Raw genomic sequence first — 72,089 nt, forward strand, 5'->3', positions numbered from 1 at the left:
AACATAAAGACAATTTTCAAAATAATCTATAATTTAACAATAAACACTAGATAAAACCTTTGTTCGGGGTCTCTAAAACAACTAAGAAAATTAGCAATCAAATAGTTAAAAGTTTTCAACCAACATTGAGTTCAAAATAAAAGCTTTTAAATAACTTGAAAACATAACCTGAGTGGAAACGATCTTCTTGTCCCATAGGTCACGGGTCCCACTTGTCACTTGTTGGTCTATTACTATCCTTACTTGAAAAACATAAAATAGGAAAGGATGAGTATGAAATATTTAGTAAATGACTCACTACTGGACCCTCTAAGTAATCATGTTAACACTCTTATCAAGGCAACAGTGTATATCCTATAGCATATCAGTCATGGTGATCCTTCGTGGTGATCTTAAAGGATCACAAATGAGTCGTAAACGTGGTTCTGAAGGAGCACATATCAGTCATAAGCCTGTATCTCGAAGGAACACATATCAGTCGTAGGTGCGATCCTGAGGGAGCATATATCAGTCATGGGTGTGCCCAAAGGAACATAGAACAGTTAAAGGTATGAACCCAAAGGAACAAATAGTCATAAAGAGTACACCGCCTGATAAGAAGGCTAATAGATACCATCAATACTAGCATGCATTAGTTAACCAATAGAACTTTATAATTTAACCACAGTCATATCAACATAAACATCACATTCGGAGAGTAGATTACAGATATAATGTCCTATTTCAGATTCACAGCAATAGAACTTATGAAAATACCAGAGCGTCCACAGTCAATACATCATAGAATCGTAATGAAATCAGTCCATAACATTCCATAATAGCACTCAGTCTTAACCAGTCATTAATACCAGAACCACTCTTGCTCCTATAACGACTAACCATCATTGATTTGGCCAAGAGATCATTAACTTATTTAAAAATCTCTCGTAAGTGTGACCCGCCATTTTAGGCCCTAGAGGTCCGCCCCAAAAAGCTAATCCAAAGGGAAAAAATCTGATTGGGGTAAAACCTAAAGCGACCCTATCTATTTCTGGAGTTCACCTTGATTTTGACCAATTGAACAAAACCCATCCGAAGGAGGACGCTCAAAGGTGAAACGAGGGAGTACAGAATGATCTCACGGTGTGAACCAATGACAGAGACCATAGGACGTGTTGACACACACCCTTCACCCACTTACTATAAACACTTTCTCCGTTCACCTTGATATTGACTCATGCAAACACCATCCAAAGAGGGATGCTCCCAGGGCACCATGAGGCCAAGCATGAATCTCACAGTGTGCACATACAGGGAGAAACGTGAGTGGAATCATAGACATATGAGATACATCTATTTCTCCCACTGAGTATTTTATAACCTAGGGTTTAGCTTACTTAGAAAAAACACGGCTAAGGATTTTAACTAGGTGACTTTTAGGTTTTCTCAATAGTAACTTTTACCTTGGATAGTTAAATAACTTTTTGATCATTATCCATTAAACTCTTCAACGGAGTCTTTGACCAAATTGTCGCACGCTTGTTGAAAATCTATCTAATTCACCTTTTCAGGTATAGGTGTTACATTTTCATCAACTTAAGAACCCCAGCCTAGCCAAAACTCACCGTAGACAAAAGGTCCCTTATAGATAGATTTACAACAAATTTAATCTTTTATACCAACCAATTTAATCCTATTAAACCGATTTTAAAAGATTAATCTAGGTTACTAAACTTTTTAGAACCATTTGAACTTAGGTCTATCTTAATCCAATTTCAAAACCCTTTTAAAAAACTTGAGTTCACCCTAAGTCCGGATGCAACTTTTTCTTATTGATTTTAGGTCTAAACGGAAACCAACCACAATGCTAAGCTAACACATGCAAGGCATTCATAACGCATATAAACAGCCTAAGTGTTATGTTCAATGCATTGTCCATTCATTGCTACTTCTTTTATATAACACTTGTACAAAACAACAATGAAACAAGCAAAACATGCTTCCATTCACCCTTAGACTATAACATTTATAATAAAAGGATGATGCATGGTAATGCTCACTGCATGCAAAACATAACTCTTATATTTCATGATGTATACGCATGCTTTCAAGTAATTTCTTCATGCTCGATTATAACATTTATAATACATGATGCATGAATAATTGCACAACCTAAGGTGGGTTTTAAACTATATGTCAAACACTTTGACATATAAGCACCATACATCACATGTATAATAAACCAATGTTGATGAACCGGGTAAAATTGCCTTAAATCACAAAAAATAAAGCTAACTATTACAAAGACAAGGAGCCTCTAGCTGAAACAGGTGAACCGGGTCTTGAACCGCTCGAGCAAAGCATCATGTCTCCAACTATCATGTACTAAACTCCCCACGATTGTCTACACGATAAAACAAACGCTTTGTTCTATCGCTTACCAACGCTCCCAGAGCTAAACAACCGTGTAGTAACAATCATTTAGTAAATACTACACGATCGTTTAGAAAAATTTAAACGACCGTTTAGCTATTACTACACGATCGTGTACCTTTTACTAAGTGATGAAGCCTGAGGTACACGATCGCTTAGCGTGCTCGACACAACGCCCGCCTTCCGCGATCGTCTAAACGACTACGATGCCGTGAAGCACCATCGCCTAAGCGATCGCATAGCTAGTGCCTCCGTATCATATATGCACGATCGTGTAGGTAGTAACTAAGTGATGAGGCTTGCTAACTACACGATCGTCTAGCGCACACCTTTTACTAAATGATGACCATCACATGCTCTTACTACAATCGTCTACCTCCAAGACCTACGCGATCAGGCAACCAACGCTATGCGATACAGTAAATGATTTACCCCATCGCTTAGCATTAGCTAAACGATCATTTAGTAAATAATACACAATCGTTTAGAAAAATCTAAATGATCGCTTAGTTAAATCCCAACGATCGTTTACTTGAGGCTACACGTTACGACCAATGCTTGGTCTTCTTCTTCGTTGAGAACTGCATCTCCATGCTTTGAAACTTCATCACGAACGATTCGACTAACTCAAACTCTTTGAATTACAGACTCGATTGCAAGTTAATTACACCCAAAAACACAAGGGCCCTTACAAATTAAACTTTGTAATTACAGAAAGCTTTAACTAAAGGTAATTAAACCTGAAACATTCATCAACTTCAATCACAAATACACTTAACAATTAACCACAAATGCAGAAACCCACCATGACTGTCAAATGAAGTTCAAAATAGACTTGCAATTTGGAATATCAGAACAACCTGGCTCTGATACCAATTGAAGGAAATCAATCACAAGGATTTCCATGAGTAGCGGAAAAGATCATTCTAAATTACAATCATGTATGAACATTACAAATTATAGTCAAAATAGAAACAAACAATTATGCAATCAATAAAGAAATTACAGCATGAAACAACAAGAAATCAAGGAGAAATATCTATGAACATTTGTAGACTCGTCCTTGCTCACGAATGCTCGAACACAACAACCTCGAACGCTCGAACAACACGACCGCTACGCAGCACGAACAACACACACTATTCTTTACCATCTCCTCGGTCACGAACATACCAACAGCACGAACAACCTCCACAAAACCTCGATGACGTCGAGTTGAGTATGACACCACCAAGAAGGGTACCTTGGTATTCTCGGTGTGAGAATCTAGAGGATGGGCTCTGTTTGGACTTGGATTGAGGCAGAAGAAAGAGGATTCAACAATTTGTAAATGATCGGGCAAGTCAGAGAAGGTTGAACCTATCGTATAGATCAATGCCCAATCGTTTAGCAAAAGCTAAGCGATCGTCTAGCAAAAGCTAAGCAATCATTTAACTCATCGTTAGCTGTGTGTCTATCGTTTACAAAACACTACACGATCGTTTACTAAAACAAGCCGTCGCTTAGTAAATCCGTATTTACTTGACAACTTCTGTGAGATTTCTTTTGCGAGAGAGAAAATCTCAAAATAAATTTTGACAAAAACTTTGCAAAACTTACTAAAATTAAGAAAACAATTTTCCTTTTATCTCACGGTTACCATGAATAACCAATAACCATCCACTCAATTGGTTATCAGAGAAAAAGATTTAATTATCCAATAATTAATATTATTATAATATAAATGATAACCAACTTATCATACTATATTTATAACCTATAGTTTTAATATTTTATCTCATGAAACATATAAACCATAGTTCTTTTTCTTTTCCATGGCACTTAATATAAATCTCATTTACTTTAACCCTCCACTGGATGTATCTCATACACTATACCGATCATATCATATATAATCAAAATATCTCTTGTCAATTTGAACATTTCAAATCAACACCAAGAACTTATTCTCAACTGAATCCATTGAGCTACCAAGGGGACCTTATGGACCTGTAGCTCGAAGCTCCAACGGTACGTGAATAACTGACTAAACTCTTTAGTCACGGGATCCACCATTCGTTAACTGCCAGGCACTCCACTAAAGACTGACAACTGAACTCTCCTTACCACAGATATATTATGTGTTCATCTTAACCAATTAGAAGTACGATAACCTTCACGGATTGCTCGTAAGTACAGCTTGGCCAATAACCATTATGCTCTTGTAGTTACATCTAACACCTTAAGTACTACTGATCCCTCTAATGAACATAAGTCATAGTCCTACTATGATTGAGTCTTCTCTTCCAAAGAGAAGCTGTGGCCACTATATTCAAGCCCCAGAATCAGCCCTTAAGGGAGCAATCTCTCTACTTATCCCTGCTTCGGGAAAGGATGAAGTCCATCTTGTGATTGAGTTCCCAGCTCCCAGATCAGATAAGTCCCCAAAAAGGTAGGCATGTTGAGTTGGCAATCTGGCTACTCTCACCCACACTAATCAAAGAACCACCCTCAAAGGCAGGAGTTCCCAAAACACTCAGGATTGAAGTTGTGTCACCTATGGTCGTTTAGGTTAGATGTAAGTCTCTAGTATCAACGGCGTTATATACAGAGTCTAGTCATCTCGTGGTCTAAGTCTTATATAAATTCTTTGTATAGGACATCCCCACTTGCACGTCTCCACATGAATGGTCAGGATCTACCATCTATAGTAGTTTGCAACACTTGCAAACCTCTACAAAGTGGGTTGCATCCGTAGTGTCACCAGGATCAAGTATCCCACCTTAATTCTTATACTACAGACCTATTTAGGTTATCACTTAAGGCATGATCCACTTGTATATCACATATATATGCTTAAGTTCATATAAGATAACCATGGAGCTTTGTTTATTGGATATGAGTAAATGCCAGAATTAAATAACAATTATTTTATTCATCAAACAATGTGTATCTTTACAAAACAACGAAATTCTGGGAGAATTAGGACACCAATCCCAACAATCTCCCACTTGTCCTAATGATTCGGGAGACTAATGTACAATACAATATAAAAATGTACAATATACAATAAACTAGGGCATACCCTAGTATCATCTCCCACTTGCCCTAGACAAGATGCAGCATGTCCCTTAGACCCAGACTCTCCAGGTGACCCTCAAACACTTTAGCCATGAAGGTCTTTGTAAAGGGATCAGCAATGTTGTGCTCCAATGCGATCTTCGTGACTATCACATCACTGTGATGCACAATCTCCCTGATCAGGTGATGTTTTCGTTCTATGTGCTTACCCCGACGATGACTCCGTCGCTCCTTCAAATTTGCCACAGCCCTGTTGTTATCACAATAAAGTCTGATAGGCAAATCCATATTTGGAACAACTTCCAAAAATGGAAGGAATTTCGTCAGCCAAACAACCTCTTTAGCTGCTTCACAAGTGGCTACCATTCGACTTCCATAGTGGAGTCCGCAATGCATCCTTGCTTGATGCTTCGCTAGACTATAACCCCTCCATTCAGAGGACGCTGGCCAGTAGTGAAACACCAGTTGCTGACATTGGAAAGGATGCTGGAACGGGTAGACGAATGCGATTGTTGGACGTCAGACACAGACTTACATGACTTCACAGCTTAGGTGGCGTTCATGTTTCTTGAACTGTTATTGGAAGCTGTTGGTGCTGAAGAACCCACGAAGAAGGAGAGGATGATGGAAAAAAAGAAATTAGGGTTATCATTTTTTTTCTTTTTCTGCATGCCGCATGAGGAGATATTTATATATATGTTTCCTTTTATTTTCCTCTTCTTTAAACCCTAATTCCCAATATATTTATTAATAATTTCCTTTCCTTCTTAAATCTCAAATTTCCCCATACTTTTATTAATTAACTAAAATTCTTTCAAACCCCCTCCAATATTTTAGATCTTCTATCACGTAAAATTCAAATTGAATTATCTTAATATATTAATTCAATTTCGACCTCCAAGAATCTAAATATAATTCTAATTCATTCAAAATAATTAAATTGAAATCACATTTACAAGTTAGTTAGATTTTAAATCTCCATTAAATCTCCAAACTTTAGAATATACCCAAATAATCAAGGTAATCAACTCAAAATTATCAGTAAAATTTGAGATGTCACGTGCCATGTGAAGGTGGTTGCCAGAGGAAGAAATTGAACAGAAAAATTAAAAGAAAAATATAATAAAACTGGAAACACGAGAATTAACACGGAAAATTTCAAAATGGAGAAAAAACCACAAACAAATAAAATTCACTGTGTGAAAAATTATTACAATGACATCAAATTTTGTCCTTGACTCAATTACAAAGATTGCTCTCTCAAAGCACTATAGCACTCATATAGCTGAGTTAGTAGACCGTGTTTCAAATTGGAATAAGTAGAAACTAAAGACATAAACTTCTTTTGTAGTGTTTGGAGTTCATCACTTTCTTATACTTTTCAGACGTAGGACAATTACTCTTCTAAAATTTTGTCAAGACCTAATATTAAGTTGATGGGCCCAAACATTAAGTTGCTAATTTTTATCAATTCAACCCAACTCATGTTGGGAAGATAAACATCGACAAAAGGATTTGATTGTAACCAGTTGTTTGCATATTCTTAATTAAGTTCTAATTAATAGAGATATAATGACCAAAATTTTGTTACAACAGTGGATCAATTATATCGGTAGGTGCTGTTATATATATATATATATATATGAAGTTATTAGAAAATTTCCATAGATATATTCAAATTTAAAATTTAAAAATGCATTTGAAACAACTCTATAAAGTGTAAAATATATCATTTTTCTTTAAAATTTACTTTTGAGAAACCGATTTTTTTTTCTTTTAGTTTAGCAATATATGTGGGATTGAGAGTATCAAACTTAATTTTGATATTTTTGGTTGAAGTTATATAAGTACCAAATTTTTTTTTGGACAATATGTGAGGTGGGAGATCAAAATTATCTTTAACTTTAAAGTCAATAGTATATGCTTGATGTTTGTTGATTATGAAGGTTTGGTAATTATTATTAGAGTTTATTGAACAAAACATTTAATAAGCTATATGGGGAGATAAATTAACTTGTCACTTCCATGATGACTATCAGTAAGTTCTAACCTAATTTGTACTTTGTAGAGACCGTGTAGTTAAGTGATAAGACAAATTTGGTTTATTACCATCTCCAAAAGGGACTTAAAAGAAAGTTCAAATGTGAAGGTGGGGATTCAAACATTAATTTGACTCTTAATTGAGATTAAAATGCATTAATTAGTTTAATCATGCTCGAATAAGTGGACACAATTTCAAAGGAGTACACAATTAGTTGACATTTTCATATGTCCATATGAATTCAAATCAACATAAGGAGTAAATTGTATTTTCATTATATAAAAGGTTGATGAAATATAAAATTATAGCAACTAAATGTAATTAAATGTGAATATATTATTAATAATAAGTATCCTAACTAATTAGAAAAGAAAAAGATGTTTATTTGTTAATTTTACTATATATTTTTTCCAAATTTCAAAATTATCCGATCATATTAATATTTATCAAGGTTTCCACGATTTCAATATTTTAAATATTGTTTTAAATATTTTTTTAAAGAAATTTTTGTTTTTATTGGTATAATTATAATTAACTATCATTATTTTAATTTTAAACATCAGTGTTAGAATCATAGATCTCACAATTTTTATAAAATAAATGAGTTACTCTTCTAATTGTAATTTTCAATTAATTTTGAGATGAAATTTCATTTTTGTCTAATTTGGTATCAAAATTTATGAAGCTCAAATAGATATATGCTAAAATTTTTATAAGACATATATGAGTTAAAATTATTCACCGATAAAAATTTAGAGAGCATCTGAGATGCTAAATTAGTTATAATACTCAGCGAGTAGTAGTTTGGATAAAAAATAATAAATAATGTAACAAAGAGGAGAAGAGATGATCATTAGGAAATAGTAAATACGGTAATAAAGAAGAATTTTAAATAGTATTATTGTAGATAATTGTAGGTTATAAATAGTTATACACACCATTATTATATTTATAACCTCAAATATAGAGTGTGCTGTAATATCTCACTCCACCAGATTCAAGTTGGAGGCCAAACAGCTCTTTAAAATGTAAATTGGGATATAAAAGAAATAGGGGTATTAAAAGTTTCTCTTTATTTACTGACCGTTATTATTATTATAAATTGTAAATGTAGACTGTAGCTTTAAGTAAGAAAGAGAACAACTTGAAATTAGGCATTAAACTAACGTTTCCATTTAATTACTCCAAAAAATCCAAGCATTGTGCAGAGAAAGAAACAATGACGGAAGAATTGCAGGTGTTCGGTTTCTGGTCGAGTCCGTTCAGTCTCCGAGTGGAGTTGGCTCTCAAACTCAAAGGCCTAAGCTACCAATATGTTGAGGAAGACATAGCCAACAAGAGCCATTTGCTTCTCAAATACAATCCAATTTACAAGATGGTTCCTGTGTTTGTTCATAATGGAAACCCAATTTCAGAGTCAACCATCATCCTTGAATACATTGATGAACATTGGACAACCAACCCCATCTTGCCCCAACATCCCTATCAAAGAGCTCAAGCAAGATTTCTTGCCAAGTGTATTGATGACAAGGTAACGAAATTTGGACTGTAAGATGTTAAGAATATGTATAAAAGATCAAATTTTATTCTTCAAGCTAAAAACTTTTGAAAATGGTCGTTAATTTGACATGGTGTCAAAACAAGAAATAATCGATATATGGAAATCTTGAAAAGATGTGTTATGGTAAATTTAATTATATCAATACTTTAGCACACTCCCTCATTTGTGGGCTTGAAAATTTGGATTATCTCTTGCTTTGATGTTATGTTAAAATATTGATTGTCCCAAAAGTTTAAGCTAATAAATTATAGTTGACGATGTAATAGATTTTGAATTTCTTGGTGATTTAACATCACTTTCATCATTGGGCAGCCTATTAAAAGTAAAGATCTAAGGGTAAAGAGCCTAAAACATTGTTTGAGTCACTTGAATCCGAACAAACCAACTTTTAATAGTCAAGTCCAGAGTCCAACCGAGCTTCACTCATTGGATCAAAGTTCGACCAAGCCCAACCCATTAAATTAGTCAATTGAATTTTTATTTTTTAATGTCATTTTCAAGTCCACAAATAAGGAAAATAGAGTATTGAATTATTGATATAATTAAATTTATAATAGCCCATTAACTTGATTAAGTTTTATTGTTGATCAATTATTTAACATACAGTCAGAGCAAGAGGTAATTTTGTGTCTGAATTCATGTAATACTCATTTATTTTCCAATTAGTATTGATTTCTACCCATATAATTTTTTTTTCTTGGGCGTTGGTTCAGTTTTTTGGTGCGTGGAGGAAAGCTGCTAGAAGTGGAAGAGAAGGGAGGGACAAGGCTATAGAGGAAGCATGCAAGGTATTGGAAGCAGTTGAGAATGAACTTAAACTTGATGGCAACAATAAGTTCTTTGGAGGAGACAGAATTGGGTTCGTGGACATTGTAGGCATCTTTATAGGCTATTGGGTTCCTGTCATGCAAACAGCTCTTGGGTTTGAGATTCTGAGCAGCCAGAGGTTCCCAAAACTAAGCAAATGGAGTGAAGAGCTTATTAACCATAGCGTTGTGAAGGAGATTCTGCCTCCAAAACAAGACCTTTTTGTTTATGCTCAAACTCTTTATAGAATCAATACTGTGGGTTCTAAGCTGTGAGAGTGAATATGGCTTCCTAAAAGATGGTTAAATTATATTCTCTCAATCTCAGAAATAAAATTACCATATTATCTTGACGTGTCTAATATGTGAGATAATCTATTAAGGACGCAACATGAGGGTAGCTCAACTGACATATCAGTTGTGTATACGTTTTGTTTTTTTGTTTGCAGCAAAATGAGTTATTACTCATTTTAATTTTTGTATTTACTACATTTTTTTATCCCTTTTGTAGTTTTCCCCCATTTTTAAATGATGTTGTTTATTTCATTTTAAATACCAATGTACAATAGGCCAAGGAGGTTCAACCTAAAGCTCAAGCTCATCAACACTCAGTTTAGTATACTCATTTTAATAATCTGGGCATGTTTGGAATAAATAGAGAAAAAAAGTGTTTTTCAAAAAAATATTTTTTATGATTTTTTTAAAAAAAATTTAAATAATTAGTCATTTTTAATCGTGTATCAAGTGTGTATCAACAGTGTATCAAGTGTATATCAGACATATACTAGTAGTGTATCAAGTGAAGGAACTCTTTTGATAGAGACCTTTAAGCGAAAGCGGATTGTCCAAATCCCATTTCGATTGAACACATACATTTACAGTCAACAAGAACAGATTATACATAAAACTAAATTACAACATGCTTTCTCATAATAAACAAAAGGTTTAGAGATTATACTTTTGAAGAACTATTCTTCAAATTAATCCCTCGATCGTACTTATTCACGAACGTGTCAAACAAGTCACGAATTCTTCTCAAACAGCAGAAAACAGCAACGAGAACTCAAACCAAAAGGAGGACACTAATACTTGGTGACCTTGGTATTCTCGATGTGAGAATCTATGAGTAGTGGGCTCTGGCTAATTTTGATTAGAGGGGAGTTTGGAGTTGGAGGATGAAGACGATCGAGAAGGACAAAAGCTATCATGTAAGCGATCAAGTCTATCGCATAGACTTTCTTTCTTACTCGATCGTATAGTCTCTCAAGAATCGTGTAGTAGTTCACAAGTCATGTAACACTCTTCTCTGGAATAATAAAATCAAATTCTATTTTATTCCATTTTTGCCATAAAATCGAATAACTCCCCATTAAGGGTGATTAGAGAGAAAAAGGGTTAATTATCAAATAATTAATAAATTATAAATAAATATGACAACCAACTTATCATATTATATTTATAACATATAGTTTAAATATTGCATCATATACAATATATAAATCATAGTTTTTTTTCTCTATTTTATGGCATTTAATATAAATCATATTTATTTTAAATTTAATAACTATGAATCTTATTCATGATTCAAATATTTATTCCTCCAATTAATCAATAATGTATCAAATACATTATATCAATTATATCATATATAAATGAATTAATTTAATTATATCATATATAATTAAATTCCTTCTTATTAATTTAAATGTTTCAAATTAACCCAAGAACTGATTTTGAACTTAAATCCATTGAGCTACCAAGGGGACCTTATGAACGTGTAGCTTGAAGCTCCAACGATAAGTGATACTGATTAAACTCTTTAATCACATTATCCACCATTCGTCGGGCACTCCACTAAAAATCGATAGTTGCACTCTTCGCTCTATAGATATATTTTCGTGTCCATTGGATATAACCAATCAACAGTATGATGACCCTTCACAAATTGCTCGTAAGTACACCTGAGCCAAATTACTGTTTTATCCCTGTAGTTACATCTAACTCTTTAAGTACCACTGATCTCTCTAGTGAACAATAAATCATAGTCCCACTATGACCAAACCCCTCTCAAGCCAAGAGAGGGTGTGACACCATATTGTCTATGATCTGAAATAAGCCCTTAATGGAGCAATTTATCTACTTACTCCTGCTTCAGAAAATGAGTGAATTCTATCTTGTGTAGCTGAGTTTCTAGCTCCCCAATCAAATGAATCTCCAAAATGGTAAACTTATTGAGTTGGCGATCTGGCCACTCTTAGCCATGCAAATCATCATAGGTAGGAGTTCACAACACACTCAGGATTAAGGTCATGTTACCTATGATTATCCTAGTGAAATGAAAGTCTCTATTATGAATGACATTATATAACGAGACTAAGCATTTCATGGTCCGGTCTTATACAAACTCCTTTGTATAGAATATCCCCGCTCGCATATCTAATACATGATGATCAGGATCATATCATTTGTAGCACTTTACAACATTTGTAACACCTACAATGCGGGCCATACTCGTAGTGTTACTAGAATAACGTACACAACCTTATCCATATACTACAGACCATTTAGGTTATCACTTAAACATGATCCACCTGTATGTCTCCACATACATGTTTAAGTTACAAAAGTAACCTTGGATGTTAGTTTATTGGTTTGTAGTTAATGCAACTAAAATATCATATATTTCATAGACAGAAGTTAATAAAATATCATATATTATTAATCACAAAAATGTTTGTTCATACAAGGTTTACAAACTACAGAACCCTACAAGATTTAGGACATCAACCCCAACAATCTCCCACTCGTCCTAAAGCTAGTGGGGTGTACAAGATAATCAAATTACAAGTACACAAAATAGTAAACTATGGCACAAACAAGCCTAGTACAAGATCTCCCACTTGCCTTAGTCTAGCTGTGGTCTGTCCCATAGACCCATACTTTGCAAGTGATCTTTAAACACTGTAGTCGTGAGGGCCTTTTTAAACGGATCACCAATGTTATGCTCTGAAGCTATCTTCATAACAATCACGTCCCCGATGCACAATCTCTTGGATGAGATGGTATTTTCGCGCAATGTGCTTGTCGCACTTATGACTTCTAGGCTCATGGGAATTCGCCACAACATCACTATTATCATAATAAAGTGTGAGGGGCTTTAACATGTCTGGAAAAACTTCTAGATCAGTCAGGAATTTTCTGAGCCAAACGGCCTCCTTAGCAGCTTCACAAGCCGCTACATACTCGACCTCCATGGTGGAGTCCACGATGCACCCCTACTTGGTGCTACACCATACTACAACCCTTCCATTAAGAGTGAACACTGATCCTGAAATGGATTTTTAAGAATCCCTATCAGTATGAAAATCAGAGTCAGTGTATCCTATAAGGATCAAATCCTTAGAACCATACACAAGCATGTAGTTCTTTATTCTCCGAAGATACTTGAGGATGTTCTTGACGACTGTTGAGTGATCATATCCTAGATTAGACTGATATCAACTGACTATCCCTACCGTGTAGCAGATGTTAGGTCTAGTACATAACATCGCATACTTTAAACTGCCTACAGCAGATGTATAGAGGACCCATCTCATTTCCTCAACCTCTTGAGGTGTCTTAGGACACTGTTCCTTAGACAAAGTAACTTCGTGCCTGAAAGGCAATAAGACCCTTTTGGAATTTTGCATCGAGTATTTGGTCAACATCTATACGATGCCTGAGGCAGTGCTAGTATTTTGTTCTTACGATCCCGAAAGATCTAAATACCAAGAACAAACTGAGCCTATCCCAAATCTTTCATTTGGAATTTGATTGCTAGTTAGTTCTTAAATGTAGTTAGTAAGCCCACATCATTCCCAATGAGTAGGATATCGTATATATATAATACTAGAAAAACTACTGAACTATTGATGATATTCTTGTAGACACAAGACTCATCAACATTTAGATCAAAGCCATAAGATTTAATCACAGTATCAAAACTTATATTCCAAGATCGAGATGTCTATTTTAGTCCATAAATGGACCGATTCAGCTTGCAAACCTTTTGCTCTTGACCTTGGACTATGAATCCCTTGAGTTGCACCATATAAATGGCCTCCTCAAGATTGCCATTTAGAAAAGCAGTCTTGACATCCATTTTCCATATCTCATAGTCATAATATGAGGCAATGGATAGGAGGATTCGGATAAACTTCAACATGGCAACAGATGAGAAAATGTCCTCATAGTCGACTTCTTCTACCTGCATATAACCTTTTGCCATCAATCTAGCCTTGAAGATTTGCACCTTCCCATCAGCACCTCGTTTTCTCTTGTAGATCCATTTACAACCTATAGGTTATCCCCATCAGGTTGATCTACAAGATCCGAAACTTAATTGATGTACATAGACTCAATTTTGAGATCCATGGCTTTGATTCTTTCATCTCTGTCAACATCCTCCATTGCGTTCTTGTAAGACAATGGACCCTCAACCTTGCCATCAGCTACCATAGATAGGATTTCAGTTAAAACCATATAGCGATTAGGTGGGTTCGCAACCCTCCCATTACATCGAGATTTCCTCAACACTTGAGGTGGATTTGACCTACTAAATGATCCTACATTAACAACTCTTGTTGAGGTAGTAGGCTCTTCAACAACTCTTGTTGAAGATTCAGTAGTTTCTTTAGAAAGCTCATTCAACACAATTTTGCTTCTAGGTATGTGCTCTCTTATATGATCCTCCTCAAGAAAAGTAGCATTTGTCGATACAAACACTTTGTTTTCTTTAGGATCATAAAATTAACCTCCTCTCATTCGTTTGGGGTAGCCTACAAATAGGCATAGCCTCGAACATAGTTCCAATTTATTAGGATTAGCCTCAAGCATATGTGTTGGGCAACCCCAGATACGGAAATAACGTAAACTTGCTTTACGACCATTCTACAACTCCAAAGGTGTTCTGGAAACACTCTTGGAGGGAACATAGTTCAGGATATAAGCTGCAATCTCTACTGCAAAACCCTAAAACGAGTTAGGTAAGGAAGCGTAACTCATCATTGAACGAACCATGTTCAATAGGGTTTGATTTCTCCTCTCTGATACACCATTTTGCTGAGGTGTACCAGGTGCTGAGAGTTGGGAAACTATTCTATGTTCTATCATATAGTTCTGGAATTTTGGATCTAAAAACTCTCCACCTCGATCCGATTGAAGTGTTTTAATCGTTTTATTTAACGCGTTTTCAACTTCAGCCTTGAACTCTTTGAAATTTTCAAATGATTCAGACTTATGTTGCATTAAATAAATGTACCCATACCTTGAATAATCTTCAGTGAAAGTGATGAAATATTCATAACTTCCCCTAGCTCGTACATTATCGGACTACAGAAGTCTGACACTAGCTCCAGAGGCTCTTTGGTCCTATAACCTTTTTCAGTAAAAGATCTTTTAGTCATTTTGTCTTCAATGCATGACTCACACCCAGGTGAAGAATTTTCTTCTAACTCGCTGAGAAGTCCATTCTTCATCAACCTCTCAATCGTATTGAGATTAATGTGTCCTAAACGTAGGTACCAAAGTTGGATATTTTCTTTAGGAGAAATTTTAAGTTGTTTGTTTTGAGTTACAACAGTTTTAAATATCTCTATGTTATAGAGGCCATTTTTTGCTAACGGCCTTAGCACATACAAATTATTTTCTAGTTGAGTTGACTATATGTCAACACCATTTTTCGAAATAAAAGCTTTATTAACAGAAAAATTTAGTTGATAATTACATTCAAGCAAAGACTTTACAGAAATTAAGTTCCTCTTTAACTCGAGAACTACACATACATCATTCAAAATCATAAACTTATTCTATAAAGTCAACCAGAGATCTCCCACAACTACAACTGAGACAACGTGCCTGATTCCAACTCGTTTCGTCATCTCACTAGCACTAAGCTGCTGCCAGGAACTAATTCCTTGAAATGAAGAACAACATGGTTAGGCCCTAGAGTCAATAATCCAGGTAGAATCATCATTCTTCACTAAACAAGTTTCCAAATCTAGTAAATTGCATTTACTTTATTTGTGCATCTTTTTCTCAGCCAAATTATCTTGGGCAGTTCCGCTTCCAATGCTCGTCCTGGTTGCAATGGAAGCACTTTCCTTTGTCAACACTCATTGGTTGCCTACCCCTTGGAGTATCTGGTTATGTGTTAGCAGGCGCCTTCCCCTTACCACACTTCTTCTTCTTCCACTTTCTGGTGTCGGAAGAAGAAGGTGCAAACTTAGTTTTAGAGGTCGAACCTTTTTGGAACTTTTTAAAAGATGAGGCAACATTTGCCTCACCAACCTTGTTCTCCTTGTTTTTCAGCAAAGATTGGAAAGTCTACAACTCATTGAGTAGAGTTATGAGGTTGTAATCAACCCTGTTCAGAACAACTTTACTTACAAAGTGAAGGAAGCTTTCTGGTAACGACTCTAGAATAATGCTAACCTGGCTGGCCTCATCGATGCTCAACCCATTCATCTACGCCACGTTGAAGTGGACCATCATATTGAGAACATGTTCCCAAATAGATGTTCCCTCTTTCATGCGTGAATTGAAGATGTACTTCAGAGCGTCGTGCATCAGCTGCGCGGACGATTGTCCGAATATTCCCCTTAGAGACTACATAATTTTGTGTGCAGTGATTATGAGCTCATACTTCTTGGTCAAAACGTCGTTAAGGCTGGCTAAGATATACGCTCAGGCCTTTTCGTTCGCCCGTGTCCAACACTCATATTCGTCTCAAACGTTTCAAGCAATAGTAGGAGGTGGAATAGAAGGATACTCCTTCGTAAGGACGAACTTTAGGTCATCGATGATCAAAATCGTGTCAATAGTATCCTTCCAATTAGTATAATTTTCGTCAGTCAGTTTATCAGCGGCAAGTAATGAAAGTGTAGCGGTAGCCATATTAAAATTACTGAAAAATGAATAAACTTAATAAGTTCACTCGAAAGTGTGAAAATACGCTAATCGACGAACCCTGGGAACATCATTATTTGCATATACCACTTTATAAAACCAATCAAGTTTTAGCAAAATAGTCTAGTGTACCCTAAGTGACATCTATTTTGAAATGATGCTCCAGTGAGGCAGGATAAAAGTCACCGTAGGGTGATCAAGTGTCCCTTCACTGGAATGAGACAATCTCAACCATTAGATAGAAACAAATCTTTGTAATTGAATCTAATAGTCACCATTGTTCGGCCCAGAATTTGTTAACATCTTTAACAATTCTGTATAAATGTAACCCCTCTTTTTAGGCCTTAGATCCCGCCCTAATGAGCCAACCTTAGGAAAAAGCCAATTAGGACAAGAGATTAAAGCAACCCTATCCATTACTGGAGATCAAATAAAGAGTTGTGCAAAATTGCCATCCTTTAAGGGGACACTCCTAGGGTGCCACGAGGCGATGCACAAAACTTTATCCAACCCAATGAGAGAGATCGAGAGTTATATTATCACACCTTCCGCTCCCGCTTACTATAAACATTCTCTCCATTTACCTTGATATTGACCTACCCAAATGCCACTCGTAGGGGAACACTCCAGAGGTGCCTCGAAGCCGAGGATAGATCCTCATGGTGTGAACTTTTTAGGGAGAAATGTGTAGAAGTAAAGTGAAATATCATATACCTATTTACCTCCCACTGAATGTTCTACCTAGGGTTCATTAACTCAGAAAATCTAGCTACTTATTTTAACTAAGTGGTTTGTTTAATTTGCTAAAAAAACAACACTTGCTTTTGATGATTAAACAAGTGAGATTGAGAGATTTAAACTTAATTAATTTCACATTTTAGTCGAAATTATATAACTACCAAACTTTTTTTTTTTTGTGGATAATATATGAGGTGTGTGATCGAATCTATAACTTCGAGGTCGATAGCACATGCTTGATGTAGTTGATTATGAAGATTTGATTATTATTATTAGAATTTATTGAACTAACATTTAATAAGCTCTATGCTAGGAAGCTAAATTAACTTGCCACTTCCAGAATGGCTGTCTAACCTAATTTGTACTTTGTAGAGACGTGGTTAAGTGAAAAGACACATTTGGTTTATTACCATCTCAAAAGGGGTTTAAAAAAAAAAAAATCAAATGTGATGGCAGAGGATTCAAACATTAATTTGACCTTTTGAATGAGATCACCATGAATTAACTAGTTGAACTACGAAGAGTAGATGGACACAATCTTGGAGGAGGAAATTGACATTTTCACATGTCCATATAAGTTCAAATATCAATATATAAGAGTAAATTGATATTTTGAATATACCGTAAAATTCTCACAGAATATAAAACGATCGATAGAAAATATAACTAAATATGAATATATTATTAATAATAAGTATCTTAACTAATTAGAAAAGTAAAAGATGTTTATTTGCTAATTGTAATATATATATTAATTTCTCAAAATTATCTGATCACATTGATATTTTATTAACGTTTCCACAATATAATTGAGACTTGCGTCGATATCAACACACTTTAAATCTTGGTTTTAAATATTTCTTTTATAAAATTTTGTTTTTATTGCTATAATTATAATTTAATCTCATCATTTTAACTTTCACGATCTTATATCGAAAAGATAATAAGATCTCTCAACTTTTATAAAATACAAGAGTTACTCTATTCCTCTAACTCTAATTTTCAATTAGTTTTGAGATAAAATTTCATTTTTATCTAATTTAATATCAAAGTTTATAAAGCTCAAACAGATACTTGTTAAGATTGTTATAAGATATATGTGAGTTAAAATGATCCACCATAAAAGTTTAAGGAATATTTGAAGCGCTAAGTTGATTATTATAGTCAGTGAGTTATAGTCTAGATTGAAAATGGTAAATATTGTAACAAAGGGGAAGAGAGATGCTAGATAGAAAATCACAAATATGATAATAAAGAGAGATTTTTAATAGTATCATTATATATAATTGTAAATATAAATAGCCAGACATTAGGATTATATTTCGAACCTCAAACATGGAGTTGGAGTCTGCTATAATACCCTACTGGACCAATTTCAAGTTTGGAGCCTAATTAGCCCTTTAAATTTAAATTAGGGGTATAAAAGAAATATGGGTATTAAAAGTTCCCCCTTATTTATTATCATTATAAATGGCAAGAAAACAACTTCTTGAGCTTAGGCATTAGACTAACATTTCTTTTTAACTACTCAAAAAAAAAAAAAAAATCCAAGCATTTTGCGGTGAAAGAAACAATGACGGAACAGCTGCAGCTTTTTGGTACTTGGTTGAGTCTGTTCAGTCGCCGAGTGGAGTTGGCTCTCAAACTCAAAGGCCTAAGCTACCAATATGTTGAGGAAGACTTGGCCAACAAGAGTCATTTGCTTCTCAAAAACAATCCACTTTACAAGAAGGTCCCTGTGCTCGTTCACAATGAAAAACCTATTGTAGAGTCTCTTATCATTCTCGAATACATTGATGAACATTGAAAAACCAACCGCATCTTGCCTCAACATCCCTATCAAAGAGCTCAAGCGAGATTTCTTGCCAAGTATATAGATGACAAGGTAACACAATTTGGATAGTAAAATGTTAAGAATTAAGTGTATAAAAAGATCAAATAATATATTCTTTCTAAGGTAAAAACTTTTTAAAATACACGGTAATTTGACATGCTGTCAGAACAAGAAATCGTAAATGGAAAAGCTTGAGGAGATGTGTTATCGTAAATTTAATTATATCAACACTTTAACACTCCCATCACTTGTAGCCTTGAAAATTTGGATTGTTTCCTGCTTTGATGTCATATTAAATTACTGATTGTCCCAAAAGTTTAAGTTAATGGATTATGGTAAATTTAATTATATAAACAGTTAAACAATTATTTCATCTATAATTTAGGTAATATATAGTTTATTCAGGTAATAGATTTTAAATTTCTCGCTGATTTATCACATCACTCATCATTGGACAACCTATTAAAAGTAAAGACCCAAGATTAAGAGCTTAAAACATTGTTTGGGCTACTTGAATCGGATTAATCCAACTTTTTAATAGTCAAGTCCAGGGCCCAACCAAGCTTGACTCATTGGATCAAAGTTTGGTCAAGCCCAACCCATTAAATTAGTCAATTGGATATTTATTATTTAGTTATATAAAAATATATATGTATATTTTAGATTTTTTAATTAAATATTATTAAGTTTATATTTTTATTAAAGTTATTTTGTATTTTTTTATTTTTAATAAATTTATTAATACTATAAATTTGTATTTATTATTTCATTTTTCAAAATTTAATTAGGTTTAAAATATTTAGAAATAAGTCATATTAACTAAAATTTATGAAACATCAATAATATATTTAAAAAATAACATTAAAAAATTAATATTTTTTATTATATAAAATATAATATATAAAGAACTATACATATACATATACATATTCGACCAAATAATAATTTCAAAACTAGGGCTCAAAAGGAACATGTATTCAAAGCTTTGTAATGATGTCATTTTCAAGTCCACATAAATGAGAAAAAGAGAGCGTTGAATTATTGATATGATTAAATTTATAATAACCGATCAATTTAATCAATTTTTATGATTGATCAGTGATTTAAAATCATATCATGATAAAGTAATTTTATGTTTGGAATTAGTGTAATGCTCATTTTCTTTTGTAACTTTTTTCTTGGGAGTTGGTTCAGTTTATGTGTGCGGGGAAGAAAGCTGCTAGAAGTCGAAGAGAAGGGAGAGAGAAAGCTGTAGAGGAAGCATGCAAGGTACTGGAAGCAGTTGAGAATGAGCTTAAACTTAATGGCAACAATAAATTCTTTGGAGGAGACAGCATTGGGTTAGTGGACATTGTAGACATCGTTATAGGCTATTGGGTTCCTATCATGCAGGCAACTCTTGGGTTTGAGATTTTGAGCAGACACAGGTTCCCAAAACTAACCAAATGGAGTGAAGAGATTATAAACCATAGCGTTGTGAAAGAGATTCTGCCTCCAAAACAAGACCTTTTTGTTTATGCTCAAACTCTTTATAGAATCAATAATGTGGATTCTAAGCTGTGAGAGTGAATATGCCTTCTAAATGAGGGTTAAATTATATTCTCTCAATCTCGTAAATTAAATTACTGTATTATATTGACGTCTCTAATACGTGAGATCATTTGTAGGATGCAACCTAATATATTACATCCATTCCATTTTCCTTACTTAGAAGAAGATTTTAAAAATAAATAAAATCCAATATTTATTAAAAAAAGAAAAATGGCCACGTGACAGATTTTTATTGATGTACTCTTCTATTTCCATTTTTTTTCCTCTCCAATTTTTCAATTTTTAAAGACAAGATGCGGTTTTTGTCATTGAAAATTGAAGACATTTCTAAATCATCTATTAGTTAATTTAACGATTAGTTGATTTAGAGGCCGATTTATGAAGGGATCAGGTGTTAGAGACTCTACCACGTCAGCTACCAAAGAAGAGTAAAAAAAAACACATCACCTGAAGACTGCCATGTCACAAAGGTGAGTCATGAAGGAGAATTGCCTTAGTGCTGAACTTCGTTGATTCATTGATCAAGCCGGATCCTGTAATAGTGGCATTGGCCATAGCTAGCTCTGATACCAAGTTAGGAAATTAAAAGAAGAAGAATTGAAATCGCTTACCTCTTCGTATTACACGATTGCATTGGAAAGGGGCAACCAACCCTAATTTATACACTATTCCCTATTTTAGGGATACAAAAGAATTAAAAGATTATTTAATAAATGACTAATGATATGAGGACACATGGCCCAATACACAAAAAAAGAATATTGTTTGTTATTACCCAATCCTATCAGATTTCTTGCCGCACTAAAGGAATTCCCCTTTATCACTCACCCTTGTAACATGGCAGTCTTGTGATGTGTTTTCTTGACTCTTCCTTAGTATCTGACGTGGTAGAGTCTCTAACAACAGGGAAGCACGTATCCCTTATACTGTGTTGTTATATACATATATATATTTATGTTCTTAATAAATATAAAAAATATATTTATATTATGAATATATATTAATGCATGCCCCAAAATCTAAATTCTGAGCTTAGTTCAGTGGTTTGTTGGTGGACTTTAGTTTTTTTGGCTACCAGAGTTCAAAATTGTGTAGAGGTAGTCGTTATTTCTTTCTTATTAACCAATTAACCAATTTTTATTACTTAAAATTTCAAATACACACATATATAATTTTTAATATACTTGTAAAAAATTAATCCCATTTTTATTTTTTTTTCTCACATATGTGTACATGTTTATATACAAATATTTTTCAAATCTTAAACTTGTTTGGTAACTATTTGGTTATTGATTTTTACTTTTTGAAAATTAAGACATATAAACACCATTTTCACATTAAATTTGTTGCTTTATTATTTACTTTACCAATATTTTAAAATTACATTCAAGTTAGTAGCAAGTAATCATTAGTTTTTAAAATTATGACTAATAAATACATAAACACTACAACAAAACTTAAATGTCATGACATTTAAAAACTATCACAATCAAAATTCGTGGCACTTATTTTGTGTGGTTGTATACCCTATAAAGAAGTGAATATTAATGACATTTTTAAAAGAATGTCGTAATTAAACTTTTAATAACAATAATTAATTGTCAACAATGAAACTTCACTAACATTTATAAACTGACACAATTTTCACATATAAATTTGTTGCTTTGTTATTTACTTTACCATTATTTTAAAATTATATTCAAGTTAGTAGCAGTTTAATCGTTAGTTTTTAAAAGTATGACTCATAAATATCTAAACACTACAACAAAACTAGGATTTCATAACATCTAAAAATTGTCACAACACTTATTTTTTGTGGTTGTATCCTCGGTAAAGAAATGAATATTAATGATAATTTTTAAAAAATGTCATAATTAAACGTTTAGCATATTTCCACCAACAACTAATCCTATTATAACACAAAATTGATACAAACATAAATAAGAATTTTCATATATAATAAGAATGTTGATAACGTCTTTACAAGAGAAACTAAATACAAGGAAACTATCGAATGTACCTGAAGGGACAAGTACAAGCAAACTAATAATCAAACCTTGTAAAAGTTTTACAAAAAAAACTCGATACAACAAGGTATTACCATGACTAACTATAGTACAACAAATTTTGTCCCTAGCCAAACGCCAATACTTGCTTGGTAACTTCACACTTTAGTGGGTTTGTTCAAGATTTAGTAAAAAAACAACAAACCTTAATTCTACACCGTGAATCAATCCCTATTTACAACAGAAAGTTTCCAAGAGTTATAAACTAGGTTAAACATCTAGAAAGAGTTCGAAATGATCTAAGTGAAGCTTGTCACAAAAAATTAACAAACAATCTTAAACCTTAATTTAAACACTCAAAATCAATCTCGAATTAAAAGAAGAGAGTAAGAGTTGAATAACATATCACATTTGCACCGTGAATGAAATTTTCATGACCACTAACCCTGAAAATTAAATATTAAAGACTTGTGTTGAGAAACTTAATACATAAAGCCAAATTTAATAAATTAGTCTTTAAAGAAAGTGAAACAAAACAAAGAACATAACATAATGCAAAAGTAGTCTTCCATATCAACATTATACTTGTGACAAACTTTGACAACTTGAAACTTATCAAATACAAGTCCTTGATATAACAAACATAAGAATATGTAAGGAAAATAAGGAAGGAAAAAAAAGGAAAAAAAAAAAAAAAAAAAAAAACTGTTGTTTTTAAAAGATCATTCACAAAATCTTTGTCCAAACCCTATAAATAATGATGTACGCCTCAAATAAAAATAGTGAAGAAGTCATTCATTTACCTTTTTCCACCATCTCCACTTCTTTCATGCTCCCAATATTCATCAAAACCTTTTGAACTAGAAATTAGTCAAAATAATAATAATAAGCTCAACTAAAATCTAGTAAAGAATTTGATAGAAGAAGAGCACAAAGAGCAACTGAAGTTATATAGTTCAGCATCCCAATAAAGGAGAAGAAAAATTAGAACAAAGTATAAGCAAAAGGACAAGTACTTAAGAAGAAGAAATACAAAAGCAACTTTGGTGAATTGTTTATCTTCTATCCTTCACCAACAAACTCTTTTAGAAGCATTGCAAAATGCATAAGTGCCATTTACACATAAAAGAAACTTTTTTTTCCATACATGTTTATAAAGCAAGAAACTTTGAACTCAGAGCTGCCACACTTCATATTTTTCAGCAAACCCAGCAATAATAAACATGCTATGCAAATATTCATATAAAAACGAATCAAGCATTATAATTCAGGAGCAATAATATTCACAACAAGATAAAACTAATGAATAACACTTCAACCAAACCAAACAAATAAAAGAAACTAGAAATCAACAAAAATGATATAAGAGAATATACCTCGAGATTCTTCAAACCCTAAAAAAAAAAAAAAAATCACAGAGAAATATCTAATCAAAAAAGGTAGAGAGCAATAGAAAAAAAAACATGTGTATGAAGTCATTTAAACTAATTTCATTATGCTCTCATAGATATAGAGTAGCACTAAGGTGCATTAGTAGCGTACTATAACTTCAAGGCCTGCAAAAAAGATTACTCAAATCAAAAGAGAAAAGACAGAATGTTAACAGTACTCAAAACTTTAAAGCAAATGAAATACCACCATCACTCAAGTAAGTAGCAAGACAAAAATACAAGGAATAGCTCCTCTTTAATGCTTTTATGAGCTTTTCTTGTAACAAATAGAGTTAATGTACCATAGCATGCTTAGTGTTGAATAGGCAAGAAAACCTAGAAATCAATAAAAATGATATGATAAAAATCCAAGTGGTTGCAAAAGTAAGGGAAAAGACTAATAAAACTCAAATTCGCTTGGCAATGGCATAGAAATAAACAAAAAGAACTTACAATTAAACACAAACACCTTCCAAACACCTCAATTATCGAAAGGCAACAGATTCTTTGGTGGGTTGGTAAACTTCACCTTCCAAACAGATGGGACAAACATCCTCTTCTTCAATAGGTAAGACCACATATTCTAAACCCTTTGAAAGTCCAATTTCAGATTCCTTTAATGTGTCCACTTCAAAATCTAAGTTGATTAATGTTAAGGTAGAAGACTTCTGTGGAAAACATAAAGATGCTGAAATCCATATAATGCATCGAATTACTTCAGAATTCATTCTTGCGCTACTATTAGCTTCAGTTTTGGGCCTCAAATGATGTAAACTCACATTAATTATCTCACAAACTATATCGGAAGACCACCAACTATACACAATTAGACATGTTGGGAATGATCATAAAGAAATGAATGAATGCTAGGTAATGGCTGCATAGTGCTCACTAACACTAATGAATTTGATTTGATAAAAAGATGACAATAAGCATCTAATAAAAATTCAATACTGACACAATAGTAGCCTGGTGCAATATTTGATTCTGTTCCTTTTGAAGAACAACAGCAGCAACCTCCCATTTCAGCTTACTTATCTACTAGACACACTAGAAACCCACCGATATTGGTTACAATGTCTTCAGAATTTTATGGATTGTCAACTCTGTTACAGAAAACATAATACATCAATTTAAAAGCAGCTTCCCTCTGCACATTTTTTCAGAAAAGACACATGAAGGTTATGAAAGAAAAAAACAAAATAGTCTATTAGGCGATATGACAACTCCATGGCATAAGATAATTGATAATATGATAAAAGAATAATAGATTAACAAAGCCTGTAGCAAATATAATGAACTAATCATAAATTATCATTGGAAGAAGCAGTGACCCGAGTACACTGTGACCTAGTTTATACTCAATATTGGAGTTGAAAATCCCACACTCAGTTATAACCTACACAAAAAGAAAACACAAATGCTATATATTCCTTCTTTGCAGAGGGAAACAGAAATGTCTTCAGGTCAGGCCACAATTGAAGGAAAGGGCAAAAAGTTCAATTAAGAATTTGCACAGAGAAGGAGTGTTACAATCCTGAAACCATGATAATTTGAACTAAGTGATTGTAATTAAGAGAACTGTTGTGATTTCTTGTTAGGATGAAGTGGAATTAACACTCAGCTTCACAAGTTTACAGACACAACAATTTCTCACTTGAAAAGGAGAAAGATCACCATGGCAAGCAAATGAAGGAAGATAAAAGCAATAACCACCAGAAGGAGACTGTTTTACATAGGCAGAAGAACACACCCGATGAGAGTAGAAAGAAGAAAAAAGAACTCAGAGATTTTAGAGTGGTTCGGTCGAATAATGACCTACGTCCACTATTCGAAACAGAAATTTTATTTGTTACAAAAAAAAAAAAAAAAAAAAAAGTGAAGATATTACATCAGTTCCCTTAAAACAGATAGGGGAAGCCCATTTATACAAATTTATTTAAAGGTAATTAGTGGGTATTAACTGATTTTAATTTCAGTTTGAGCTTTAATAGAAACCCTCCAAATCTCCACCTTGAAATAAAATCTGTTCTTATCTGCTTCTTATATCTGCCCTTCAACCTTTTTCTGGCTGTAATAAACCAATTAACTCAAGACATTGTTCAAGCTTAGCTTGGGTAACTGGTTTAGTTAGCATATTGTTGAATTGGCTGTGGTATGAATTTTATGTGCTTCAATTGTCCCCTCTTCAATGAATTTTATGATGAAGTGATACTTTATATCAATATGCTTGCTAAGCCTGTGGTATTAATTATTTTTTGAGAGATGTATGGTACTTATATTGTCACAATATATCTTTATTGACTTTTGTTTTACTCCAAAATCTTCTAGAAGTCCCTTTAGCCACAATTCTTCCTTTATAGCTTCAATTAAGGTTATATATTCCGCCTTAGTAGATGAAAGAGCTATTACGGATTGAAGAGTAACCTTCTAGCGAAAAATATTTTTGTCAATAAAGAAGATATACCTAGATAAAGATCTTCTTTTATCAAGATCTTCTACGTAATCTGAGTCAACATAGACATAAATCTCATTATTTTCATTTGAATTTTGTTGGTATGTCAAGCTTGCCGCTTGTGAAACCTTTAGATATCTTAGAATCCACTTTGTTGCTTTCCAATATCTTTTTCTCGGGTTGGCCTTGTATCTATTCACCAACTAAATGCATAAGATAGATCTGGGTGAGTTGAAATCATTAAATACATCAGACTACCAACGGTTTGTGTATAGGAGATTTCAGATATATCTTGTTTATGTTTTTCTTCATCTTCCTTTGGTGAATTTTCAGCAGAGAGTTTGAAATATTGTGCTAAAGGTGTTGTGACTAATTTAGCCTTGTCCATTTGGAATTCTTTTAAAACTTTATTGCAGTAGGTGCATTGGCTAATGTACAAAATTCCTTTGTTTCTTTCTCTTAAGATCTCAATGCCCAAAATTCTTTTTAATTGACTCATCGAGATCTGTTATTTCAAACTCCTTCTTCAATAGAGTTTTCACTCTCTTAATGTCCTCTTTTGATTTGTAGGCCAAAAGCATATCATCAATGTACAGAAGTAAGTAAACAATTGAAGAATACTTATCTGTGTTCACATACGTGCAATTGTCATATGAACTATTTTGGAAACTGATTTTCCTCATGTGTTCATTAACTGTTGATACCAACACCTAGAGGACTGTATGAGGCCACATATTGACTTATTTAGAAGACAAACAAGATGTTCCTTTCCCTTTTCCTCATACCCTTGTGCCTGCTTCATGTGAATAGTTTCTGTTAGATGACATGTATGAAGGCGATTTTCACATCTATCTGGTCTAACTCAAGGTCATTCTCAACTACTATTGATAACAACAATCAAATGGAAGTTTGTTTCACTTAAGAAGATTTATATGTAATCAATTCCTTCTCTTTTGGTGAACCCTTTTGCCACAAGCCTCGCTTTGTATTTAGTATCCTAGATTCCTGGTACACCTTCTTTGAGTTTGTAAACCCCTTTGCAAGAAATGGCTACTGAACCTTTAGGTAAAGGAACTAAGGTCTAAGTATCATTAGCCATAAGTGAATTCATTTCCTCGTTCATGGCCTTAATCTATTTTTCTGCATTTGTGCCACGTGTTGCTTCTAAGAATGTGGATGGTTCTTCATTGATTAGGCAATCTATAACAATTAGTGTCATATTGATACTATCATCTTCTGCAAACCTTATTGGAGGAACAATAGTCATTCTCTGTCTATCATGGGCTAATGAATAGTTTATGAAATCCATACTTTATTATGAGCTCTCTCCTTCTTCAGATTCTTCATCAACATCCTCACTAACTTCCTCTATGTTAGGTTTAGGTGAATGAATTATTTAAGTGGGGTGATAGTGTTGGGGTTGATGCCTTAAATCTCATAGGGTTCTATAGTTTGTAACTGTATTGTACAAACATCTTATTTATCTAATAAAATATGTGATGTTTTATTTGACATTTAGTTGTATTAAATTCATAAACCAATAAACTAACATCTAAGATTATCTTGTAGCTTAAACATGATGTAGATACATACGAGTGGATCATGTTTAAGTGATAATTTAAATGGTCTATAGTAGATGGATAAGACGGGATACCTTATCTTGATGACACTATGAGTACGGCTCGCTATGTAAATGTTATAATTGTTGTAAAGTGTTACAAATGATTTTATCCTAATCATTCATGTGGAAATATGTGAGCAGGGATATTCTATACAAAGGAGTTTGTATAAGACCGGACCACGAAATGACTAGTCTCATTACATAACACCGTTCATAATAGAGACTTACATTTCACTAGGATGACCATAGGTAACATGACCTAAATGCTGAGTGAGTTGTGAACTCCTACCTATGAAGACGGTCCTTTGATTTGTATGGGTGGGAGTGACCAGATCACAAACACAACAAGCCTACCATTTTAGGGATTCGTTTGATTGGGGAGCTGGGAACAAAGCTACACAAGAAGGAATTCACCCATTCCCCAACATCGGGGTAAATAGATAAATTGTTCTATTAAAGGCTGATTCTAGGACTTGAACAATGTGGCACCACACCTTCTCCTGGCCTGAGAGGGGTATGTTCATAGTTGGACTATGATTTATTGTTCATTAGAGGGATCAGTGGTACTTAAGGAGTTAGATAAAATAACAGGGAAAAACGGTAATTTTGGCCAGCTGTACTTACAATAATTTGTAAAAGGTCATCATACTATTGATTGGTTATATCCAATGAACACAGAAATATATATGTAGTGCAAAAAGTGCAGCTGTCGGTCTTTAGTGGAGTGTCTGACAGTTAACGGATGATGAATAATTTAATTAATTATTCACGTATCGTTGGAGCTTCAAGCTACAGGTTCATGAGGTTCCCTCTATAGCTCAACGAGAATTAATGAGAATCAATTTTTGGATTAATTTGAATTATTCAAATTGATTAAAGGAATTAATTATATGTGATACAATTAATGTAATCTAATCATATATGATATAATTACTATAATGTATTTGATACATTATAATATAAAGTTTATTTAGAAGGAAATAAATATTTGAATATGATTCAAATATTAATTATGTGAATTGGATTCATATAATTAAATTTAATATAATCGGGATTTATATTAAATATCGTTGTTGCGAGAATTAAGCTATAGGTTATATTGTATTTGATACAATATTAAACTATAGGTTATATGTTATATTTGATATAATATATAGTTTAATATATATTATATGATAAAGTAGTTATCATATAAATATATATTAAAGTTTTTATTAAAATTAATTTTATTTTTTTAAATAATTTTAGGGAGGGAGTTGTAACTCTTTCCCCTTTTTTCTCTATACAATGTGATAGTGGGAGGGTTGAACAGTTCTTCTTCATCTTCTTCCTCTTTGTGTTTTTTTACAAAATGGTTCTATAACTCTTTCAATCACTCCCAATCACTCGATTCTCCTCCTCCTTTCTTCTCTTTCAAATTCCCTCGTCCAGAATAGCCAGAGCCCATAAAATTTCTGGATTCTCACCTAGTGAATACAGAGGTTTCCATCGTGGTGGTGTTCCTATCGGTTCAAGGGATTTCTTTTGAAGATCGATCTTCAAAGGTAAGGGTTTTCTAAACCCATTTTTTTCTTTTGTAAATTTTCTTTAGCATGTTGTATTTTCTTCTTAAATGCATAATAGTTATATTTCTTGTTTCTGTAAAATTCATAATTCTATAAATTTTGGGATTTGGGTCTGATCCCGTTTCCACTCAAGGACCTTCAACGGTTCCTTCAGATAGGGTACTCCACCTCAATACTTGCCTCTTGGTTTTTTAGTTTACATCATGTTTTTTTTTTTTTTGACAACATGTACATTTCAGCTTCCCTGGAGATCACATCTCGACTGTTAACACACATCTTTTCAATACGATGCCAAAGTCTATATCCCTTTACCCTTTGATGAAACTAATAAACGTGCATTTCACAGTTCTTGACTTGAGTTTACCCTAGTTTTGATAGATATAGGCCACACATCCGAATACTTTGAGATTGTCTAACTTTGGAGGTTGATTTGTCCATCTCTCTTGAGGAGTAAGTGTTGGGATTGGTGTCCTAATTCTCCTGGAGTCTCGTAGTTTGTAAACTTTTTACACATTGTTATTAATAAAATAAGAGTTATTTTATTTGTATTTACTCATATCCAATAAACAAAGATACGTGGTTATTATATGTAAACTTAAGCATGTATATGAGATATATAAGTGGATCATGCTTTAAGTAATAACCTAAAAGTTCTGTAGTATACGAATTAAGGAGGGATATCTTTTCCTAGTGACACTACGGATACAACCCACTTTGTAGAGGTTTACCAGTGTTGTGAACTACTACAGATGGTCTAATCTTGACCATTCATGTGGAGACATGCGATCAGGGGTGTCCTATACAGAAAGTTTGTATAAGACCGAACCACGAGATGATTCGTCTCTTTATATAATGTCGTTGATTATTGAGACTTACACCTCACTAAAACGACTATAGGTGACATGACCTTAATCCTGAGTGTTTTGGGAACTCCTGCCTTTGAAGGCGGTCCTTTGATTAGTATGGGTTTGAATGGTCATATTGCCAACTCAACAAGCCTACCTTTTTGGGATTTGTCTGGTTAGGAGTTGGGAACTCAGTTACACAAGATGGAATTCACTCCTTCCCCAAAACAAGGGTAAATAGATAGATTGCTCCCTTAAAGGTTAATTCCGAGCCTTGAACATAATGGCCACATTCTCTCTTTAGAAGAGGTGACCCAATCATAGTAAGACTATGACTTATTGTTCATTAGAGAAATTAGTGGTACTTAAGGAGTTAGATGTAACTACAGGGGTAAAATAGTAAATTGGCCCAGTTGTACTTACGAGCAATCTGTGAAGGGTTATCATACTATTGATTGGTTGATATAGACACAAAAATATATTTGAAGTGAGAAGAGTGCAGTTGTTGGTCTTTAATGGAGTGTCCGACAACTTGTTGATGGTGGATCTCGTGACTAAAGAGTTTAGTCAGTTATTCATGTACAATTGGAGCTTCAAGCTACAGGTCCATAAGGTCCCCTTGGTAGCTCAATGGATTCAAGTTGAGAATCTGCTCTTGGGGTTAATTTGAAGTATTCAAATTAACAAGAAAAAATTCAATTATATATGATATAATTGGTGTGATGTATGAGATATATCAATCGGAGGAATTAATGTAAATATGATTTACATTAAGTACCATAAAATAGAAAAAGAACTATAGTTTGTATGTTTCATGAGATGAAGTATTAAAACTATAGGTTATAAATATAATATGGTAAGTTGGTTATCATATTTATTTATAATAAATTAATTATCACATAATTAATTCTTTTTCTCTAATAACCAATTGAGTGGGAGGTTATTGGTGGTTTTATGGTAACCATGAGATAAAAGAAAAAATGTTTTCCTAAAATTTGAAAAGAGTTACTTCATTCGGAAATAACTCACGGTGATAAGCTATCAAGGGAAAAAGTTTCACTAAGTGATAGCTGACAGAGACTAAACGATCGTGCAACTTTGACTATACGATAGTCATTCAACTGATCGTAGCTAAACAATCGTTTAAGAGTTGACAATATGATCATTGACCTTTTGATTATAGCTAAACGATCGAGTGGCAAGTCTATGCGATAGGCTGCCATTTACTAAACAATCGAGCACATCGTCTATACGCTAGACAATATCTTATCTCCCATTTGCTCGATCGTCTACACGATCATAGACCTCCAGTCTCTTCTTCAAGCCAAAATCATATAGAGCCTGCAATTTCTGGATTCTCACACCGAGAATACCAAGATAACCATTATGATGGTGTCCTCACTCAGTTCGTGGATCGAGTTGGACTTAATTGGTTTCGTGGAGGTTGTGTTTGTTTAGTTTGTGTTGTATATTGGTCGTTGCGTTCGAGTGTGTTATTCTTGGACGATTGGAGATAGATCGAGGGAATCTTGAAGAATGGTTCTTCAAAGGTATGTATCCTCCATCCCTTGTATCATCTTTGAGCATGTTGTAATTTCTATATTTGCATAACATGTTAGTTTCCGTTCTTGTACTGTAATTGTTTATGTTCAATCGGATTGGAATTTGGAACAATCTCTTCCGCTACTCATGAAAAATCCTTGTATTTGATTTCCTTCAGTAAGGCATTTGATGGAGGTATATGGGCATCTATTGAGTGTATAAATAGTATATGAGACAACCTCAGTCCAATCCAAATCTTTATAGAATAAGACCATATGACATTTAAGCTTTTACTCTTTCCATGATAGTTCAGTTAAGCCTCTCAGCTACTCCATTTTGTTATGAAGTATATCAAACTATCTTGTGTCTAGAGATGCCTTGTTGTCTGCAAAATTGGTTAAACACCTCTCCACAAAATTCCAATTCATTATTGATTCTAAGGTATTTTACTTGTCCATTAGTTTAGTTTTCAACCATTTCCTCCCACTCCTTAAAATTTTCTAAGGCAATATCTTTGTTTTAAGAAAATATACCCAACCTTTCCTTGAGAAGTCATCTATGAAAGAAGGAAAATATCTTGAGCCGTTGATGGATGGAGTTTGAGAGGGCCTTCATTTTGGGAATATCCTAGAACTCGCAGTTCGTAAATTTTGTGTTAAACATTCTATTTATCCATAAAATATTATTGAGTATCTTATTCAATAAAGTTGTTGATTTTGCATTATATTATGAAAATCCAATAAACATATCCATGGCTATAGTATGAATACTTTAACTTTATGTGGTGACATAAACATGATCAAGTTAATAGAGCCTAAATGGTCTATAAGTATATAGATGAAATTGGGTATCTCATCCTGGTAACACTATTGATGCGGTCCATTTTGTATAGGTAATACAAATGATGTGATCCATAGATCATTCATGTAGAGACATGTGAATGAGGGCATCCTATGCAATGAGTTTGCATATAAACTGGACCACGAAATAGTCACTTTTTCTTTATAACGACCGCTTACTGTTAAAACTGACTATTTCATATTTAAGTAACCTAGCATAACTCGATCTTAATCCTGAGTTAGCTATGAACTCCTGTTTATTCGAGATTATCCTTTGATTTGCATGGGTGAGAGTAGTCCAATAACATTGCTCAATAAGCCTTCCATTTTAGTGATAAGACCGGATGGATAGCTGGGGACATAGCCCTGTAAGATGGAATTTACTCCTAACCATTTTAGGGTTAGCAGATAGGTTGTTTGCTAATTCCAGGTCTTGAATAATCGGGGCCCTGCCCTGCCTTCTCATGGTAGAGAAGGACATGATTCACAAGCAGTATTATGAATCAAATTGTTCATTGGAGGGTCAGTGGGAACTTGAACAAGATGTAGTACAGGAGTAAAACGGTAATTTTGCGTAGTTGTAATTATGAACAACCTGTGAAGGATCGACTTACGGATTATGGTTTATATGGACAGAAATATATCTACAGTGAGAAGAGTGCAACTATCAAGCTATAGTGGTATGTCTTGATAGTTAACGAATAGTAATTAATTCGATCAAAGAGTTTTAACGAATTAATTACAAGCTCATGATTTGTAAGTCCATTAAGTTCCTCTATTAGCTCATTAAATTGGAATAACAAATTAAGTATTGAGGTATGAAATTAGGGTTATGAATTTGAAATGTTCAAATTCAAAGGGGTTTTCGATTGATTGTATATGATACAATTATAAACGTTTAATTTAATTGAAATTAAACGAAATTGGAAAATCAGTTAATATATAAATTATGATTTAAATATAAAATTGATTTATTGGTGATGTTGATATTTGATTAATTAATATTTAGATATTAAATGAATATTGTTTTAATTAAAAGTTTAATTAAAAATCAATTAAAATTAGTTTTATTTAAATTAATTATTTTGAATTAATTTTATAAAATTAATTTAATAAAATGGTTTTTGAAATCATATAAAGTTAAATGGGTTTTTCCAATTTTTGGGAAGAAACCCATTAACTACATTTGATGGAATATCATCAAATTCCAATTTCATTTTAGTGATGATCTTCAAGCTGGAGCTGCCCACCATGCAATCCTTTACATCACCATGCAATCTTGTACATTTGCATGAATTCTACTTATATATAGAAGCTCAATGCATGAAGAACTATTAAGCATTCTGAATTATACTTGCTGAAGTGATAACCTGAAAACCCTACATACCCCTCACTTGTTCTTCATCAATTCAGTTTGATTTAGTGTTTCCACCACACGTTCCAACTTGAGCATAGTAGAGAAAATCTCGATGGTAGTCCTCTTGAAGTTTCAAGCTCTATCTTGGTGGATTTCAGTTGAATTTGTGGAGGAAATCTTCAAAGATAATATGTGTTTCAAACCCTCTTACGAATATCGTATGAACAACATGCTTAAAACTCAAATTAAATGTAGTTTAAGTGCTTTTTGATTCTGTAGTCTTCCGTGGCATGATACATCATTCCTTCATTAAATGTAATCCAAAATTCCCTTTGATGTATGCTTAACTGTAGGAACCTTCATCTTGTTGTCTTTCCCATGATGCAATGCTCACAAAAGTTTAGGTTATCAGTAAGGCCTTTAGGCAAGATTCCCTATTTAGATTGAAATTGCATCCCTCTGCTGCTAATGTGGGACGATCTCTTATGCCACAGATCTGCTTCTGAGAGAGCTCCATCTAAGACAACAAAAGCTGTTTGGACCGTATGAACATCCTTAATTACATAAAGACCATTAATCTTTTCACCTGTCAGGATTGTTTTGGAGTCCTTTTTTACCACGAATAGGCCATCATGTCCACTATAGTGATAGCCAAGTGAATCCAACATACCCAGAGAGATTAAGTTCCTCTTCAAGATAGGAACATGTCTGACATTCCTAAGTAGTTTTACTAATCAATCTTTGAGTTTTAAGGTAACTGATCCAATGCCTATTACCTTGCAAGTGTTGTTGTTTCCCACATAGACTAAACCACAATTCCACTCTTTGTAGGTTGAGAACTGCCCTTTAGATGGGGTCACATGGAAGGTGCAGCCAGAATCAAGGATTCAGTCTTCTGCCTCTGCAATATCTTTGTTCCTTGAGTTGTGCTGTGTTGCTGCTAGGGCATCTGAATAGATGAGTGTGTCTTCTACCACTGCGGCTTTTGCTTGTTTGGCTTTCTTATTCCTTTTACTTGCTTCTTTTTTTAAAAAGAAACAATCCTTCTTGATATGGCCTATTTTGTGGAAGAAATTACACTTTAGTTTTGATTTGTCACCTTGGTTAGATTTATCTGTTTGAGTCTTGTCCTCTTTCCAATTGTTCTTGCCTTTTCTTTTAGCAAACAAGCCCTCAACATTATCTGATCTTTCTTTATTGACTGAAGTTCAAGCTCTTCGTCTTGAAGGCTGAAATAACAGTTTCTGTAGTAATTCTTTCCCTACATACTTCACATTTTAACTTCCCTGTAATCTTCTGGAATTGAATTTAACAGGAGAAATGTTTCGCTTTCTTCTCCTATCTGATCTTCCAACCATTTGAAATCATTGGACAATCTTTTGAATTCACTAAGATTGTCAGTTAGAGATTTACTCGGATCCATTCTGTAAGTGAAGTATTGTTCTCTCAAGTAGGCCCAATTTGGTAGATCCTTCGAAGCATAGATTTCTTCCAACTTTGACCATATCTGAAGTGTTGTTTCCTGATCTATCACCTCCAGTAACACATTGTCGCTAAGATTCAATACAATCGTACTGTAAGTTGTGATTTCAATGGTTTCTTTCTCTTCTGCAGTCAGAGTAATCACGAGTTTGGTTGGATCTAATAAGGCTTTGATTACCTTTTGTTGCCCGAGAATTGCTTGAATTTTAGCCTTCCACAGCTCGAAGTCTTCTTTCCCATCAAACTTGTTGATGTCATATCGTGCGACTGCCATTTCCAAAAGCTTTGATCAAGGACTGTCTTCTTGCACCTTTCTTGGTTGCTTGTGTGGCTGTGATACCAATCTGTTGTGATTTCTTTTCAGGATGAAGTGAAATTAACACTCAGCTTCACAAGTTTACAGACACAACAATTTCTCTCTTTAAAAGGAGAAAAACCACCACGGGCAAGCAAATGAAGAAAGATAAAAGCAATAACCACCAGAGAAAGACTCTATTTTACTTGGGCAAAAGAACACACACGATGAGAGTAAAAAGAAGACAAAAGAACTCACAGATTTTAGAGTGGTTCGATCAAAGATTGACCTACATCCACTATTAGGAAATATTATTGATTACAAAGAAAGTGAAAATATTACATCAGACCCCTTAAAATGGATAGGGCAAGCCCCTTTATACAAATTTATTTTAAAGTAACCAGTGGGTATTAACTGATTTTAATTTCAGTTTGAGCTTTAATAGAAACCCTTCACGGACAAAATGAAACTACAAGATGAAGAAATTGATAACAGGGGGTAGCTCAATTTGTGAAAGTGAACCTCAGTTTGAGGCAGCACCAATGGATTGTAGAAACAAACGGACAATCGATTGCAACTGAAGAAGAACCCATGGTCGACGGTGCTGAAGAACAGTGGATGATCAACGACGGTAAAGAAGAAATGACAGTTGGCGGCATTGAAGGTTTGATGGCGAACGACGAAGATGAAAGCGAACGAAAGAAGGAATGGAAAGCCTAAAGCGAATGAACGAAACAGCTGAATGACTAAACGCAGGGATAGATAGGGATAGATTTTTAAATCTTATTTTATTTTTAAAAAGTAAATAATTAAAATTAATTAATGACATTTAATAAATTACATAAATGGATGGCATTGTCATCCATTCGAATTACACTTGAACATGAACCTGACTATATCTTGTATAAACATTTATGGCTTTGCTTTTCGAACCACCCAAAATGCCTCATACCATTGAAAATAGTTGTCATCCCTTATAAACCCATGATCATCCCTTTATTTAACCGATGTGGAACTTTGATCGCATTCCCACCCAATAGTCATAAAAGAACAACAATTCCGAAACTTCATTTTTTTCCACAAAACACGTGTTTTTTCCATTTATGACACTTTTTTTTCACTCCTCCCTATCAATTTGGCTTTCACCCTTATGTCATAGAAACCCACTTTTGCTGCAGTGAAACTTTTAGTTTAGTATCTTAAAATCTCATAAAATATTAAAAATGCTTAAAACTGAATCGTTGTATTAGCAAACAATTGTTTTCTTTCTAATTAAACCTCATAATTTTAATTCTGTAGCCAATTCTTACATTATTTTTTAAGAAAAAATATATGGTATCATGTATTAGACACACAATTCGAGATGTCAATGATCTAGTATATATTTTTTAAAAGTTCAAGAACTATACATGACATAAATTTAGAAGTTATATAAAGTTGTGTCCCTAACATGAAATTGTAGATTTGTCACTGTTTGTATACCTATTAACTATGCTCACTTTGGCGATATTATATGATTTGAATATTATATTGATGCATCTAAATTTATATTAATATGAACTTGTCTCTCCTTACATAAAATCTTGGATCCACCACTGAGTTGACTAATGAAAACAATGACATGTTAGTTCAGTTGACAAATTTTTTGTGAGGTTTACAAGACATGCTTGTTATCTTTTCTTTTTCTTTTTCTTTTTCTTTTTTTTTTTTCTTTTTGACAATGTGTGAATGGGGGAATAAAACCTCTGATTTCAAGGTTAACAGTACAAACACTATGTCAGTTGAACTATACTCATTTTAGTACGTTCTCATTATCTCTTTAATGATGTTTAGGTAATGAAAATATTGGGATTTATGTCCTAAAGCCTGATAGTTAATTAGTTATTTGATATAATAATTTATTACTTTATATATGCAGTAATTAGTTATCCATTACGGGAAAAATCCAATGTTACTTTATGAGACTTGAAACAGTAATAAAGCCTAAAGGTTCTATAGTATATGGATTAAGATTAGATGCCTTATCTTTGTAACACTATGCATACGACTCACTTTGTAATTGTTACAAATATTGTAAGTGTTACAAATAACTTGATCCAAATCGTTCATGTTATGACATGCAAGTGGGGTATCCTATACAATGAGTTTGTATAAGACTGAACTGCAATATATTCAATCTCTCCTTGTAACACCATTGACTGAAGAGATTAACATTTCATAGAATAATCATGTAACTCGATCTAAATCCTGAGTGAGTTATGGACTACTGTCTATAAAGGTAGTCTTTTGATTTGTATAGGTGAGAGCGGCCCGAGTCGCTGACTCAATAAGCCTACCATTTTGGAGACTTGTTCAAGTGGGGAGCTGAGAACATAACTGCACAATATGGAATTCATTCCTTCTCACACTTAGATCAAATAGAGAAGTAATTCCCCTAAGTGCTGATTTCAGGTCTTGAACAAAGTATATCTATCCTCTCACTGGGCCGAGAGGGACTTGATTTATGGTAGAACCATTAACAGATTATTCATTAGAGAGATCAATGATACTTAAGGCGTAAGAGATAATTACACGGTAAAACAATAACTTGACTCAGTTGTAATTACGAACTACTCGTGAAGGATTGACTTATTGTAATGGTTAAATCCATGGATGCAGAAATATTCTACAGTGCGAAGAGTGCAGCTGTGCGTCTTTTGTGGAGTAACTCAGTTAATAAATGTTCATTAACATAATTAAAGAGTTAATTAGTTAATGTCGAATCATTGAAACTTCTAATCTGTAGGTCCATTAGGTCCCCTTGCTAGCTCACAACGGAAAAACAAGGACCAATAGTTTTGGAAGAATTTGATTTAATCAAATTATTAAAGAGAATAATATTAGTTGTATATGATACAATTAATAAAATGTTTATAGATATATTATCATATAAAGTTATTAAACATGTTGAATTTCTTAGGGGTGGAAATCCTAAGTAATAGAGAGCAAGGAACTTGATGCATAAGTCAACATGACTATAGAATTAAGATCTTAAAGACATTCAACATGTTTAAAGCTAAACCTATCAATATCCCATTAGCTCAGCATTTCAAACTATCAATTAAAAATTCTCCAAATGAAGATGAAGAAGATCATCTAAATTACATGTCACAGATACCCTATTCTTACATGTCACAGGTACATGGCTAGTCCTGGAAAGAGGCACTGGGAAGCCATAAAATGGGTCATAAGATACCTCAAAAAGACTCAACAAGCTAAACTAATATACAAACAGACCAAGCATGAGCCCCATAAAATCTATGGGTATGTTGATTTAAACAATGGAGGAGATTTAGACCGGAAAAGATCTATAACAGTGTATGTGATGTACCCTAAAGGAGATAAAGGAGAATTCTCTCCAAGAATCAAGATTGTTGATCTTTTATTAGAATGAAGAATGTATTTCATACAAGAAGGGAAAGTTCCTATTTATAGAGTTTTACGACAAGTGGGGGTAAAAAGTGAATTATTCTAGAATATTATCTAATTACTCAATTAACCCATATTCTTATTACATCATTCTACCCCTCCAAAAAGAAAACTCGCATTCAAGTTTTAAAAAGATAAAAAATTATGAAGCAAACAAGGAATGAAATAAACTTGCTCAACAGAGTATGACCAAACCAACATCCTACATTTTGAACAAACATATTATGATCAAAGGTATAAATTCGAGACAAAAAAATATAATATTACCACCAAAAGATGAACTTCTCCATCGGGCATAAACCCAAAAAAGATGTTTCCTTCAAGCTCATTCAAAACCGTATTCAAAGGACTAATCACTAAAAATCATATTCCAAAAAGAATCATTCAAGAATCACGTCTTCTTTATCATTCACTTCAAGTTCTTCGGCAGTTTCGTGATCCATTTCCAGCGCAATCACTGTGTTGTTATTCTTGCTTAATTCTTGCTCGGTGTTTGATACTTCTTTTCCATCGTCTTCGTTGGATTTTTCTTCTTCACTCGAAATTATTTCAAAAGCACATCTTTAAATTCTTGTTATTCTTCAATTTTATTGTAACATCCCGAATTTCAGGAAAATTTAAGTTAATTATCTAAAATTATTGAGTTTAAATTTCCCTCTCATTTGGAAACTTGGGGTTAAATTGAAATAATTGAAAAAAATTTATTGGTTAAATTGAATTTAATTGATTAGATATTCGAACGGATTATCTTGAAAATATTAAATTTTGCTTCCCTTTGATTTTGGATTTTAGGGCCAACTTAAAAAAAAAAAAAAAAAAAAAAAAAAAAAAGAGAGAGATAATTAATTTCATGTAGTTTTGAATTGATTTAAATATTTGGAAGGATTTAATTTGTATCAAATTTGGTGGATTTATGCCCTTTAATTTTAGTTTTTGAAACCTAAATTAAGATAATTTGAAAAGTTAATTGATTTCTAAATTTAATAGAATCTTTGGAGATTTTGGAGATATTGTGATAAAATATTTTATTTATCTTTTCAAAATTTGGAAAAAAATAAAAGAATTGAGATTTTTTTTTAAATTAAATGAGAGTGAAATGAGTTGAAAATTGGGGAGGAAGCAATTCGGATTTTCAGAGATAGCTTCCACAAAATTATTGATTTCTAGAGTTTGAACCATTGGATCGTGTTCAAATTTGGTCAGCCTGTTCGAGACATATAGAGTTTCATTGTGAACGGTTGGATTGTTGTTTGAAGCTCTGGTATGTTCGTAATTGCAGCTGAATAAAATCTGTAAACTAGAAATTCCCCTTCTCTCCCACTCTCGCAAACCTGCTCATGCAAGACCCTCCCTACCAGCCGCTAGCCTAAACAATTTATGTCCGACAGTAACACACGCTGTCTATCTATGGCAGCCACAAGTCAACGTGTCGTCGGCTGCCATTGCCCCTATCTTTGTCGGAATTTTGAGGAAAACCTTAGATTCAAGGTTTGGAAGTTTTGAGGCATTGACCATCAAGCTAGATATTATTTTGTTTTGAAGAAAATTAGTGAAGATCGATTAACTAATTAGATCGAGTATTGGAATTTGTCTTGGACAAACCACAACTTTAGGTTGATTCAAGTGTGCTAAAGAAGTTCTAAGGAGATTTTGTTTACGTTTTTTTACCAAGTTGAGGTAAGTAATTTTACTACTGGAACCGCCTTTGTGCCGATAAATTTATGATTTATGTTGGGGATTGTAAGACTAGTTACCAGGATAATTTTGTCTGTTCTGAGATTTAATGGACTATTTAGAAAAGATATATGAGCCTGTGATAATATGTCTGAAGCATGTTAATGTATGAGCATGATTTAGAATTTTATGAGATATATTAAAAGGACGATTGAGCATGACCCTAAATTATGAGTTAAGCAACACTACTACGGGAATGTCTTAAAGTTAGGTAAAAGTTAGAGCATTTTATTGATGTGCTTATTTATGTGATTTATTATGAATGTGTGTAAGCTATATGATGTATTATGAAATTTCAAATGTATGATTGTTTACATGAGTTAGTGCATGAAAGTGATGTACTAAAATGGATCCATTAATACTAGATTAATTACATATGTTGAGGTTAATTAACATGATCAAAACCTTGATCAGGAGATTTTAGAGAATTCATGATTATGTGAACGTTTTATGTAATATGAAGTTAGATGCAATATCTTTTCCTTTCCAGAGTATGTGACTACATGAAAGTGATGCACGTCCAAGGGCACTGGTACATGAAAGAGATGTACTAAGACTGGTGTGTATGAAAGTGTTACATACCTAGAGGGTACTGGGGTATACGAAAGAGGTACATACTCAGTGGGTTATGTGTATATAAAAGAGGTGTATACATAACCATATGTACGAAAGAGGTACGCATCCCTACATTTATAGAGAGGATCTGGAGTGTACGAAATAGGTACATACTCAGTGGGCTATGTATATACGAAAGAAGTGTATGTAACCATGTGTACGAAAGAGGTACACATCCTTACATTTATAGAGATGATCTAGGGTGTACGAAAGAGGTACATACTCAGTGGGTTATGTGTATACAAAAGAGGTGTATACATAACCATGTGTACGAAAGAGATACGCATCCCTACATTTATAGAGAGGATCTGGGGTGTACGAAAGAGGTACATACTCAGTGGGTTATGTGTATACGAAAGAGGTGTATACATAACATGTGTACGAAAGAGGTACGCATCCCTACATTTATAAAGAGGATCTGGGGTGTACGAAAGAGGTACATACTCAGTAGGTTATGTGTATACGAAAGAGGTGTATACATAATCATGTGTACGAAAGAGGTACACATTCAGTGGGTTATGTGTATACGAAAGAGGTGTATACGTAACCATGTGTACGAAAGAGGTACACATTAAGTGGGTTATGTGTACACAAAAGAGGTGTATGCATAACCATGCGTATGTAAGAGATTGTGTTTCCTTCGAGATTCACCAGAGGTTGTGGGTCCTATGAGACTTACTAGAGATAATGGGCATACTTAACTACAATAGGATAGAAATAAGTTTTTCATGTATGAATATGTCCCATGAAGAATAGAGCAGTTTATATGTTTCACTAGAGATAGGCATCTAGAGGACATAGATGCCTAGCCTGACCCCAGTAGTGGGGTTACTTATTGAGTATTTTATACTCACCCTTTCTCATGTTTATGTTTCAGATAAGAGTAGAGACGTGCCAGTGAATGACAAGCGAAATTCGTGAACGAGTCATTGGGACCAGTTTTATGCTTCCGCAAATGAGATTTAAACTTCTTTTCATGTTTTTCTTAGCTTTTAATGTTGATGTTTAAAACTTACTATTTAGAATCGCTTCCAAGTTTATTTATTATCATTTATGATTTATGGTACCCTACCGTTGTTTTTAATATTTGAAATTAAATGCAAAGTCTTTTAAATTTACCTTATTTAATTAGCATTTATTTCACCATAACAGAGTGTCGTTTTAAGTTTCATGCATGCATGTGTTCAGTAACGGCCTAACTTAAGTCCTAGGGGGTCAGGTCGTTACATTTATCTTCAAGATTTTCTATTTGGAAATTTTCCAACCATGATTCCTTTGTTTTTTCTTCAGTATATGAAATCAATCCGTTCTTGAACTCTTGCAAATGAATTGATAGTTGATCAATATGTTGAGTCATTTTCCCCAATGAACATTGGATTTCTTTTGTTGTTTCTTTATTTCCTCCAATAATATAGGATCTAAGTAGTCATTTTGTTGGATTCTTGAATATGTTTTAATTTCATGATGGGTATAGGACTCATCCACTGATTCTCTTGAATCAATTTTTCTTGATCGTGTTTCATAACCAAAAGAGTAATTTTGAGTCTTGAACGTTGTTCTTGAGCTGTAAAAATCCATTCTTGATGATTCTTGGTGATTCTTTAATTCATATAACTCTCAATCTTTACGTTGATATCTTGAAAATTGGGTTTGATTGGATCTTTGGGCATTTTTCCGATATTGCCGCCTTCTTATTCCGTCCCAAACTGTCCTTGATACATCTTCGAAATCACTAGAATCACTAGAATCAAATTTCCAATGTGGATAATGATAGGTTATTTGAGAAAATCGAGCATGGACAAAAATAGTATGTTGAAATTGTTCTTCAAAATCACTTGAGTCAGAATTTCAACACTTTTTTTTAAGTAAATTTGATTTTCTTGCCCATACCAATTGTTGTATTTTTTCTTTGATGCCTTCTTTGGTCGGTAATAGTCCATTCTTGCAAAATCTTGAAAAGTCTTTGGCTTCTTTCTTTCTTGGAATTTCAAGGGTTCTCCCTAATTAGATGTGTGTTGTTTGGCAACGAGCACAACTCACGAAGCTCCCTCTTGTGATCAACGTCGCCAAGGGTTTCCTGATCTTCTACCAACAGCAGTCAATCTTGGCCCAGACGGTCATTCTGATACCAATTGATGTAGCCTAAAGGAGATAAAAGGAGAATTCTCTCCGAGAATCAAGATTGTTGATCTTTTATTATAATGAATAATATGTTTCGTACAAGAGGGGAAAGTTCCTATTTATAGAGTTTTACTACAAGTGTGGGTAAAAAGGAAATTAACCTAAAATATTACCTAATTACCCAATTAACCCATATTCTTCTTACATCAGTTTGTCTTCCTAATTGGAAATAACGTAATCAACTGGAAAGCCATACTACAATCTGTAGTGGCTCTTTCCTCCACTTAGGAAGAATATATAGCCTTGTCCAAAGCAATCAAAGAAGCCCTATGACTCAAAGGCTTCCTAAATGACTATGAAATCACATAAAAAACTGTAAAAATTTAAGTGTCAACCAAAGTGCAATACATTTGTCGAAGAATCAAACATATCATAATAGAACAACCAAACATATCGACATCGAGTTTCATTTCATATGAGATCAAACACACGGGAGAAATTGAAGTCCTAAAGGTACATATCATAGAGAATGATGCTGATATGCTGACCAAACCAATAGCTTGATTGAAGTTCATACACACTATCTCGAGCTTATTGGCTTCACTGAAAAAGACTGAAAAAAGATAGGAAAGGAATGAGTTAGAATTTTTTGTTACTAATTTTCATTTCAAAGGAAAAATTTGTAGAAATTAATCTAAATGTTAATGGTGTGTGAAATTGAAAATCAGTTAACGTAGTTTTCATAACAAACTCATGCATGGCTAAAATCCATAAATAGAAGAGTTTAAAATGCAATTAGATAGAACACTTAGCAGAGATTTCAACCTGTAAAATTCTTCTGAAATTTCTCAATAAAAATTCTTCTCTCTTCATAGTAGATGTAGGCATTTTATAAGCCGAACCACTCTAAGCTTTTTGTGTTGATATTCTCTCTTTTCCTCTCTCGATTACTTGTTGAAATCTCCAAGTGCAATTTCATCATTTACCTCAATTCATCAAAGAATCAAGTAGAAGACTGATAATCAGAATAATAAACAAACTGAAAGAAGCAAAATAACATAAAGAAAGAAGAAGAAGAAGAATGTACCTGAGGAGAACAAGGAGTACCAAAACGGGGAAGAAAGACTGAATAATTTTCTTCTTCATTTTGCTTGTTTTTGTTGCATGTAAAAGGAAAGGACAGAGCACCATGCGTACAGCCAATCTGTTTCCATCTCTGCCCTCGCAATAGTTGTTAAAAGGTAATATTTTAGTTGTTTTAAGGTATAAGAAGATTGATTTAAGAAAAAAAATGTTTTTTAAAAAACTCATTTTTATTTAAACATATTTGATAAAAATTGATTAAAATACACTTGAAGAACTATTTTGAGTGGTTGTCAAACACTTCAATTTCTTTCGAAATGACTTATTTTTAAAATTAAACACTTGAAAATATAATCTAGACACACCCTTAAATTGTCTTAGGTATTTTGGGTTGGTAAAAGATTTATTTATTTTTAGTATAAGGTATATATGTGACGAAACTATGAAGAAAAATAGCATTTTTTAATAGAAGATATAAGTGGAATGCTATGAATATGAAGTAAAGGAATAAGAAATATAAGACAAAACACAAATACCATCGTTATAAATATGAAAAATAGATAATTAATAAAGTATAGAGGGTTTGCTCATTAATAAAGAAGTGAGGTGAGTGGGTATATGGCATATGATAGGAGAATCCCAAATTAGGTTTTATTCTTCGCATATTTTTGCATCCCAAATTAAATATATACTTCTTTTGACATAATTTTTGCAACTTGTAGAGTATCTACAAATTTTATGTTAGGTCATATATTTGTTGTTAATAGCCTTTTTTTTTTTTTTTTTTGCTTATTTTTAGGAGTTATTTTTTTTCAACCGTTGGTTTACTAAAATAAATCACCAACATTCAATCCTTAATTTGAGGGATTTGTTTATTTTTATTTGAGTTTTAAATTTGCTAATATTTTGGTTAGATATTTTGCTAGGGGTATTTTTGATATTTGATAAATTCTATTAAAAATTCTAAAACAATCATTTGGCCATTTATTCAAAATAAAGGTTTGGTGGCCACTTTTTATAAAGTTCATTAAGTTATGATCATTTGTTCAAATAACCCAAAAAATAAAATGGTAACCCACAATTTTATCACTCTTATTCTCACCCATTTTCCCAAGTGTTTTCATTACTCCCAATTTGCTATTTTTGTCTTTCTCATGTGTCTCTTCACATTTACCCTTATCCTCTTCTCTCTTCTTTTACTGTCTGGTTCGTCTTTCTCATCTTCTCTCTTTGTACTTTGTCTGACTCTATGAGTTTTATTTTCTCTTTTCTTCCACAATTTGTCTTTTCTCTTTTTAAATTTTCTTTCTATGGTTGTAAAATTTCTTTAGCCCAAAATTTTAAATTTTTTTGGGATTTATGTCCTAGGTTTGGATCTGTATGTTTGCATTTTGATTCCCTCCTGTTCTGTTCTTCTTTGCATGTTAGATTAGCCTACGGTTCTACATTTTTTTTTCGAATTTATGTTCTGAGTTTGATTCTGTATGTTTGTGTTTTGATTCTCTCATGTTTTATTCTTCTTTGCATGTTAGATTAGCCCACGCTTGTCTGAATTTTCTTTTTCTTCTATTTGCTCATTGATATTGGGTCGATTTCATGTACAATATTGCATGGTAGATCTGTTGTGTGTTATGGTTTTTTTCCTATATAGATTTTTTAATAGATTTGTTTGGTGTTTAGAAATGGAGAAAAAATATGTTATGTAGTTGAGTGTTCAAAAATTGAATCCAATATTTCTGGTTTAGTATATGAATACTTTGTAGAGAATTTGTTATGTTTTGAGAATAGGAAAGAATCAGATTTTTTTTTTTTTTTTTGTCTTGGAAAAGTTAGAAAAATGTGTGTATAAGAAAATCAAAATCAACCATAGAAAAAAAAAAAAAAAAAAAAAAAAAAAAAAAAAGACAAAATCAATTTCATTTAGAAAAACTGTACCAGATATCCCAACTCAACTCAATTTTGCACCCCACATACAAACTTTCCGACTCAATTCAACTCAACTCAGCACCCCAAATATAGATACTAATTACCAACTCAACTCTGCATCCTAAACACAAACAATTTAACTCTTCAGATAATTTAACTTCCCAGATAAAAATTATCAACTCAACTCCGTGTTTTTATTGCGTGTCAAATGCCCCCTTAGTTAAGTACATGCTTAATATAATCATATCTTTATTGTTTTTAAAAAAATAAATATCAAGAATCAAAAGAGAACGAATAGACTTAATTTTAAATACTTTTCGTCCATAGACAACCCCACTACATCCTAAATATTTTTTCTTCCACAGAAATCTCCACCACATAATTGACGTTGAGAAAAAAGTTAGTATGATATATGAAAGGTCAACGATTTGTTTGGATCTAATGGTGTTGTAAACTGCTACATCAAGAAATATTTGATAATATAGAGTTCCATCTCAAAGTTAATTGACAATGAAAAGAGTAGTCAATCTATCTTATTAAGAGTATGAGATCCCTTTAATTTTTCAAACGTGTAATTCACATTCAGGAAAGGCTTATTATGAATCTAAGACCATTAGATTCCACTTGAAGAAATTGAAGCAAATTGTCGACCTTTCGCATCATACTAATTAAGGTTGTGTCATTGTATCCTAATTTTCCATGGTGTAAGTGACCAACCACCCATTTCCCATTATTGAAAAGCTTTTTTGTAGAGCAGAAATTAAAATGGCGGAAGAATTGGAGGTGTTCGGTTTCTGGCCAAGTCCGTTTAGTCTGAGAGTGGAGTTGGCTCTCAAACTCAAAGGCATCCAGTACAAATACTTGGAAGAAGATGTGCTGAACAATAAGAGCGATTTGCTGGCGAAACACAATTCAATTTACAAGAACATCTATGTTCTACTGCACCATGGAAAACCCATTTTAGAGTATCTTGTAATTCTCGAACACATTGAAGAAGCCTGGAAACACAGCCACATCTTGCCCCAACATCCCCATCAAAGAGCTCTTGCAAGGTTTTGGGCTACGTTTATCTATGGCAAGGTACACAAAGACATGCCTGCCCTAAATTTTAATTTTTTATTTCCTCTTTTCAAATTCTTGCTTTGTATTTTTCTACTTTCGCTAAACTTTTGATTAGATGTTTCATCTGATGATCATTTTTTTAAATATATATAAAGCTTATAAAGATTAGAAAAATAATTAGGTGTTGCTTGGACTATATCTATGTTTATGCAGAGGAAAACTCTCAAATAAAAAACTCAGTTTTTTATTTATTAAAAAAATGGTTTTTAAAATGTTTTTCGTTGTGTCTGAAAGAAGGGAAAGAGGGTGTTGCGACTAATAATTGCTCTAAAAGATCACTAGGTATGAAGTTATTTCTTTTGTTATTTACTTTATAACAGGAGTTATTTTCAAATAAAGAAAAATGAACCAACTTATTTACAAATATAACAAAATTTCGTTATCTATTGGTGATAGATCACAATAGACCACGATAGACATTTATCAATGAGCGATAGACTGCTTTAAATGTCTATCGCAGTTTTTTGCCCACTGATAGATATGTATCACAGTCTATCACTGATAGTGATATTTTGCTATATTTGAAAATATTTTAACAATTTTACAATTTAAAACAATTACTCTAATAGTAATGTCTGTTTTAAAATTATAGGTCCAATTTTTTTTAATATAGTTTTTAAAAATAAAAATACTTAGGTGCATGTTAGGCTCCACCTATTTTTGTAGATTCCACCAACTTATTTCGGTCTTAATTTGGCACTTGACAAATTCTTCTTACTTCTTTTTTTAAATTATTTAAATTATTATTATTTTTTTTCTTTTAACAAATTGGATAATAGTTGAGATGTTACAAAAGATGAAGATCGTGTTGAAAAAAACCTTCCACTTATACTGCAAGAACAAGTAGAAAATAATTTAAAAAATAAAAGAAAACAACAAAAACAAACACAATAATTTATATGAAAAACTATAAAATGGAGAAAAACCACAATCTACTAGAAAAAGAATCCACTAAATGAAAACTTTTTAGAATTACAATAATACTCTCTCAAAGCATTTTATTAATCATATTTTCTCCTTTCTCAAATTATATATACAAAAATAGGATTTAATTAATATGAATTAGCACACCCAAGCTTTGAAGCGTTTTTAACTACAACAATTGAAACCAAAGTCAAAGGCTCCTTTTATAGTGTTTGGATTGGAGTAATAAAACTAGGATTGAACTAATTTGAACATTTTCAAAGTATTAGGATTGAACTATCTTCTAATATTTTGCAAAAACTATTCAGACCATTATAAAAAAAATGATGAGAACACAAATATAATTTTTAAAATCAAATGGACGGTCCGTGGAATTTGTTGCCTAATTCTGAACCAGATAAAATAATTGTTCCTATTAAATATGTAGTAGTGATAGTATGGATCGACTCTTCCTTATTAGGATTAAATTGGTTACAGTCCTAGTTGGTTTATTTTACCAACTCACCACAACTCTTCTTTCTTCCAATGTTTTAATGACTCCACCCATTGGCCACTGTCAACGACTATCGCTGTCATACTCTGAGAACTAACTCTGGGATTCAACAACCACATCTGATGATAACTCTGACAACCACTTTCGATAACAACTTCAGTGAACAACTCCGAGCTCCGACAGCCACCTCCGATAACAACTTCAGTGAACAACTCCGAGCTTTCGATAACCACATTCGATGACAACTCTGGCAACCAACTTTGAGCTCGACAACCACTTCAATGACAACACCAGTGATCAACTCCAAGTTCCAACAACTACCTTTGATGACAGCTTCAACAACCAACTCTGAGTCCCCCACAACCACCTCTAATGATAACTCTGGCGACCAACTCCAAGCTCCAAAAATCACCTTCGATGAGAACTCCAGCGACCAACTCTGAGCTCCAACAACAACCTTCGATGACAACTTCGGGCTCCAACAATCACCTTTAATGAAAACTTTGGCTACCAGCTTTCAAGCTCCGACAACCACCTTCGATGACATCTCCGGTGACCAACTCCGGGCTCTGACAACCTTCACGTGACCAACTCCGACAACAAATTCTGGGCTCCAGCAACCACTTCCGATGACAACTTTGGTGTCCCAACTCTGGAGACTACCTTCGCGCGATCAACTCTAACGACCAATTTCAGGCTCAGACAACCACTTCCGACAATAAACTCTGATGACCAACTCTGACAACTACTTTCGTTGGCTCCGACCACCACCTCCAACTATAAAATTCAACAAAAAACACCTTCGATGATCAGTTTCGATGACCACCTTCGAACGAGCAACTTCGACGACCATCTCGAGGCTTTGCTAACTCTAATACCACCTTCATGCGACCAACTTTAGGATTAGACAATCACCTCCATGTTGGGTTTTATTTCCTAAAACTCGTGGTTTGTAAACAATAAACTTATTCTGTTAATCAATAAAGATGTTATTGAAGTTTGATTCAATAAAGTTATTATTGAATGTTTGAATTGCTCATTTCATTTTAGAAATAACCTAAATCCAATAAACTAAGATCCATTGCTATTACATGAATACTTGAACTTTATATGGAGACATAAGAATGAATTAAGTTCGAGTAAATAGCCAAAATGGTCTATAGTATATGGATAAGGTTGGGTACCTTATTCTAGGGACACTATCGGATGTGGCCCACTTTGTAGATGTTACAATTATTGTAACGTACTACAAATGAAGTGATCATGATTCATTCATGTGGATACATGTGAGTGGAGGCATCCTATGCAAAGCGTTTTGTATACGATCGAATCAAGAAATAAGTCACTTTTACTTTGTAACGTTATTTACTATTTAAGACAAACTATTTCAAAACGATGACCCAGATAACTTGACCTTAATCTTAAGTTAACTATGAACTCCTGTTTATTCGGGATTATCCTTAGATTTGCATGATGAGGGTTGGCTCAACAACGCTAGCTTAATAAACCTCCCATTTCAGGGGTAAAATCGAGTAGATAGTTGGGGACATAAGGTGCAAGATAGAATTCACTCCTACCCACTTTTAGGGATAGCAGAGAGGTTGTTCCCTTAAGTGTTGACTCCGTGTCTTGAACAAGGGATCTCACCATCTCATTTGCCCGAGAGGAGCTCTTTAGTGATTGGATCACAAACCAATTGTCCATTAGAGGAACAGTAGGACTTAAATGAACAAGATGTAATCTTGGGGTAAAACAGCTTTTGACCTAGCCGTTATTACGAACAACCTATAAAGGGTTGACTTATTGATTATGATTATATTGAATGGACGCAAATATATTTACAGTGAGGGGAGTACAACTATTGGACTTTAATGGAGTGACCTGGTAGTTAACGAATATTGGTTAATTCGGGTTAAAGAGTTTAACTGGTCAATCTCGAATCGTTAGAATCCATGATCTATAGGTCTATTAGGTCCCCCTACTAGCTCACAAACAGATTAAACCTTAGAATCACGTGATGAGAGAATTTGAAACGTTCAAAATTCGAATTGAGGGAAGCATTAATTATATGAGATATAATTAAACGTTTAATTATCGAATTAAACGAAATTGGAGAATTGAATAATATTTAAATATGATTTAAATATTAAAATTACATGAATGAGGATTCATGTTTGTGGAATTGGTAGTAAATCTAATTTAATATTGGATATTAAATTAATTAAATTGTTTAATTATATTAATTTTATTTAAAATTTAATTGTTTGAAATAATTTTATCTAAAATTGAAAATTTGAATTTCATGAAAATTCAAATAATAAAAATCACTTTTAAATTTTAAATTTAAATTTTGAAAATTTAATTTAAAATATTAAGGAATTGATTTTTAATTAATTAAATTGATTTTGAATCAATTTAATTTGTGAGTAGGTTTATCCCACTTTTAACTTGCAAACTCAATTCCCACTTTAAATCTCAAGTAGGTGGTGTCAAGATATGGTGCAATTAAGATTGCATCAGAACCACATTCTTGAGGTTGTGATTCTATTCATGCAAAATTGAATTTTACTGGTGAGGATTAAAGAAGTGTTCTTCAACTTCAGCTGAAAAACCAGTGTTTTCCTTCACAAAATTCCCTGACATTTCTAATTATTTTGGGTTCACCACCCAATCTAAGAACCAAGAGAATAATAAGAAAGATCAAGTGGTGGTTTATAAGCTTTTGGAGTGAAGCATCAAGCTGACTTTGTGGATTGAAGAAGGTCTTCAAAGGTAACTTCTCAAAACCCTCTTTTTATCTCCTGAACAGGCTTTCTTAATTGCTAAAATTGATTAATTAGAGTGTTGAATATTCATGTTTGTTTTCGCTAATTGCATGCTAAATCCAACACTCCAACTACAAACTCTAACGAAAATAATCTACGATGATCAACTTCAATGACCAACTTTGCGCGATCAACTCCAAACTCTGAAAACCACCTCTGACGACAAACTCTAATGACCAACTGCAATACCACCTTCATGCGAACAATTTCAGGCTTCGACGACCACTTTAGACTACAAACTCCACTGGAAATCATCTTCGATAATAAACTTCGACAACCACTTTTGACTATTATAAGAGTGATGACTATTAAATTATGTTATAGGGTTGTTGATTATATAAATAATAGTATTTTGTCTACATTAAGAGCAATAATTATACGTAAAAATTTGTAAAATATATTTTTATTTAATTGAATTCATATATCAAATGAGTATTAAGAATATTTAGATGAAAAGTATGTATGTGGTTGAAAAATATGTAACATATAATTTAAAAAAAAAAACATAAAATGAAGATTTTAAAAAAAAAACATTTTCTAGCAAGAATTAGTGAAAAATGAAGATTTTTTCTCTGATGATCCTTCAAATTTGAAGAAATTGAAAGTGAGATTGTTGAAGAAATGTGGTGACATTCCATTGGCTGCTAAGATGATGAGAGAGATTCAATTAAAAAGATACATGATAGAGTAAAAATATAAAGCAACAACAGAAAGAAGAAGAAAAAGAAGAAGATAATGAAATTCATGGAGAAAAACTAGGAATAAAACATTTTGATTTCTTTTTGGTTTCTCATTTTATTTAACCATATTTTTTTTTGCAAGAAATGTAATGTGTTAATTTTTGTTCATTACCCAAAAAAGAAAGGAAAAAAATATAAGCTTTAAAAATTAAAAGAAAAAATTGCAATCCATATTTTATTCAAACAAAGATGGATAAAATTATTGGATAAAAAAATTAAAACAAAAATAGTAATCATAAAAGAAGATTATTTAAAGTTAAAAAACTACACCAGATAGCCCAGACATATGAACTCAACTCTACACCCAAACTCAGACATATGAACTCAGACCAAATAATTCTACACCCAAAACACAGATATATGAACTCTGCAGATATATGAACTTCAGTCATTCTATCTCAATTCAGTACCCCAAACAACCCCTAAGAGTTGTGTTACCTCTTTTACAAGCTTAATAAGCTTCAAGTAGAAACAGAGATAGTAGAAGAAAAGGGATTTACATCCATGATAGAAGGTCTCTTGATATTCTTTACTGATTTCAAAACCAAAATACAAAGAACAATCAAAGTTGTAGAAGAGAAATTATAGAGTAAATCACTCATTCAATTTTCTTCACACTTTAGAGGAAGAATCAAAGCTTGAAAATGCTCTCACACAGACTCTAAGAAAAAGTAGAGATTAAATGGCTATATGAGCTCATTCGAAAGTCCCTTTAGCCAATCTTCGTCCTTCACTCAATTTTACTAGCACGCTCCATCATCCAATGCACACATGGCATTTGTAACAAATTCAGTGGAGGAAGAATCTATTCTTCCAACTCAACTTCTTACAGCTCAATAGGCTTCAAGCAGATATTGGATCCAATCTTCTTCTTCAGACAAATATGAGGCAAAACAAGCCCAATAAAGAAGCTTAAACCAATTAATTAAAGCTAAATAGAATCTGGCCCAATAGTACTTATGGACCTCAATGTATTAGGCTAACAATAATGCAACAATTCTCTACCTTGCTACATAATACATCAGTAAAAAGATATGACTATATAAGATCTTCTCCAAAAAAATTTGTTCATAATGAACTAACTTTAAGCCTTCAAACAACTCTCAAGTTTATGTGTTCTCAATGATTTTGTCAAAGCATCAGCGACATTTTTAGAAGATAAAATCTTTTCAATTCTAACCTTACCTTTTATTATAATGTCCCCTATAAAATGATACCTTACATCTATATACTTGGTCCTTTCATGATAGGTCTGATTCTTTGATAGAAAAACAACACTTTGGCTATCACAAAAGATAACCAATTCATCCTTCAAACAAACTTAAAACTCTTCTACTAATTCATCAAGCCAAATTGCTTCTTTAAATGCATCTGTTAAAGCCATGTATTCAGCTTCTGTGGTTGAAAAATCAACCACCGATTGTAAGGATGATTTCCAACTTACTGTATTTCCAAAGAACATAAAAACTAGACCAGATAAAGATCTCTGCTTGTTTTTATGTGTAAAACTTGTGAGAACTTCTTGATTGCTCAAGTGGTTTGAATATAACAGCCCATATGACACGGTTCCTCTAACATATCTTAATATCCACTTAACTGCTTACTAATGATATTTCCCTGGATTAGCCATATATCTACTAACAACACTTAAACAATGAGCTAGATCTAATTTGCTACAGACCAATAAGGTACATTAGACTCCTTACAACACTTGCATATGGCATAACTTGCATTTGATCCCTCTCATCGTCAGTTTGAGGTTAATGTTCTAATGATAGCTTAGAATGAGATACAAGAGGTGTTGAAATAGATTTAGTCTCATTCATACTAAATCTTGTTAACATTTTCAAGTAGTATGTTTCTTGGGACAGTTTCATAGTGCCTATATCTCTGTTTCTATCAATATTTATTAATTGTTTTTTTTTCCCAAGGCCTAGATCTTTCATATCAAAAGCTCCTTTTAAATCACTTTTTAGCTTATTCACTTCTTGTCTATCTACACTTGCTATAAGCATATCATCAACGTATAGCAATAAGAAAATTGAATGTCTTCAACTTCATGTCTAAAGTATATAAAATGATATGTCATGCTTCTTTTAAAACCATAGGACATCATAAACGAATCAAATTTGAGATACCATTGTCTTGGTGTTTGCTTTAGACCGAATAGTGATTTGTTGATAAAATAATCATACCATTGTCTTGGTGTTTGCTTTAGACTAAATAGTGATTTTTTGAAAAACAAAAAAATACCTTATTTTCAATTTCCTTACTTGTGAATCCAAGAGGTTGATGCATATAGATAGTTTTTGATAATTCTCCATGCAAGATTGTTATTTTGACATTCGATTGATCCAGTTCCATGTTGTACTCAGGGATTAATGACAAAAGCATTATTTTTTAGGCATGTGTCACAACTAGTGAGAATATCTCGTTGTAATCCACCTCTTCTTTTTTCTTTTTTTTTTATTAAATCCCTTCGCAACAAGCCTTGCTTTTAACCTTGGTGAATTTTAATCCACTTACATTCCAGCAGCTTTTACTTTTGAGGTTTATCTACCACTTACCAAATTTTGTTTTTAATGAGGGAGTCCATTTCCTCTTGCATAGCTTGCTACCACTTAAAGCTATCTTTAGAGTTCATAACATCTTCAAATGCCAATAGTTCATTATCTATATCTTCTAATTTAGTGCAGAATGCATAATGAATAATATTAGCATCTGTATACCTGTAGGAGGTTTAATCTGCCTTCTTCTTCTGTCTCTTGCCAGGGTATAAGACTGGAGATCTTCTTCTTGAGATGTTTCTCTTTCAGAGTATCCATTTAAGAAACATCCTCTGAACTTATTTGGTCTTCTATTTCATTAGAAGACTGCTTTGGCACCTCAAATTCAATATATATCTTAGATGTTGCCTCTTGACTTTCTATTGTCTTCTTTTCTTTATTGTTGGACAATGCCATTTTTGTTTCATCAAATATTACATCCCTACTTATGATGCATTTCTCTTTTCCTTCTTCAATACACCATAATTTGTAGCCCTTTACTCCTTGTGGATAACCAAGGAATAGACACTTCTTTGCTCGATTATCTAACTTATCTTCTTTGGAATGTGCACATCCAAAGACCCTCTAGTTAGATAGATCAGAAGGATGACCCGTCCATTCTTCCATGGGAATTTAAACTCAATACCTGAATATGGACTTCGATTGTATAAATAGGTAGCATTCTCTAATGTTTCTCCTAAAAAATTCCTTGGTAAGTTAGCATTTGACATGAGACATTTGACCTTCTCTATCAATGTTTGGTCCAGTCTTTTTGCCAGGCCATTAAGTTGGGGTGTTCCTTTGATTGTTGCCTTTGAATGCCATCTCTCTCACATAGAAGCTTGAATTCATTACTCAAAAATTCCAAGCCATTGTCTGTTCTCAACGACTTCAGCTTCTTCTTTGTTTGATTCTCAACCAGGTTCTTCCATTCAACAAATTTTCTGTAGGTCTCAGCTTTGCCTTTCAATAGATATGTCCATACTCTCCTTGAAAAATCATCAACTATAGAAAGAAAATAACGAGATCCACCCATTTTTTGTGTTTGCTGGCCCCTATAGGTCAACATTTACATATTCTAGAATTGATTTGGAAGTATGCAGCCCTTTGTCGAAAGAAAATTTGGTTAACTTACATAAAAGCAGTGTTCACAGATACCCAAGCTGATTTCTGATGTAGTTCCCTGCCGTCCTTGTTTAAAGAGTTGTTTCAAACCTGTCTCACTGATGTGCCCTAACCTCTGATGTCAAATTCGAGTCTTAACTTGATGCTTCTAAGATACAGTAGTTGTGGAACCAACAATTGTGTTTCATTCTAAGACATAAAGTCCATGTTGAAGCTTTCCTTTTGACTTTAGTATCACTCCTTTTATAACTTTTATGGTACCATTTTCAAGTTTGCAGGAGTAGCCAGTAGTGTCAAACAATCCAAGAGAAAAAGATTTCTCTTCAAATATAGAACATACCTTACTGAAGTGAGTTTCCTGACCTGTCCATCAAACATCCTCATAAGTACAATTCCAGTGCCTTCAATATTGCATTCATGATGATTCACTAAGAGTACTTTTCCTCCATCAATTTCCTTAAATTTATGGAACCAATGTCGATTAGGACTCATATGACAAGAACATTTGGCCATTTGAGATTGTTACCCCTTCAGCATCTTGATAATTTTCAATCACATTAGCATTCTAAGTGTCCTCTTCTTTTCTATTTTCATTCTTCCTCTTATTTTTCAGCTCAAAAATTATGTTTTCTAATGTGACATTCTTTGTGACAATAGAAGCTTCTTTACTTTTCCTTGAGACTTTAATCTACCACGACTATTGTTCTTATTGAATTTCTTCTTAGGTCTTCCTCTAACCATCAAGGCCTCAGGTTCTTTCCCTTTTGCTTTTCTCAATTCCAAATCTCTAGATATTAGAGCATTTAAAACTATATCCATCGTAAGACTATCTCTACCATATTTTACAACCATTTTAATTTCATTATAGGAATCTGGTAGAGACTTTAACAATATTATGGCCCTATTCTCATCCGACATAGTTTCTCCAATGTTACTAAGATCCAGCATGACTCGATTGTACTAATCTAGAATGTATTCTAGATCTTTAGTAGGATTCATTTTAAAACCAAGGAACCTCTCCTATACAATTTATTCGTGAGAGATTTTGTAGATAAATTGGATCAAGTTGTTTCCATACCTCAATTGTTGCATTTGCATCATTAACTTTCCTTAAAACATTGTTTGCAAGATGTAAAATGATGTTGCTATATGTTATTTCCTTCATCTCAGAGATCTCTTCAGGCTTCATAGTCATCATTGATAGATCTATCTTCTCATCCAAGGCTTTGGCTACCTTTTATTGCACGAGTAATGCATTCATCTTCTTCTTCCAAATAGCGAAGTCACCCTTTCCATCAAAACGCTCAATTTGAAATTTCGCCGCCATGGACTCCAGTTTCAATTTCAATCCAAGCGACTAAATGCTAAGGGCTCTGATACCAAACTGTTACCTCTTTTGCAAGTTTAATAAGCTTCAAGTAGAAACAGAGATAGTAGAAGAAAATTAGCAGCAAGAAAATGATAAAAAGAGAAAGAACTCAACACATAAAAATTATAGTGGTTCAATCCCATAAAAGGGATTTACATCCATTGTAGAAGGCCTCTTGATATTTTTTACTGATTTCAAAACCAAAATACATAGAACAATCAAAGTTGTAGAAGAGAAATTACAAAGTAAATCACTCATACAGTTTTCTACACACTTTAGAGGAAGAATCAAAGCTTGAAAATGCTCTCACACAGACTCTGAGAAGAAGTAGAGATTAAATGGCTATATAAGCTCATTCGAAAATCCCTTCTACCACTCTCCGTCCTTCACTCAAATTTTGCTATGTATTTTCTAACAAACTTCAGGTGCTTCACATGCTCCATCATCCAATGCACACATGGTATTTCGTAACGAATTTAGTGGACGGAGATTCTATTCTTTCAACTCAGCTTCTTACAGCTCAAATGGGCTTCAAGCTGATATTGAATCCAATCATCTTCTACAGACAAACATGAGGTAAAACAAGCCTAATAGAGAAGCTTAAATCAATTAATTAAAGCTAAATAGAAGATGGCCCAATAGTACTTATGGACCTCAATGTATTAGGCTATCAATAATACAACAAGTTGCTATAAAAGAAAATGGAGCATATTGGTCAATAGAAATATCAAGCAATTTAAGAAAGAAGAGAAAAATGGGAGAAAAAGTGGAGGTGTTTAGGGCACGGTTCAGTCCTTTCAGTCGTCAAGTAGAATTGGCCTTGAAACTCGAAGGCATTGAATATGATTATATTGAAGAATAAATATACAAGAAGAAGAGCAATTTGATCCTTAGATTCAACCCTATTTACAAGAGGAGACTTGGAAGGAGAATCTTGTTTTGCCTCAACATCCTTATCACAAAGCTCTTGCACTCTTTTGGGCCAAGTTCTTGGATGACAAGGTAATACTTTTGGGATTTTATATATTTTTTTTTTTACTTTCTTTTAATGAATTTTAAATTTATTATATGATATTTGAATGGATAAGTTTGTTATGTGATCTACAAATTTTGGTGTAAACAGGTGTTGGGAAGTGTTGAAGCATCGATATAATTAAATTTTATTCTAACTTGTCAGTTTAAGCTTTTGAATTAACTGATATAATTTAGCATCATGTAAAAAGTTTCATGAAATTCAAATGAGTATTCGGTACAAATTTTGAATTTGGTTTAAGAATGGTAAACCTATAAAGATACGATCTTGAAAAGGCAAGTTGAAGATCTCATATTGGAAAAATGACGATCTTTATATATGAGTTATTACTAATTTTATTACCAATTAGTTTTTAGATGAAATCTATGTTTATCTATTATAATCTTTAAACATGCACTTAGGGTTTAGGGTTACCCTGCGTTCTAAAACTAACAAATAAAGATGAGTTGAAAACTTAAATATAGTAGAGAATCGACACACAGATTTATAGGTTTATTAATAGTGTGTTAGCTACATCCATGAAAAGATGGAGGAAGCAATGTTATTATAGATAAAATTTTAGATCACAGTGTTAGAGATGTCAATAGGGTTATAGAGTTTATATAAAACACAATCTACTAAATCCTAGGGCCAAAATCGTTAATAGTGCAAATAACATAAACGAAGCGCCCAGATATCAAATTCAAAGCTATCTAACACCCATCTTCCACACAAATGGCTAATATTCTCTAGACCCCATTTGATGACTAATTTATCTCTAAAAAGTAGATAACACAAAATAAAGAAATACACAGATCATGAGAGTAGTTGCGTAAATTGGGAGAATTTGCTCCCACTCGAAATTTTCAAGGGCATGTAAAAAACGATGATGGATCTTTAATATAAACTTCATTTTTTAAAATAAAAAGCTAAAAACAAAATCGTTACTAAACAAGGTTCTCATTTCTCATTTTATTTTTTTATTTGTTTTTGTTGAATTTTCTCTTGAATACACACACAACTTCTAGGTGCAATAATCAGAGCAAGAAGAAGGTAAGGAAAGAGAAAGAAGAGGCAATAGCAGCTGCATGTGAGGTATTGAAAGCACTAGAAGATGAAATGAAAGGTAAGAGAATCTTAGGAGGGGATTATGGCCCATTATGATTGATATTTAAATGGAATCCCATCACGATTACACCAATTTTCATTATGGATTGGTAGGTGTGACCTTAGTCATTAAAACATATTGAGACAATCATTGTAGATCAACCAGCAACCTGTGGAGCAAGTAATTATCTTTAGATCATCACTTTTAAAATGATTCTCAACTATCTATCATCTCATTCTTGTATTTTTTTTATTTTTTTTTATTCATTTGTTGTATTGTTGATGAGTAAAAAAATATAATTTTTATGAAATCGACAATTAAAAAATATAGAAAACATAAAAAAAAATAGAATCAACACACAGATTTACATGGTTCACTAACAGTGTGTTAGCTACGTCCATGAGCCAAAGAGATAACGATTTTATTAGAGAGAATGTTTACATATTACAGAACAATGTCTCTAAAGTTAGAGAGTTTATATAGTGCACTTCTCTAAATCCTAGGGTCATAATCGTAAATTACCAATCAAATAATGCTAAATACAAATTCTGCTTCGATCATTCAAAGCATCATATAACAGATTCAAGACATTCCAACAAATCTCCACCGTGACTTGAATTCTCTCACACTTTATTAAAATGTATTTATTCATTTATCACTGGTATTATTTATTTTTATTTTATTTAAAAAATATATATATTCGTCTCTAAATTTTAAGTCTAGTATTTATTATTACACCTTTATCCTTTAGTTTTGACTATAATTTCTATTTGGTCCTTAGATTTCAAAATGTTTAATTCTTACATTTAAGCTTTCTATTTTCTTTTTATTTATCTCTAAGTTTCAATATTTTACACTTTTACTCTCGCATTTTCCCTAACTTATATTTGGTTTTTGGCAATAACTTTAAGTAAACTAATTTTAAAAAATATGGTAATTGTAATAGGTATCACTTTTTGGAATAATAATTAAGTGAATAACAACATATTTAAAGAATTGTAAATATAACAAAATCTATCAATGACAAATTTTATTGCTGATAGACTCTTACTAATTATATAATTTATCACCGATAAACTCCGAGAATTGGATCTAAATTTTGGTATATTTGCCATTTTTTATATTGTGCTATATTTATTAATACTCTTCATCTAATTGTTATACTTGTAAATACCCCAAAATAATTATGATGTGATATTTTAAAATTAATTTAAATAGTAAAAGAAAAAAGTTAGAGAAAAATAATTAAGTATAATCAACATAATTAGTTTAAATCAATTATAGGATATTGAATTAAATATTAAATTTTAAAAAAAAAAACGGTAAAGGTAAAGTAAAAGCATAAAAATCCTGAAACCTTAAACAAAAATGAAATCAAAACTTAAAATAAATTAATTTGGAAAAGTAGTTGGAGATCATTCCAATGCTGACGTAGCGGCTTACGACACAGGTAGCCTCCGCCTGACGAAACCTTATAAATTCTAACCATTCCTATAAATTAAAAAGAAATCTCCCGTCCTTTTCATTAAGTTTACAGAGGGGAAAAAAATAAAGATAAAATTGAAACTTTAATTAAAATCTAATTTAATTGTATTTTTCATCCAAACAATGATAATTTGCGAGTATGTGAGAATTTTCACTATGTTCTTTTTTTTTTTTATGAGTTAAATTATGATCTAAAATATAATAAAAATGACTCCACAAAAATGCAATTCAATGTAACAATTTAATTTATAAAATAAAATGAATGCAAAAGAAGTTAAAAGATTGACATACCTTGAATCAACTAATTAAACACAAAAAGAAAGATTTAAAAAGGTTTAACAATATATAAGAACTTTAGTATGTATTGGTAAAAAAAAAATTATAAGAATATTTAAAAAGAGAGGAAAATGGGCCCACAATTTGCCACTTAAAATAGAAAGACAAACCCATTTTTGATACACTGTGATTTTGATGTCGTATTGGCTTACAGCACAAATCAGTTCCACAAAATTGGTATAAAACAAAATAATCCTCTACGAGTTGCTATAAAAGCAAATGGAGCGTCAATAGCAATAGCAAGGAAATTAAAGAAAGAGGAGATAAAAAAAATGTGTGCCAATAAATGACAGCCACGACGGTTCGACGCATTTCCCAGCGGTTTCCAACCGGTCCACCGCTTACGCAGGGGCTTACGGCAGCCTTTAGCCACCGCCACGAGAAATTGAAACTAAGGGTTGACCTTTGGCTTGACATTGATACAACTTTCTCCTCCTTTTCATATTTAAATCAAAGGACCAACCACCAGTCCACCCACCCACTTCCCATAGAAACAGGGGCTCACTTAATCTTAGAAATGGCAGAACAAGTTCAAGTATTTGGTTTCTGGGAAAGTGCGTTTAGTCGCAGAGTGGAGGTAGCTCTCAAACTCAAAGGCATCAAATACCAATACTTTGAGGAAGATTTGCCTGACAACAAGAGCGATTTGCTGCTGAAATACAACCCAATTCACAAGAAGGTCCCTGTTCTTGTCCACCATGGAAAACCCATTGCAGAGTCTCTTGTAATCCTCGAATACATTGATGAAATCTGGAAAAACAACCCCATCTTGCCCCAGCATCCCCACCAAAGAGCTCTTGCCAGGTTCTGGGCTAAGTTTATTGATGACAAGGTATGCAAAATTCTAGTTCTAACCCATCAACTTAAAACTTCAAATTTATAGTTGTCGCTAGATATTTTTTTTCCTAACTGGTTACCCTTTAGTTTTTTATTTTTTGTTTTTAAAAATTGTCTCTTTTCTATAATTTCTTACAATAATTTGTATGATTGGATTTTTAGTCAAATTTCAAAAACAAAACAAATTTTTAAAAACTATTTTAGTTAGTTTTTTAATTTTAATTTGATTTTAAAAAATATGGCTAAAAAATAGATAATAATATAAGAAAGCAAGTGTGTTTATAAACAGTTTTTAAAAATATTGGTAAGCATTTGATTTTTAGTTTTTGTTTTTAAAAATTAAGTTTATTTCATAACATTTTTTATAATGATTTACATCATTCTTAAGTATCATTGTTGAATTCTTTATCCAAATTTCAAAAACAAAAACAACCTATTATCATTCTCAGTCTATTTTAACTATGATCCTACTGTATCCTATCACAACTCTTTCTTTAAAACATTTGTAGTTTTGATTTCTTTCAAAATTAGGTTGTGGTTGCAGTGGTGAAGGCTGCTGGAAGCAAAGAAGAAGAAGAGAGAAAGAAGGCTATAGAGGAAGCAGGGGAGGGATTGGAAGCACTTGAGAAAGAGCTTAAAAGCAAGAAATTCTTTGGAGGAGAGGAAATTGGGTTTGTGGACATTGTTGGGACTGTGGTAGCTGGTTGGCTTCCTGCCATTGAAGAGTGTTTTGGGTTTGAGCTGCTTACAACTAATAACTTCCCTAACTTAATCAAATGGAGAGAAGAGCTTGTTAACCATGCCATTGTCAAGCAGTTTCTGCCTCCAAATGATGAGATTGTTGCCTTTATCCAAGCTAATTGGAAACTTTCAAACTAATTTGGGATCATAAAAAAAATGATAGTGTTTATGTGATTTGTATTTAATTTAAGGAGAATTTGAGATTTATTTCAATAAATTGGGAGATTTAGATTCTTGTTTATAATTTATTAAATCAATTTAATAGGATAATTGATTTAAATCTAATTTCTCAAAAGAATTTGCGAGTTTAATTTAAAAGATTTGGGAATTTGGAATTGGAAAAGGAAAAGGAAAGGGTTGAAGTTGTTATAAATATATTTATATTAGTTAGGAGTAAGGTTAAAGTGAGATTTTTTTAAAAAATATATGTAATAAAATAAAATAAAATTTCTTTCTTCTCTCCTGTGTGCACTGCATCAGACACCTCCCCCCATCACTCTTTGTTTCCTTTTGCGTAACCTAGTCGCTGTCCAAACCAGCCGCCTCCTTCGCTCGATCAACCAGCCGCCGCTCGCGCCTTACACCGGATCTCCGGCCGTTCGGTTCCACCAGAAGGGCTTCATTGATGCCGCCAGCCATGCGGAACCTTCCGTAAGAATAAACAACGTGCATGCGAAAATAATTTGAATATTAAGCACTCTAAATTTTATTAATTTTAAAGATAAAACATGTGTGCAAATAACTTTGAAATTAGGGTAACCTTTGTAGCTTCCAATTGATCATCAATTTCGCTCCAATCTTCTCACGAACCGACTGTCAACCACCACGAGGGTCTTTCCGACTATTCTCCGACCTTACAACGAGATGGTGGGATCCGGTGAATGACTGAATTAGGGATGAATTTAGAATAGAAATTGAGAAAGAATTGTGGACTTAAATTCTAAAACTCTTTTAGAATCTGTAAGTTGCCAAGAAGAATTTGTTTTTCAACTAACTTGAAAATTACTAAAATGGCCAAGAAATTTAATCTTCATCAAAGCATTCTATTTATAGAATAATTACATGCAATTGGTGCAAAATTAAGCTAACCAATTTGACACTTCAAATTACACCCAATTTAGTGGGATAAGTGCCATCTTGTGGAATCACACTTTGTCAAATGAATTACTCACTAATTCACTAGAAGTTGAAATTTTCCACTAGAAATCATTTTTGGATCTTTTCACTAAGTGAAGTTAACATTTTGACTTTTAATTGTTTTGAAGTCATCATTTGACTTTAGTCAAATTTTAGTTAAATACAATTTTAATTCAAAAAAAAATTTGGGATTTCCCACTTTAGTGAAGTCAACTTTTGACCTTTGACCTTCAAAGTTTACTGAAATCAACATTTGACTTTGACCAAATTTGATTAATTCCATTTAATTCAAAATTAATTCAGATAATTAATTTAAGTCAAATTAATATTAAATAATTCATTAAACAATTTAATTAATTCAATTTAATATTCAATTATTTAATCCAACACTAATCCCGATGAATCTTTATTCATAGTTTTGATATTTAAATCTTATTTAAATATCTCTAACTCTCTCTTTATCATTCAATTCCCAATTGAATTATACGTCGTTAATATATCGCATATATGTAACGCTTATTCCTTAATTCGAATATGGACACTTCAAACTCACTCGTCACATTGTTCTAAGGTTTAGTCCGATATGAGCTAGCAGGAGATCTAATGGACCTAGAGATCATGAGCTCCAAAATCACAGTTTGGAACCAATAATCTTCCTTCCAAATGAACACATACTCATGCCCTTTCAAAAATGATATTGTTCTACCATCATATTGAATGTCATTTTCTTTTCTTGTTAATATTTATTTCTGAGATATATAATTGAATCCAAGTCCATAATTTAAGAGTATTTTTGTCTAAACAACTCTGAAAAGCATTTATTGATAGATTTCCGGACACAAAAAATTTGTGTAGATATAATTATGTGTTGTTTAAGTGAACAAATCTAAATATTAGGAGAAGTAAATTAAAGATAATAGTTAGTTTAAAAAAATTATAAATAAAAGGAAAAAATTGGAGACATGAGATATTGAAAAGAGGAAGACGATAAGTATGGTTCATAGATGTGTCATGTGTGTTTATTTTTCTCCACTTACATATTTAGATTTCTTCACACAAGTAAATCTAAATTTTTTTTTTATTATTATTATAAATGAAACGCTAAAGCTTAGAGTGATTAACATTAATGATAATTTTTTACGGTAATTGGGTATCAAGTTTGAACAATTTCACATATATGCAAGTGTTAACCAACAAATATGGAGGTATGAGAATTTGAGCTTTCGATTTCAAGAGAAAGAATATGTATCAATTATAAGTAAATGATGTTTGTGTTTAAATAAAGTGAAATTTAGTCCAAGGGAGCATAGTTCAACTCCACCTCAAGAAATATATGTAACAATTTCTAAATATATGATGAACAATTACATAATGGCTTACGACAACGTTAAACTCCACCTCAAGAAATCGAGATATTTCTACACATTTCGAATATTAAACAAATCTCATCTTTGACAAAACACACGTACTTTCCCTTTCCCTTTCCCTCTTCCTATATATATATATATATAAACAAACCACTACTTTATCATAATTCAAAATAATTCACCAGTTTTTTGTTGCAGAGAGAAATTAATAATGGGGAAAGAAGTGCAAGTATTTGGGGCATGGATGAGTCCCTTTAGCCGCAGAGTGGAGTTAGCTTTGAAACTCAAAGCTGTAGAATACGAATATATTGAGGAAAACTTGAAGAATAAAAGCCATTTGCTTCTCAAATACAATCCAATTTACAAGATGGTTCTGTGTTTGTTCATAATGGAAACCCAATTTCAGAGTCAACCATCATCCTTGAATACATTGATGAAATTGGAATTCAGTTTACCCTTCTTCCCTCAAGATCCCTATCAAGAAGCCCAAGCAAGGTTCTGGCTAAGTTTTTGATGACAAGGTACACATACTTTCTATTCATCACTCTTTTGCTTAATCATATGATTACTTTAGTAACTTGTGTGGATCTTTTTTCGATGATTTCTTTGCGTTTAAATGTGCATATAGATGGTTGGATCAGTTTAAACTTTTGAGTTGAGTGATGGTTTAAAAATCGAATGTGAAAAAGAGTAGTTTAATATGTTTTTAATATATCCATTCATGACAGGTTGTGCCTGCTATACTGAAGGCTGCTAGAAGCAAAAGAGAAGAGAGAGAGCAGGCTGTAGAAGAAACAGCGAAGACATTAGAAACCACTTGAGAAGGAACTTGAAAACAAGAAATTTTTTGGAGGAGAAAAGATTGGATTTGTGGACAATTGTTGGGGCTGTAGTAGCTTATTGGGTTCCTGCGGTTGAAGCTGGTTTTTGGATTTGAGCTGTTGACAAGTAACAAGTTTCCAAATTTAAGCAAATGGAGTGAAGAGATTGTGAACCACAGCCTGGTCAAACAGGTTTTGCTCCAAAATCTAAGCTTGTGCCCTATTTGCAAACTGTTTAACAACCAACTAAGAGATTGGTTTCTTTTCCTTTTATCTTTAACACAAATCTGGATTGGGAATAAAATAAACCTCTCCTTTGGTTGAGAGTGTTGCTTAATAAATTCCTTGGTACTGAAAAGGGTCGCAGTGCAAATTTGGGGCTCGACACTGGCTTGCGTAGGTGCTTGCGCTTTTTTTTTTTTCATCATTCTCCAAGCATTGCGACGCTGCAGAACTTGTTTTGTAGCAAAATTAGCAATTATGTCTTATAGCATCGAGGTAACGTTGGGTTCGTATTTTTTTGGGAGCGTTGTGACCGCTCCGAGTATTTTCTTGAAATGCTGTTTGTTTTGCTTGGCTGAGGGTGTAGAAAGGTATTTGGCGTTGAATGCTTCTTTCTTAAATGATTCTTTTGTCTTAAATTGGGCTTGGATTTAACTCCAAATTTTTCCATGATGACTCCATTGATGTCACGATTGTTTTAATTAATAATATAAACATTTTAAGCAAAGAATTGAAAGCAAAAATTGAGGGAATTAACACATAGAATCATTGGTTCTTTTAAGACCTATTTAGCTCTCGGTCATCCCCGATGCAAGTTAAAAAGTAGAAATATGCATTTATTCAAGTAAAATTATGATTCATTTATGTGACCTTTTTCAAAGTTATTTTTAATTCATAGTTTTGAGTATTTTAAATTCTATTAAATATCTCTACTCCTCTTTATCATTTCAATTCCCAATTGAATTAATACGTCGTTAATATATTGCATAATTAACGCTTATTCCTCTTAATTCGAATATGGACCCTTCAAAACTCAACCGTCACATTGTTCTAAGGTTTAGTCCGATATGAGCTAGCAGGAAGATCTAATGGAACCTAGAGATCATGAGCTCCACGATTCGACGATTAATTGAACTAAACTCTTTTTAATCCGAATTACCAACATTATTATAACTATCGGAACACCCATTAAAGCCCCAGTAGCTACACTCTCGTAGATTTATTTCTGTCCGCTTGATTTAACCATATCAATAAGTCGATCCTTTCGCATTTAATTCGTATTTACAGCTGGTCCAAAATTACCGTTTCTACCCTTATAATACATCTTGTCTCCTTAAGGTCTCCATGAACCACTAATGACAATGGTTTATGGTTACCCAATAAACCGGTCATACTCAGTCATAGAGAATGTGGGCATCTTATTCAAGACTAGGAACTTAGTATTTAACAGGGAACAACCCTATCTGTTAACTCCGAAATCGTATAAGGAGTGAATTTCATCTTGCAAGGAACTACGTCCCTAGGTATCTACTCAGTCTTATCCTAAAATTGGAAACTTATTGAGCGGTGATGTTGACCACTCACACCCATGCAGATTAAAGGATAATCCGAATAAACATGAGTTCATAGTCAACTCAAGATTAAGATTGATTACCTTAGGTCCATCGAAATGAAATAATCATTTTTAACAACAAACGAAGTTATAAAAAAAGTGACTATTTTATGGTCTGTCTCATGCAACATCTTTTGTATAGGATGCCTTGACTCGCATGTCTCTCTACATGAACGATTCAGGATCACATGTTTGTCTTAAATACAAAGTGGTTGCATCCATAGTATTCCAGAGATAAAGTACCCAGTTTTTATCCTATAGCTTATAGACCTTTTTGGCTATATACTCGAACTTGATCTACTTTTATGTCTCTACATAAGTCAAGTATTCCATGTTTATAGTCAGGGTCGTTAGCTTATTGGATATTAGCTTTAACAAGTGCAATTTACATATTCATAACAATTTACTGAATATACCTTAGTAACATCTTTATTGCCAAAAATAGAATATGTTTAGTATTACAAACTGCGAGTTTTAAGACATACAACCCAACACTTTCGAGTCCAGTCGTTTGTGCGTTCTCAGCCTAGATCCGCCGATGTCATGCCTTCCCTTTGTCCTCTATCGAAGTCCACGTCGAACCTCCTTCGTTCGTCGCATTGCCTTCTTAGTCACCTGGTTCTACCGCTGCCCACCCTCTACTCGTTGTCATCGGTAGGTTGTTCACCGCCAGCACTAAAGGGTCACCGGAATCTTAGTATTTTTAGTATTCTTGATGCTTTTTAGTTTTTGATTGAAAGTTTTTATTCACACTAGAACTTGGCATGTTTGATTTCATTGTGAAACTAGAAGGTTGCAATTTGAATTCTTGAGGTTTAAAGTTCCGTGGTCCAGCAAACTTCAACAGACAAGCTTTGGTTGATATCGGTACTTTTGGATGAGATTGTTGCTAGTATTGTTTTAGTGGATTTTACTTTAATCCAATACCCACTAAAGTTTGGCTTGGGTTTTGTTTTCATGATGATTTAGGAAGTTGATTTGGAACACTTTCTAGTTTGGCCACCTTAATATGATTTTGGAAGTGGTTCAGGATCAAAACACTCTTTCGTTGAATTATTTTGGGATTTAAAAATTTTGGTTAATTTAGTGATTAGTTGTGACCTAAATTGGATATTTGTTTCTAGGCTTTAAATTCAGGAATTTTTATGGAGATGTTGTCGTGATGACATTTTGTCTAATTGAGGTAAGTAATCTTATTACTTAGAACCAACCTTTATGATCGAGCGATAAGATTTAAGGATAATTTTGATGGTCCTCTAAGATTGTATGAATATGATGCCTGATTAGAGAGGAAATATGAAATTACGACTGTCATGTTTGATGTATGTGATAAGAATGGGGCATGGTCTTATTTTATAAGATATTTTAACACGAATGTGTCAGCGTGATCTAGATTTTAATTTGCATGTTATATGAGGATGGATGAGCTTTATTGTTAATGACTTAGCGTGGGACTTTATTATTTTGCGATGCATGATATTTAATGTTAGCGATGGTTACTCCTATTCGTAACATGTACCTACCAGTATGTTTGTTGTTTCTTACGAGATTCATCAGGTTGGTGTTTTCCTTCAGGATTTCACCAGAGGTTTTGTTTTCTACGGAATTCCTAGAGATTAGTGTCTCCTTTCGAGATTCATCAGAGGTTAGTGATCTCCTTGGGATTTCCACCAATCCTTCGGGATCTTAACTAGAAGGTTAGTTGATCTCTTCGAGATTTTCCCAGAGGTTGTGGGTACATTGCAAATGTACAGGTCAGGTCGGACTAAACTATTCACCAATGGTCATCTAATAGAATAGTAGAGGTTTATGCAGTCTCATTACAGGTTGCATTTATTGGACATAAATGATCTAACCCCGATAATGGATTACTTATAAGTAATTTTTAATACTCACTCTTTCACACATTTATTTTTTCAGACAAAAGAATACGCCGCAAGCGAATGACAAGCAGAATTCGTGATCAAGCATTGAAACCAGTCAACGCTTCCTCTCAATTTTTTTTTATGTCTTCCGATTTTAAATTTAGTTAATTGTTTGGATTTAGAAAATTTTCAGTTTTGATTTTCTTTTTGCAAATTGGTTGTCTTGGATTATGTTTTAATGTGGTATTCTCTTATTTCATTTTTTTAGGTACTCTATTAAATAAATTTCATTTAGTTACTTTTAATAAATTATTAATTTTGGTCTTTTATCTAATCATGGAAAATGTTGTTTTGAAATGTATGCATGCATGTCTATAGTAAAGACCTAGTTTAAGTTTTGGGAGTTACAAATATATTTCATGGTAGGATCTCAATTTTATTGGAATGTTCAGAAAGGTTCAATTAAATAAAATGTTTGATGATGTTGCTGATGGCATATTTCTTAAAGTATCTTAAAGTAAAAGGAAATTATTTAGATGTGTTTTAGTGGTCCAAGTATTGGACTTGCTTCATGGATAAATAACTTTGTATTGGTATTTATTTAAGTAGTATTAGTACAATTTTTAATATATAATCTTTGATGTTTCTCTTAATCGAAATTTTTTTATCTTTTCTGAAAATTTTTAAGAGAGTTACCGTCTTTAGAATTTTAGAACTTCATGCTTCTAATCCCAGAGTTTCAAAATAAATATATTCTTGATTTTTAGAGTTAGAGAGCTTCGATTCTTCAATTATTCCAAAGATCTCTCTAAAAAGATGAAGGATAGGGCCATTGTTATAGAATTCATAGGTCTTAAGTGGGCTGGGCTTGATTGTCCTTTAGGTCCAACAATTGGATTTGGTTTAGATTCAATCTTGTTTTTGACCGAATTTCTACCATGAGCTTGGATTGGTTGATCTTGGCCCAAGCAAACTTAATCTACTTTACAATTTTAGCCCCGTTGGGTCACCACCAAATAATAGATAGTGTGTTTGATCGCTATCAAGCTTGATTACATATGTTGTCGTGATTAGATGCTTAAATTGAAGACACATGACATTTTTGTTTGTTATGTGTTTGTCTCCAAAATTCAATTTAGGGATGTATATTAATTCTTTATTTTACCCAAATTAATAAAATGAGGTTATATGGCATGATGATATGTCAAGTTTTGGTTGTATGAAATTCATCCTCTAACATCAAACTCACATATAACAACTACACTATCTTGCTCGACTAGGGAGAAATC

The 72,089-nt window shown here is 33.0% G+C and overlaps 3 protein-coding genes and 2 pseudogenes across 3 annotated transcripts; all 5 read left to right on the plus strand.

Annotated features, from left to right (window-relative positions):
- Window positions 1-8,603: 8,603 nt before the first annotated feature.
- On the plus strand, window positions 8,604-10,393 carry LOC120074404 (probable glutathione S-transferase). Its single transcript, XM_039027517.1, has 2 exons — window positions 8,604-9,044; window positions 9,788-10,393. Exons 1-2 carry the CDS (start codon window positions 8,733-8,735, stop codon window positions 10,154-10,156), a joined length of 681 nt encoding a protein of 226 aa, XP_038883445.1. The 5' UTR covers window positions 8,604-8,732; the 3' UTR covers window positions 10,157-10,393.
- An 8,743-nt stretch (window positions 10,394-19,136) lies between these two features.
- Window positions 19,137-20,960, plus strand: LOC120074518 (annotated as a pseudogene).
- A 27,088-nt stretch (window positions 20,961-48,048) lies between these two features.
- Window positions 48,049-60,804, plus strand: LOC120074604 (glutathione S-transferase U8-like). The gene is made up of 2 exons (XM_039027770.1): window positions 48,049-48,412; window positions 60,517-60,804. The coding sequence occupies exons 1-2, from the start codon at window positions 48,098-48,100 to the stop codon at window positions 60,523-60,525; spliced, it is 324 nt and encodes a 107-aa protein (XP_038883698.1). The 5' UTR covers window positions 48,049-48,097; the 3' UTR covers window positions 60,526-60,804.
- A 1,846-nt stretch (window positions 60,805-62,650) lies between these two features.
- On the plus strand, window positions 62,651-64,239 carry LOC120074603 (probable glutathione S-transferase). The gene is made up of 2 exons (XM_039027769.1): window positions 62,651-63,249; window positions 63,786-64,239. The coding sequence occupies exons 1-2, from the start codon at window positions 62,704-62,706 to the stop codon at window positions 64,131-64,133; spliced, it is 894 nt and encodes a 297-aa protein (XP_038883697.1). The 5' UTR covers window positions 62,651-62,703; the 3' UTR covers window positions 64,134-64,239.
- A 2,155-nt stretch (window positions 64,240-66,394) lies between these two features.
- Window positions 66,395-67,559, plus strand: LOC120073582 (annotated as a pseudogene).
- Window positions 67,560-72,089: the final 4,530 nt, after the last annotated feature.

Source organism: Benincasa hispida, chromosome 3, assembly GCF_009727055.1.
Source record: "Benincasa hispida cultivar B227 chromosome 3, ASM972705v1, whole genome shotgun sequence".
In the NCBI taxonomy this organism is placed as follows: domain Eukaryota; kingdom Viridiplantae; phylum Streptophyta; class Magnoliopsida; order Cucurbitales; family Cucurbitaceae; genus Benincasa; species Benincasa hispida.

What these genes read in the sequence shown, in the direction of transcription:
- LOC120074404 (XM_039027517.1), top strand. Translation starts at nt 8,733, where the DNA reads ATGACGGAAGAATTGCAGGTGTTCGGTTTCTGGTCGAGTCCGTTCAGT. An exon ending in CCAAGTGTATTGATGACAAG is followed by an intron (nt 9,045 to 9,787) that starts GTAACGAAATTT and finishes GCGTTGGTTCAG; the next exon opens with TTTTTTGGTGCGTGGAGGAA.
- LOC120074604 (XM_039027770.1), top strand. Translation starts at nt 48,098, where the DNA reads ATGGCGGAAGAATTGGAGGTGTTCGGTTTCTGGCCAAGTCCGTTTAGT.
- LOC120074603 (XM_039027769.1), top strand. Translation starts at nt 62,704, where the DNA reads ATGACAGCCACGACGGTTCGACGCATTTCCCAGCGGTTTCCAACCGGT. An exon ending in CTAAGTTTATTGATGACAAG is followed by an intron (nt 63,250 to 63,785) that starts GTATGCAAAATT and finishes TTTCAAAATTAG; the next exon opens with GTTGTGGTTGCAGTGGTGAA.